The 68,539-nt window shown below is 44.2% G+C and overlaps 2 protein-coding genes across 2 annotated transcripts in view; one reads left to right on the top strand and one right to left on the bottom strand.

Moving 5' to 3' along the window:
* Positions 1–9,503: 9,503 nt before the first annotated feature.
* LOC308292808 (protein NLRC3-like) lies at positions 9,504–30,535 on the top strand (the record flags this gene model as incomplete). Its single annotated transcript, XM_080735233.1, has 7 exons — positions 9,504–9,587; positions 10,917–10,978; positions 23,769–23,873; positions 26,435–26,535; positions 27,006–28,126; positions 28,178–28,950; positions 30,355–30,535. The coding sequence occupies 7 exons, from the start codon at positions 9,504–9,506 to the stop codon at positions 30,533–30,535; spliced, it is 2,427 nt and encodes an 808-aa protein (XP_080591359.1).
* A 36,208-nt stretch (positions 30,536–66,743) lies between these two features.
* The window catches only part of LOC308293404 (alpha-aminoadipic semialdehyde synthase, mitochondrial-like), a gene marked incomplete at both ends in the record, with an annotated part of 2,790 nt that continues 994 nt past the window's right edge, over positions 66,744–68,539 (bottom strand). Inside the window, one exon of the mRNA XM_080735902.1 lies at positions 66,744–68,539. This exon is cut by the window's right edge and continues 994 nt beyond it. Within this exon, the coding sequence (XP_080592028.1) occupies positions 66,744–68,539 (1,796 nt within the window).

Below are 68,539 nucleotides of genomic sequence, written 5' to 3'. Positions count from 1 at the left end.
ATGCATACACGCAGTGTTTCCGTTCCAGACCGGATCTACAACATGCAAAGAGATTTTATCCCCTCCTCTATGGTGGAACTACTTCACCAGTTTACTGTAAACCACGAGATTTAGGGCCAAATTAGAGGAAGCTGATCATGTGAAAGAGAAGCAGTAGGATGTGGTTTCCTTTGAGTATTTAATGTTTGTGAATGTAGTATAAGGTATTTTACAATTAAAAGTTTTAGGCTACAATCAAAAAATCTGTAAAAAGAAAATAATAACCTATTTGAATAAAGCAACTGCTGAACCAGTGGACATCTCAAAGCTGCAGTCCATAACTTAGTTTAGTGAATACAACATTATTTTAACCATGGTAGAGTATGTTAATTAATAGTATTATTAACATGATATTCCAACATCTACCTCAGACCAGCTGTTAGTTATGTTGTTGCAACAGCTGTGTCTCTGTGGTCTAGTAGGACCCCTGTTGGTTGACAAGAGCTACTGCATGCATCTGCATCTACAGTAGTCTCAGCATTATTCACAGGTTCACAGTTAATATCTGAATGTAATCACCCTATGTCAGTGGTATATTGATAATACAGAATGAGATAAAAATGGCTGACTGTTCTAGAAATGTGTTGTGTTGAACTATAAACATGTTTTTATTTTTTTACTAACTGTGTGTGCGTATGCCGCACTAGGCAAATGGCTGAAAGCTACATACACTAAAGGATGCTGGTGGTTAATGCCATGCATCTCTAGCATGTTGCGTTTTCTGATCTATTTTATTGACAGGTTTAATAAAGAGCAACATGGAGAGCAAGAAGGAGGAAGCTGAAAAACATCACATCCACAGAGCAGAGTCTCCAACACTCAGGTGTCTGTATATCAATTTCAAATGTTCTAATATTTTCTAAATATGAAAATCCTACCTTAATAGAGCATCCTTAAGACTTTGGTACTTTATCACCTATTCCAAACTGTGGTGGGATGTGCATCTCACTTTTAAAATGGTCACTTGTAACTTCTGAAAATGTATCATTTGCATTATTGCACAGTTTGAACATGGCAGTTGAAACAAGAGTTTTATACATGTTGCAAATATATAAAATAACAAGCTGTCATGCCTAGCAATGTATATTCCCTTATATACATAGCAAGCGAAAAATATATGTTAATACGGTGGAATACCATATAGGCCTATACCATGGTATTTAATTTGACACTGTACTGTAGGCCTACTGTAAAAACTCATACTGTTGAGTGCCTAACTGGGAACCAGGTGAACTGTCTAACCAGTTCCTACCTATATGGGCTCTATGGCCCAACCCTACTATGACCCTGATAAGTCTATTCTGAGCTTACTGTAACTTGGTTTGGAGAGGTTTGTTTGTTTAGGCCCTAAAATACATGTAATGTTTCACGTTGTCATGGTGTCAGGGTTGACCAGCAGAGAGCAGTGTCTCCTGTTCCCAGCTGTGTCTCCATGAAGAGTGACCAGTCCAAGGGAGGATATATTGACTTCAAAGATGGACACCACTCTACTGATCAGAGGTCAGTAAAACTGTCAGAAAACAACACGTTTAGACTTGGGTTTAGACTCAGTAGAGGCCACTTTGCCTTGTTTCTATTTAGATTTATTCATTAAAAAATATATTCTGTCTTCAAAGTAATGTTTTCAATCTTAACACAATCCCTAGTGTCCCTTTTCTTGGGTGATTATTCTAGGAAAATATCAGATCTGCAAGTTAATAATACATCAGCATGTGTTGAGGTTTGGTGTAGAAAGGAACAAGCTATAGAGCCATGAAGTGTAGGGTTTAAACCAGTGGTTCTAAAGGTCTTGTCTGTGTGGAGGCCAAACAGCTCATGAGTCAGAACAGAATAACAGTTCATAATGTATCAAAGTAAATGTGCTATGTGAAGTCAGCAATATCTATAATAACTAGCTCCTATGAGTGCTAGTCTCCGCCAAGCCGGGTTGTCTACCCAGGCCTGCAAACTTTGGAAAGCAGTCATAGCCAATTGGAATGGATTCTGACATGTCTTGATAACAAGACCCCAGAGACAACGTACCGATTTGAGTGACCTTTGGACAGTATATATCTGTTTCCCTTTTTAGGCTTTTGCAAAGGAAATACAGTATATATGACAAATAAATATACAAAGGAACAAGTGACAATGACCATTAGCCGTAATCAAAATGAGTTATGTGACATGGACACAAACAAGGCCATTATATTAATTAATTGTATATTTTCAAAAATAGTGAAAATGTTTGATTTCCAAGCTCACAACTCGACACAGTCACAGAGATGCATTTGTGGAGATGAAGAGAACTCATTATGACGATTATGCAAAATAAATGTGATCAGGTGATTATACACAAACATAATTATATTCTTTGTGTCCTAATTTAAATATAAGTGATTTGGTATATAGAGCATCGCAGTTTAAGCCCCGCCCGCCCTCACTCCGGTGTCGGAAGCGTTTCCCCCCATGCATTTCATCCATAGACATTTCATAAAATATTTATTTAAACGTCTTTTAAGCCTCTGACAAAGCCACCCCGGCTGGTGAGGAATCATGACAATAACACAATCTTTTGCATGCAACGATTAATTAGAAAGCTGGGCGGGGCTTAAACTGCGATGCTCTATTGATGTGTAACATCTAGTGTGACTAGTTGATGAATAAATGTTTGATGTTGGTTGTCATGGTGCCAGGGTTGACCAGCAGAGATCAGTGTCTCCTGTGCCCAGCTGTGTCTCCATGAAGAGTGACCAGTCCAAGGGAGGATGGATTGACTTCAAAGATGGACACCACTCTACTGATCAGAGGTCAGTAAAACAACACATGGTTTAGAGTCAGTAGAGGCCACTTTGTCTTGTTTCTATTTTTAGATTTATCTTTGTCTTCAAAGTAATGTTTTCAATCCCAACACACACCCTAATATTCCTTTAGTTAATAATACATCAGTATGTGTTGAGGTTTGGTGTAGAGAGGAAAAATCTATAGAGCCATGAATTATAGGGTTTAAGTCAGTGGTTCCAAAGGAACTGTATGTATTGTACTGTATTAAAGTCAATGTCCTCTGTAAAGTCAGCAATATCTATAACAACTAGCTTCTCTTAGTGCCAGTCTCCACCAGGCCGGGTTGTCTACCCAGGCCCCCTGTTTTGTATGTCAAATATGTTCTAAATATGAAAATCCTACCTTAATATAGCATCGTTAAGCAAAGTCCTTAATAAGACTTTGTTACTTTAGCACCTATTCCAGACTCTGGTGGGATGTCACTTCTAAAATGGTCACGTCTGAAAATGTATCATTATTGCACCGTTTGAACATGGCAGTTGAAACAAGAGTTTTATACATTTTGACAAATATATAAAATATGCACTAATGTGTCCTTAACTAATAAATCCACAATGCTGTCATGCCTAGCAATGTATATATGCCCTTATATACATAGCAGCTGAAAATATATGTTAATACGGTGGAATACCATACCATGGTATTTTGTTTGATACCGTACTGTACTCTAAAAAAACATACTGTTGCTGGCCTAACTGGGAGCCAGGTGAACTGTCTAACCAGTTCCTACCTATATGAGCTCTATGGCCCAACCCTACAATGACCCTGATAAGTCTATTCTGAGCTGACTGTAGCTTGGTTTGGAGGGGTTTGTTTGTTTAGGCCCTGAAATACATGTAATGTTTCACGTTGTCATGGTATCAGGGTTGACCAGCAGAGATCAGTGTCTCCTGTGCCCAGCTGTGTCTCCATGAAGAGTGACCAGTCCAAGGGAAGATACATTAACTTCAAAGATGGACACCACTCTACTGATAAGAGGTCAGTATGGAAAACTGTTAGAAAACAACCAGTGATGGGCAGTAGCGAGCTACAAGTAGCGACGCTACATAGCTTAAAGGGGTATTTCACTTTCAAAAAACTTTTGGTAATTTCATCATCTAATCAGGCTTTTATGAACACCCTGAACAGTTTTTAATTAGCTCGATTGAATATTTAGATATTTGATGTAAATGTTACCAGGCCCTCCAGGCCCTGGGCCTCTCCCCACACACACCCATTGTAACTTCAAACTTCATTTTAACCATGATAGATTCATTAAAAACACACATTATTTTTTCTGGTGACTCATACTACCCTCCTAATATGTGAGCAGGCCATGTTTTTTCGATAACATTTTTCATTTATTTTTAATAATTATTTGTTTGTATTTAATTTTTTCCATTTTTCCAAATAATTATTAAAAATAAATGAAAAAAAATATCGAAAAAACACAGCCTGCTCACGTATTAGGAAGGTAAAATGAGTCTCCAGAAAAAATAATGGGTGTTTTTAATGAATCTATCATGGTTAAAATGGAGTTTGTTTACGAATCTCCAGTCAGCACTCCACTCCTATGGGTGTCGCTAGCGCCAGCCAAGAATAACAGAATCACTCACATAAACTCCCGTAGGACAATTCCCATTGGCCGAAGGGTATGTCCGTCAAGTGACGTAACCGCCTGGAGGCGGCCCCCTATAAATTCCCCATCTGCCGGATGTTCCCCCTCTTTTTCGCTTCTGCTTCAACTGGATAGCTTGTTTCACTCACTCGCTCCAACGAAGTCTTCAGCATTAAGAAATCTACTTTCAAGTTTCAACTTTCCCACTACTACACTCAGGAGTTCGTTTCGTCTGCACCGATTTGGCGAGTAAGGTCGAGCCTACCGGTTTCGAGACTTTTTTTCTCCTGTCTTCTCCTTTTCTCCGCTAGCTAACTTTAGCCAGTTAGCTTGAGCTTCGCGCTAGCCTCAGCCCTCGCTTGTTAGCCTAGCTGCGCTAGCCTGCTAGCTTTCCACGGCTCTTCTACCACGTGGTTAGCTTAGCCTCCGGCCTGCTTTTGCAGCCTATTTTTGCAGCCTAGCAATGGCCTCGGACGTCCCCTCGCCCTCGGCCTTCCGCTCCTGCTCCGTGGACGGATGTCCTTCCCTCATGGACCCAGGAGCTCCACAACGGAGGTGCCCCAGCTGCAGGGAACAGGGCCTCTCCTCCGCCCCAGGTTCCCCAGAGGGCCGTTTCTCCCCGACCTCCGTCAGGCGGAGGCACGCTGCTGTGGCAGCTAGCCTCCTCGACCTGATCGCCGACTTCCGCTCCTCTTCAGAGAGCCAGGCGCCCCAGGCCGTTCCTCCAGACCCGTGGGAGGTCCCCACCATTTCCCAGGAGGTCTCCAGCGGGGACATCGAGGTCTCCTTCGTGGCCGCACAGCTCCGAGTCAGGAGGAGGACGATACAGACGATGAGGACATCTTCTTCCCAGGTCCGGTGGCTCCGGCCGCTTCGGGTTCCTCTGCCCAGGCCTCGACCGACCTGCTGCCTGCCCCCCCCCCGTCCCCACGGTGACGCAGGCCCCTTCCCCCCCTCCACAAGTGGCGGGACCCCGTGCAGTCGGCCTCCTCTCGGCCTATGCTAAGACTCAACTCAGCCAGGTGGCGGACCTCCTCCACAGCGAGGACGCCACCGAACTGGCTGCCACCCTAGAACATCTCTCTACGGTTAACCTCCATGCTGTAGCCTGGGCTGGCCGAGCCATGGACTCCATACAGCAAGGGGAGGCGCGCAGCTGGATCGCTCCGCTCTCCAGCGACAGGACCTTCGAGGGGAGACAGGAGCTTCTCCAGCTCCCCAGCTCTCCCGGAGGTATCCTGGAGGGCGCACTACCGATCCTGCTGAGACAATCCACGACACGCAGAGAGGACACAGGTTGGGAAGAGCCTCCTCCTCGGCTCCCACTTCCCCCAGAGCAAAGGTTCAGGTCGGGCCGGCGCCTACCTAGTCAGGAACCCCCAGCCCGCAGGCACAGAGAGGACCGCGAACAACCCCTGTAGGGTGTTTGGGACAGACTTTTGGGAACCCCAGGCCTTAGTTTTCTTCAGAACCGGCCCCTCTTTGGTTTTGTTCCCCGGTTTTCCTTCGAACAGGAATTCGGGAGTCTGTGTTGCTATTACTGTTTTATTCAAAACATGCAGCCCCTCCTCTGCCTTTTCAGTGTCTCAATGCTCTATTGTTTTATTCAAAACGTGCATTTCCTCTGACCTAATGCGATGTGTTTTATTCAAAACGTGCATCCCCTACTCGGTTTTTCAGTGTCTCAATGCCTTATTGTTTTATTCAAAACGTGCATTCCCTCTGATTTAATGCTTGTTGTTTTATTCAAAACGTGCATTCCCTCCTCTGTTTACCTTGACATAAAAAAGTTTTGTATTCACAAAGGTTTTATGGTCAAGTAAAAATTTTCGGTCTGTCTTCCACTCTCTGTGTGTTTCTTTCTAGTACACCACCTAGTGGACACGAGTTGTGTCGAGTGTTTTGCCTCTTCAGGCTGTCTCTCACTTCTTCTTTCCTCTGTTCTTCAGTGTGTAGAGATTTCGCCTATTCAGGCTTATGTTATCTCGTTTCTCCTTAGCAGTTCTTTCAGTCACCACTAGAGACCAACCTCCAGCTAAAGGTAATCTGAAGTCTCCGCTTTCCTTGTTGCTCTCCTCCTTCTAAAGGTATCCATGAGCCCCCTCGGGACTTTTTAGACCTTGAGCTAAGAGTAAAGCCTTCGCCTCCACGGGTTCCGTTTGGAGACGTTTTGCTGTAGGTTAGTTTGGACTCTAGCCCTCGCGGGCCTTGTTTTGTCTTCTTTCCTTGTCTTCCGCTCCTGGCCACGAGGTTCGGTTCCAGCCCTCTTCAGACGTGCTCGGTTCCTTCCTCGGGTTGTCCCCTCCGGGCGGTCTCTCGGCCACGGGAGCGCTCCTTTTCCTTCCGCGGGGACCCGGGGTACGTTCGGTTCTCCTCCCGGCTCGGCCCTCCCCTTCTCAGCCACGCGACCGGCCCTCTTCAGGAGCCTTCGGTCCGTCGCTCGAGCCGTCCCGCGCAGACGGTTCCTGGTTCTTAGGTACGCTCGTTTTCCTCTCCGGCTCCGCCGGTTCCCGAGGTACGTTCGGTGTCTCCCCCGGCTACGCGGGGAACCGACACGAGCTCCTTCTCCACTTGACCCTGCTGCTTCCGGGTACGTTCACTTCCTCCCCCGGCTCCGCTGGAGCCAGAGGAACGCTCGCTTCTCCCCTTGGCTCCGCCAGGGAGAACGTCACGTGCCCGTCCAAAGTCCTCACGTCAGGACGGGCAGGCTTCCAACCCCTCTTGGGGCGCTTGTTTCAGGGCGCCTGACCTCCCTCGAGAGCGGTACCGTCCAAGTCTCTTCGCTCTTCCTCCCTGACAACCCTTCTCTTGTGTTTGGGTGCTTTCCCGACCGGGATCTCTCGCACCTTTCGAGGGGTCCTTCAGGCCGTCTTCTGGCTTACCCCTCTGTCCTTCGGCTTGCCTCTGAGCCCCGGACCTTCGTCCTAGGGGCCAGAAGGATTCCCCGACCCTTCTGCAGCGCCAGGCCGTCAGGTCTCTAGCTACCTGGACGTCTGGTTGAGTTACGCGGGCTCCGCTCAGGAGATGGCGCGTCACATCAGGTTGGTTTGGGACCACCTACAGTCTCCAGGGGTTTTTTGCTCCTATTTGGTTTAAAGTGCCTTCTCCCCTCCTCGGAGTGCCACTTTTATAGGGACCTTCTGGACTCGCTGCCTTGGTCTAACGCCCCTCGTAGGAGGGGATAGAGAAGTTTCTCTCCCACACAGCCTTCTCTCGGACCGACTACTCAGTCCGTTTCGAGAGGGCCTTACGCCTCATAACGCTAGCCCTGCTCAGGGTACGTCTGGACGTCTCCACGGGAGACCGCTCTATGGTGGCTGTTTTCCCTTCGGATCCCACCCACCGAGGGTCGCGCTCCGGTACAGGTGTCTCACTAGACCACGGAGGTCCTGCTATCCTGGCAGTTAGCCGTCCCTCGGTCGGCTAGAGCCAGGTTGGGAGAGGTTTTTTCACCTTAGGGTGATCACCTCGGACACCAGCCTTCAGGCTGGGGCGCGTCTCTAGAAGAGCGCAATAAGGGGCCCTAGGGGCCCTGGGGTACGAGTACACCTTTTCACCAACTCAGAGCTGATAACGGTGTTGCTGGCCCTTCGTCACTTCGATCCCCTGACCCTGGGTGGACGCGTCCTCGTCAGGACGGCCAACACCTCGGCTTTGTGTCTTTGTCAACAGACAGGGGGGGTTGAAGTCCCGAGAGCTAGACAACTTTCTCGGGATACGACTGTGGTACCTAGGTTGACTACAGTCGATCAGGACCTTCTGGTTCCGGGCCTCCTGTTCAGCGGGTCTTTTCTGCTGTTCAGGGGTAACCGCGTTACGAGTTCTGGTCTCCCCGCCCCTTCAGTGGCAGAGGAGATAAGGCTCGGGTCTTTGACCACCAGGCGACACTTTTGTTCGCCTCGTCAGAGAACGGTCGGTGTTCTCTGGACCTTGGTCTGGGGGGACTTCCCCCCTGGACCTAGACGCTCTGTCTCGCAGCTGGCCGCGATCTGCGTTTCCTCTTTAGAGCTGTCTTGTCCGACCCGGACTACGGTCGGAGGTTACTCCCCAGAGTTGCTCTGGGTGGCGCTGACTCAGGGGACTGAGAGTTCCCTGGTAGCGCCTCTCCTGGTCGGTCGACCTTGGCGCCTGCCTCTACTCAGGGATAAGGCGAGCCAGGCGTACCAGGAGTTTCTCCTGGACCCACAGCTCCTAGACCGGTGGGTCGGGTGCTTATTAGGGAGTGGCGGAGGACCGCCGCCCGGGCCTCTGAGGTCTTAGTTAAGATGCAGAGGACCGGAGCCCCGGGTACTCTAGATGTGTACACGCGGGTTTGGGAGGTTTTCGCCTCTTGGTACGGTTGGAACCGCTCTTCGGCGGTTTTTGGAACCTGCCTTCCTTCTGGACTCTTGGACGTTCGTCAGTCCGTTTTAGTCCGGAGGCTGGCAGCCTCTACTTATAGTGGCTGGGTGGTTGCCTAGAGGGTTGCCACCTGGGTTTGGAGGGTTCTTAACCTTCTACGAACCCTTGGTTGCCTCAGGTTTGACTGGTTTCAAACGAGGCGCTGCTGCGGCTGGACCGAGGTTCCCCCTTGGGTTCTAGAGGGGATCCTAAGGGGTCCGAGTCAGGCTCCTTTGAGCCTTGTTTGGGAGTTGTCTCCTTGAGCTTCTTCCTAGTCAGCTTTTCCTGGTTTTGTCTACAGCTCAGAGGGTCAGTGACCTTCTTGCTCTCTCGGTAGCTAGGAGCTGTAGAAGGTTTTCGGAGATGGACCACGAGGTCTTTCTCTAACCTTTCCTCAGGTTCTTAATCAAGAACGGGAAGTTTCAGGAAGTTCTGGTGGAGCTTCTGACTTTTCTCCCTCCTCCTTCGATTCGGAGGAGGTTGAGTGGTTAACTGTCTTTGCCCGGTTAGGGCTCTGAGAGTTTACTGTGAGAGGGCTGAGGACCACAGACGGTCTGGTAGCCTGGTTGTCTCACTTGGTAAGTCCACTGGCAGGACGGAGATCGCAGAGTCGTCTCTGTCTGGGTGGATTCTGGAAGCCATTGTTTTGGCTTTTGTCAGTGCGAAGATGGCTAGGACCTTCGGTCTGAGAGCCTGTTCACCTGGGAGTTCCTCTTACGAGGGTTTCGTTAAGGGGACTTCCACTCGAGAGGTGTGTTTGGCGGCTAACTGAGAGTCGCCTTCCACAATTGCGGCTTATTTTCACCTGGACTTAGCGCCTCATTCTTTGGTGCTTTCGGTTCTTGAGGTGGCCGCTTCCTCCCCTTCCCTATGAGGTGAGACTCTTAGTAGTGTTCTCCCTCAGGTGTTTTTGGAAGTGTCTTTACACTTTTTCTTCCTCCACACAGACCAGAGGGTAGTGGTCGTGGTGGAGGGGGGCCCTTTTTCCTGGGTTAACCCTTCGGTTGTAACTTGGGACAGACTAGCTTTGAGGTGGGTTTCGGTGGGCCTAGTCTGTAAGGGTTCCTTAATTCCTTTTTGGCTGTTTCCGCTTCCGGGAGTTTATGTCTCCCATAGGAGTGGAGTGCTGACTGGAGATTCGTAAACAAACACAAGTGTTTCGTATGAAACACCTGTTTGTTAAGAATCGGAAGGAAGCACTCCACTCCGGTGAGGACCCTGTTCGTGAGTTTGCGCAGAGCTCTCTCAAAAGAGGGGGAACATCCGGCGGATGGGGAATTTATAGGGGGCCGCCTCCAGGCGGTTACGTCACTTGACGGACATACCCTTCGGCCAATGGGAATTGTCCTACGGGAGTTTATGTGAGTGATTCTGTTATTCTTGGCTGGCGCTAGCGACACCCATAGGAGTGGAGTGCTTCCTTCCGATTCTTAACAAACAGGTGTTTCATACGAAACACTTGTGTTTGAAGTTACAATGGGTGTGTATGTGGAGAGAAGCCCTACCACTGCTCCCTGTTGAAAGTGGAATATCCCTTTAACTACATTTCTCAGTAGCGTCACGGTAGCGTGCTCCTTTTGAACCAAATAGCTTTTTCTGTAGCATAGCTATTTTTAGACCCTGGTAGTGAAGTAGCGTCCAACAAATGCTACACGTTACTATCCTGGCGAAAATTTACTGGTAAATAATGTTTGCGAGGAAAATAATTCCCAACAGATCCCCCAGCTCCCCCAACAGATGAAGAGAAATCATTATGACGATTATGCAAAATAAATGTGATCAGATGAATATGTAACACTTTTGACATGCCTATCGAACTGTCCACGCACGCACGCCCCCCCCCCCCCCCAAACACAAACACAAACACACACACACACACACACACACACACACACACACACACACACACACACACACACACACACACTCGCTGTATCCTAATTTAAATATAAGTGATTTAATATATAGATGTGTAGCAACTAGTGTGACTAGTTGATGAGTAATGTTTGCTGTTGGTTGTCATGATGTCAGGGTTGACCAGAGAGCAGTGTCTCCTGTGCCCAGCTGTGTCTCCATGAAGAGTGACCAGTCCAAGGGAGGATGGATTACCTTCAAAGATGGACACCACTCTACTGATCAGAGGTCAGTAAAACTGTCAGAAAACAAAACATGGTTTAGAGTCAGTAGAGGCCTTGTTTTGTCTTGTTTCTATTTAGATTGATCCAATAAAAAAGTAAATTCTGTCTTCAAAGTAAGGTTTTCAATCTCAACACAATCCCTAGTGTCCCTTTTCTTGGGTGATTATTCTAGGAAAATATCAGATCTGCAAGTTAATAATACATCAGCATGTGTTGAGGTTTGGTTTAGAGAGGAAAAGGAAAAGAGCCATGAAGTATAGGGTTTAAACCAGTGGTTCTAAAGGCCTTGTCTGTGTGGAGGCCTAACAGCTCATGATGTCAGTTTGATTGTTATTTTTTATTGATAATGAGCACCTTATCGATCCTGCTTATTGAGCCAGGCTTTTATCCAGCACACTATTTAACATTTCTATTATATTGTGGAAAGACGTGAGACAACAATACATTCTGAAGTTTTCATTTTTTATTTTTTTTAATTAGCCACGAGTGAGTGACTTGAGTCTGTCAATGTAAAAAAAAAACAATGCTTAAGTACATGTACAGTAAAATAAGATCGCCAAATAGAGACATTTTCTTAACTGCTCACCGTTAAGCTTTATCGGTTACACAACCGCTAACCGTTAAGGAAATGTGTTTAGAAATGCACTATTTTGCACCCATTTAAAAAAGGGAAAATACACCTGTTGTTTCCCATAATAAAGTTCTCTATTTACACATTAAAAACAACAATACAATGAGGAGGAAGAAGAAGAGGAAGAATAAAAATGCTTTCTATAAGAAATGTGTTTTTTACAACAGTAGGATAGACATAATCACATGTCTGTAATGTAATGCGGCTGCAACAGCAGCAGCACAAGCCCTAGAACAGATCAACTCCCAATGTGTAAATATGTTAATGTAACAGTCTAATTAATAGTAAATAGTTGCACAAACTGACTCCCAGTTCACCGTAAACACATGGAGATAAGCAATAGTTAGCTGCCTACCGCGTCTACACTGCAGTGTGTCTGTCCACTCTTCATCAACCACAATCTCACAGTCACAACTCGTCGCAGATGCAACAGGTTTTGATCCCATGTCTACTGATTTGTGTGACTTTAGGACATTATTTTCTGTTTAACTTTTTAAACAAAACAATTTGCACAGGACAGATATGACAAATAAATATACACAGAAACGACTGTCAATGACCATTATCCATAATCAAAATAAGTTATGTAATATAGTCAAAAGGCCAATATTAATTACAGTATTTTCTGGACTATAAGGCGCACTGGACTATAAGGCGCACTGTCAATGAATGGTCTATTTTCGAACTGTTTTCATATATAAGGCGCACCGGACTATAAGGCGCACATAATAGACGCTACCATTGTGTTATGCATCCAACAGATGGAGCTGTGCTAAAGGGAATGTCAATGTCAATGAATGATCCATATATAAGGCGCACTGGACTATAAGGCGCACTGTAGTTTTTTGAGAAAATTAAAGGCTTTTAAGTGCGCCTTATAGTCCGGAAAATACGGTAATTGTATAGTTTACAGTTTACAGTTTAGGCATTTAGCAGACGCTTTTAATCCAAAGCGACTTACAATAAGCAAATAACATCACAATAATGAACAAGATAATATGTCAGAACATCATCAACAATATAACAAATGCAAATGGTTATCTATCTAGAAAAAACACAGTAAAATCAAAGTTCTAAAAACCTAAAGACAAAAAACTAATGCTAACTAGCTTCATGTATGGTCACTGATTTTTTCTGTAGTGCTAAGGGTTTAGGTGGAGTATATTTTCAAAAATCTAAAATTGTGAAAATGTCCGATCTCCAAGCTCAAAGCTTGACACAGATGCATTTGTACAGATGAAGAGAAATCATTATGACGATTACGCAAAATAAATGTGAAATCTCAACTGTCACACACATGCACGCTTGCACAGAGACACGTTTGTGTTGTCCTGATTTAAATATAAGTGATTTAATACATAGATGTGTAGCAACTAGTGTGACTAGTTGATGAATAAATGTAATGTTTGATGTTGGTTGTCATGGTGTCAGGGTTGACCAGCAGAGAGCAGTGTCTCCTGTGCCCAGCTGTGTCTCCATGAAGAGTGACCAGTCCATAGGAGCATATATAAACTTCAAAGATGGACACCCCTCTACTGATCAGAGGTCAGTAAAACTGTTAGAAAACAACACATGGTTTAGAGTCAGTAGAGACCACTTTGTCTTGTTTCTATTTAGATTGATCCAATAAAAAAGTAAATTCTGTCTTCAAAGTAAGGTTTTCAATCTCAACACAATCCCTAGTGTCCCTTTTCTTGGGTGATTATTCTAGGAAAATATCAGATCTGCAAGTTAATAATACATCAGTATGTGTTGAGGTTTGGTGTAGAGAGGAAAAGGAAAAGAGCCATGAAGTATAGGTTTAAACCAGTGGTTCTAAAGGCCTTGTCTGTGTGGAGGCCTAACAGCTCATGATGTTAGTTTGATTGTTAATTTTTATTGATAATGAGCACCTTATCGATCCTGCTTATTGAGCCAGGCTTTTATCCAGCACACTATTTAACATTTCTATTATATTGTGGAAAGACGTGAGACAACAATACATTCTGAAGTTGTTTTTTTCTTTTTTTTAATTAGCCACTAGTGAGTGACTTGAGTCTGTCTATAGTGGCGTTTCCATAAAGCCACTTTTTGCGCATTAATGGCATTTTTCGCAAAATGTTTTTATGGAAACACTTCAAAATGCGAATAAACTTTCATTATCCGCAAAAAAAGTTATCCGCTTGGAGGAGGAGGATTTTGAGCCTTTATCGAATAAACTAAATGCGCTTAAGTGAATGGAAACGGGTCAGACAATAAATGCGAATAGATTATGACGTTCTAGGTCCATTTCCCCTGCCGCTTTGTCCATGGTATAGCGTTAGCCCACAAAACAAACCTGTTGTTTGTTACACACGGAGTGACACGGACCATGTGTAAATTCCTCCCGTTTTCACCTCAAGCCATCGGTGGCGAGCGAACCCTTCCTCATCCCACGGTGTTGCGTGCCTGAAGTGCCCACCCAATCTACAAGCTCACAGGCACAGCAGCTCCCATCCACGTCTCCGCGCCGCGTTGTGAGCTTGCAGATCGGCCACCTGACCTTCCAGAGGACGCTGAAACTTGCACTGTGCAGCGACGCGACCGCGGTTTTCCCGGTGAACCGGTAGCTTTATGTATTGAGAGGAACTCTTGCCAATTTCGTAAGAGACTTGTCGCCAATTATAATATATTTAAAAGTTATTTGGGGCCATGATGATGACTGATAATCCCTTCTTCCCACTACTAGACAGCGACCGAGTCACAGCAGTCAGACGTGCAGACGGTGCAGTGCTCAGGTTCGGTCTGAAAAAAATCAGCCCGATCAACTCTTGCGAACGTCGCTATATTCGAAAGACACCCGCAAATGGAAACATGCTAAATTCGCTTTGTCTTAATGCGTATTTCTGATAATTCGCTTACCTAATTCGATTAAGTTTATGGAAACGCCCCTTATGTTAAAAAAAAAAACAATGCTTAAGTACAGTAGACTAAGATCGCCAAATAGAGACATTTTCTTAACTGCTCACCGTTAAGCTTTATCGGTTACACAACCGCTAACCGTTAAGGAAATGTGTTAAGAAATGCGCTATTTTGCACCCATTTAAAAAAGGGAAAATACACCCGTTGTTTCCCATAATAAAGTTCTCTATTATTTACACATTAAAAACAACAGTACAACGAGGAGGAAGAAGAAGAGGAAGAATAAAAATGCTTTCTATAAGAAATGTGTTTTTTACAACAGTAGGATAGACATAATCACATGGCTGTAATGTAATACGGCAGCAGCGCTAGCCCTAGAACAGATCAAGTACCAATGTGTAAATATGTTAATGTAACAGTCTAATTAATAGTAAATAGTTGCACAAACTGACTCCCAGTTCACCGTAAACACATGGAGATAAGCAATAGTTAACTGCCTACCGCGTCTACACTGCAGTGTGTCTGTCCACTCTTCATCAATCTCAAGCTCACAGTCACACAACTCGTCGCAGATGCGACAGGTTTTGATCCAATTTCTAATGATTTGTGTGACTTTAGGACATTATTTTCTGTTTAACTTTTTAAACAAAACAATTTGCACAGGACAGATATGACAAATAAATATACACAGAAACGACTGTCAATGACCATTACCCATAATCAAAATAAGTTATGTAATATGGTCAAAAGGCCAGTATTAATTGTATATTTTCAAAAATCGAAAATTGTGAAAATGTCCGATCTCCAAGCTCAAAGCTTGACACAGATGCATTTGTACAGATGAAGAGAAATCATTATGACGATTATGCAAAATAAACGTGAAATCTCAACTGTCACACACATGCACGCTTGCACAGAGACACGTTTGTGTTGTCCTAATTTAAATATAAGTGATTTAATACATAGATGTGTAGCAACTAGTGTGACTATAGTTGATGAATAAATGTAATGTTTGATGTTGGTTGTCATGGTGTCAGGGTTGACCAGCAGAGAGCAGTGTCTCCTGTGCCCAGCTGTGTCTCCATGAAGAGTGACCAGTCCATAGGAGCATATATTAACTTCAAAGATGGACACCCCTCTACTGATCAGAGGTCAGTAAAACTGTTAGAAAACAACACATGGTTTAGAGTCAGTAGAGGCCACTTTGTCTTGTTTCTATTTATAGATGTATCCAATAAAAAAGTTAGTTCTGTCTTCAAAGTAATGTTTTCAATCTCAACACAATCCCTATTGTCCCTTTTCTTGGGTGATTATTCTAGGAAAATATCAGATCTGCAAGTTAATAATAGATCAGTATGTGTTGAGGTTTGGTGTAGAGAGGAAAATGAAAAGAGCCTTGAAGTAAAGGGTTTAAACCAGTGGTTCTAAAGGCCTTGTCTGTGTGGAGGCCTAACAGCTCATGAGTCATAACTAGGGATGAAGCTTGTTAATTTTTATTGATAATGAGCACCTTATCGATCCTGCTTATTGAGCCAGGCTTTTAACCAGCACATTTATTTTATTTAGCATTTTCTATTTTATTGTGGAAAGACGTGAGACAACAATAAATTCTGAAGCTTTTCTTAGCTTAGCCACTAGTGAGTGACTTGAGTCTATGTAAAAAAGACAGTGCTGAAGTACATTTCTAAAACGGCTAGTTCCATTCCTTGATTCTTATTGGCTGGTTGCTGTGGTATATGAGACTATAACCTACACCTTGAATCAGTTTATATCAAACCCAGGTGTGTTATTTCTTTCCACAGTGTTCCACAGTGCACCAATTCTCCAGCAAGAGCCGCTGATACAAACGACCTACGGCCTGGTCGCGACTTAGGCCACGACTTGGAGGTCGTAGGTCCCGGTTCTGGAGGTTTTGCGCGATCTCGGTCGTAATTCAGCGACCTGGGAAGTCCGCGATCGAAACTCTACGCTTGCTAAGGGAAGGGACGCGAGTTTAGAAACTCTACGCTTGCTAAGGGAAGGAGCGCCGCGATCGAAACTCTACGCTTGCTAAGGGAAGGGACGCGAGTTTAGAAACTCTACGCTTGCTAAGGGAAGGAGCGCTCGTTTTCAACAGCGTCGGCAGGTTAGCTACTCAGTGTCGGCAGGTTAGGGTTAGGGTTAGGGTTAGGGTTAGGGTTAGGGTTAGAGTTGGGGTTAGGGTTAAGGTTAGGGTTAGAGTTAGAGTTGGGGTTAGGGTTAAGGATAGGTTTTGGTGCACCTCGCGCGGTCCAAGTGACTACAATGGAGCGCTTCCTACCTCCGGTTCAGCCAATCACAAGCTTCAAAAGGTTGAATAGCGCTGCTGCTCTAGAATATTCTGCAAAAAGACCTTTTAAATACGACCGCGGACTTCCCAGGTCGCTGAACAACGGCCCGATCGCGCAACAACGGCCCGGGGACGACCGAGGTGGCGCAACCACGGCCGGGGGTCGCGAAACTAGACCGGCCGCGACCTAACAAGTATGTACCGCGAACTACGACCTCCAGAACCGGGACCTACGACCTCCAGGTCGTGGCCTAGGTCGCGACCAGGCCGTAGGTCGTTCGTATCAGCGGCTGTCTCTCCAATTAACTGCACCTGTGCTGTGTTGTTTCTGCAGCCTGGCCAGGAACTACTTTCTTGTAGCTGGGGACTACTTTCTTGCAGAGCAGACCTTATAGTGAATGATTAGTGAAATAGAACAGTTTTAATTGGTACATGTCTATGATTGTTTCCACCAGCCGAAGGCATGGGGGAGAGTATGTTTTCCCCTCCGTCCGTCCGTCCGTCCGTCCGTCCGTCCGTCCGTCCGTGCGTGCGTGCTAATCTCCGGCGCCGTTGGCCCGGTCGCTGCCAAACTATGCACACACACTCCCTGGATACCAATTCAGAACCTCTGCCCCACATTTTTCACATGGGCCTGTTCTAGCGCCACCAGGAGGCAGTTTTTTGCAAAACGAACTATTGCCAGTACTCCTACAGATTTTGTCCAAAAATCACGCAAATCGGTAGACAGTGTCTCTACAGTCATGTGATCGACATGGGTCTGCCCGATTCTCTATATTCCATCCTGATTGGCTAAAACTGGCTTCCAAAGTTAGCAGTATTGGTCAGTTTTGAATAAAATGCCTGAAATCATGAACGCAGTGTGCAATTTTGGTGAAATTTTGCATGCAACATTCCCAATAGGCAGAGGAATAAATGCCACTTAAATATTTTCAAATCAGCCTCATGGTGGCGTTATAACTGGCCAATTTGTGTTTTTACCTATAACTCCACTGATCAGTGTACAACTTTGTATGTGCACTCCCTAGAGGCCAAGGAAAAACCTTTGCCCTGCTTTTTTCATATCTGCCTTTTATAGCGCCACCAGGAGGCCGACTTATGTAAAACACATTTTTACCTATTATTCCTTGAGATTTTCTCTAAAAATCATGCAAATCACTACACAGTATCTCCTATAATCATGAGATCAAGACAGATCTGACCGATATTTCATGTTCCATCCTAATGCTAACACTGGCTTCCGAAGTTTGCAGGATTGGTCCATTTTGAACAAAATCACTTAAATCATGAACGCAGCTTGTGATTACAGAGACATTCTGCACGCACATTCCCACTAGGTCAAGGAACAAATGCTACTCTTTTTACATTGACCTGTTATAGCGCCACCAGCAGGTCAACGTTTTCCAAACACATTTTTGGAACAAAACACCTCAAGTCATGCATGCAGGGCCACATTGCCGTTAAAGGCCAAAGAAGACGTGGCACCCTTTTCACATTTAGTGCCACCAGGACCTACCTGACCTGGTGGAGACCTGTGCTCGGAAGAGCACTGCTTCTAGTTTTTCATGTTGCCATATTGTAACCATTTTAGAAAAGCAATAAGCCACGCGAGGCTTAAGGTTACCTGTATTTTACACCGGCTGAGAGGGTTGGAGACACTAGGCTGCGCCTTGTGTCTCCCTACGCCTCTCAGCTGGTGTAAAATACCAGGTAACCACTCGCCTCTTGTGGCTTATTGCTTTAGTACAGTATACTAAGGATCACCAAATGGAGACATTTTCTTATCTGGTCACCATTAAGCCTTATCGGTTACATAACTGCTAACCGTTAAGGAAATGTGTTATGAAATGCAGGGTTCCCGCGGGTCCTTAAAAAGTCTTAAATTGTCTTAAATAAAGAATCGTGAATTTAAGGTCTTAAAAAGTCTTACATTTGACCAAATCTGACCGTAGGTATTAAATTTGAAGATGATGTTTTTAAGGCTAATGGGACAATTAAGCCATAAACATTAGTACGTATTCATTTGATTCGTTTATTTGATTTATTAATATTAGACGATGAGAGACCGCTAACAGGTTGAAGCGAGCAGCAGTCAGTGGGAAGAGGAGCTTGCGTGTTGTTCTCGGCTCCGCCCGTTGTGTCAGTACTGTGGTGATGTATGTGGATGCGGAAGAGGGTAGTTTAGTTTTTTAACAAAACAAGCGCTCCTTTCCCTAGCCTACCGTCACATCAACTGAACTGCCCTCCCTGTTATGTAGCGTAGCGCTCTCACATGACACTGTGAATGAGCACAGATGAGAGCATACAAGTAAACACACTTGGCGTGTAGTGGAGTTGTGCTTGTGGGCTGTGGAGTGGACTTCTTAAAAAGTTTTAGATTAAGACAATTTGCGATGCGGCCGTGCGCGATTCTGCATTGATGCGGGGATGTGACATAATCGATGTTTGTTGATTTTCCTCAACCATGAGGAATTCGCTAGCCTAGCTACATGCTAAGGCTATATTGTCCCGTTCCTTCTTCTGCCTGTGAGACAGAATGAAGCTGACAGTCATAAAGTCATTAGTCAGCCCGTTTTCAAAGAGGAGAATCCACCAATCATCTGTGATTTACAACAGCTGTTGTACCGAGCGTTTTTACGTTCTACACGCTCATCAATACACCGCGTCTTCCCTCTCCTCTCCTGACTTAGTCCCGTTCACTCAGTAATATAATAATTTTACTCATTGACCAGGGTTGCCAACATTAGACAGTCAGAATTCAGGAGATTTTTGGGGGGGCATATGGAACTCTGATTTTGATCATTTTATTACACTTGCTGTACTTGCACTGGAAAAGGATGGGTACAATTTCAGCAATTAAAACGCCAGAAGTAGGTGTATAGAATTTGATTTTATAACTGAAGCAATGTAAGACCCATATGTATAGGCCTACTAATATTCACTACTTAAGTGGATATCTCACTATGATTACATGCACTGCCCACACCCTTAAGCAGGGGATCTGGGGGTCCGTTCTGGGGGAGGACTAGTGATCTCAGACTGTCTGAGATTAACATTGAGGGGTGGCATTCTCAGCTGTGATATATGCCTGTCTTCTAAGACAAGTCCCTAACTTGGCTATTTCGATCTGTATATCATAGGCTTTATTATATTTTTATTGTATATTAATATTTTATTTTATTTTGCTGCTTGTATGTATGAGTCAGTAAATACAGCATCTTGTAGTTGTAATTCACTGCAGAAGCTGGGTTTATGGTTTCAAAAGACAATATTGTGCATCTCCAATTCTGAATAATGGTGACAGGCCACGGTGGTCTGCTGACCCACCTGCTGTCCGAATACACACACGATCCCCAAGTTGTTGTTCTCCCTCCCAGCCGTTCGCCCTGGGTGTCTATCCAGCGTAAAGATAATCGGGGGTGAAATTATTTACTATTCTGTCCCTATCGTGACATAACTCGGACTGCGCTGAGTCGGCTCATGCGACCTTCGCAACGCTCGACATGGCTACTCGCTTGCTTTAGCTCGCTCGGCAGTGTCTCACGTGGATCAAGGTCGCCTGAGACGGCGCGCCTCCGTCATCTCCACCGCCATCGCGGTGAGCGTGAGGTAGGGCGAATGGCCCGGGAGGGCGATTTGGGTCTTAAATTACATTTGTTGAGGTCTTAAAAAGGTCTTAAAAAGTCTTAAATTTTACTTTTAAAATGGTGCAGGAACCCTGGAAATGTGCTATTTAAAAAAGGGAAAATACACCCGTTGTTTCCCATAATAAAGTTCTCTATTTACACATTAAAAACAAAGGCTTTCTATAAGAAATGTGTTTTTTACAACAGTAGGATAGACATAATCACATGTCTGTAATGTAATGCGGCTGCAACAGCAGCAGCACAAGCCCTAGAACAGATCAACTCCCAATGTGTAAATATGTTAATGTAACAGTAAAGTTACGGGGGCACAGTGGCGCAGTGGTTAGCGCTTCGCCTCACAGCTAGAAGGTCCTGCAGCAGGGGTCGACATTATAAATGGCCCGCTGGCCCGGATGTACTTTTTAGAGTGACAGGCCACCAGAACTCACCAGGGACTTGCCCGCTTGGGCCAGTGAATTTAATGCCTTGAAAATAAACTAGTTGATGAATACATGTAATGTTTGATGTTGGTTGTCATGGTGTCAGGGTTGACCAGCAGAGATCAGTGTCTCCTGTGCCCAGCTGTGTCTCCATGAAGATTGACCAGTCCAAGGGAGGCTATATTAACTTTAAAGATGGACACCACTCTACTGATCAGAGGTCAGTAAAACTGTCAGAAAACAACACATGGTTTAGAGAGTCAGTAAAGGCCACTTTGTCTTGATTAAATATTTTAATCGAGATGAATTGCATGATTTAGCATGATTAATCACAAATAAGTCATCAGCTTTTATCAGTTCTTAATGTAACTATCTTTCAAGTCTTTCGTGGCCCTATTAACTTGGTAGTGGAAAAATATGCTGGCTTTATGCAAACGTATGACAATCTTTTATTCAAAATCAATTAAAAACCCAAATAAATCATAATGGTATTGCATTAAATAGTCCCTCCAGGAATCCGCGATTCCGCGATCACGGAATTTATCGCGGAACTCGTGACCACCCGCGAATTTCTCGGCCATTCGCGGTCTTTTCTGACGGCCGCGGAATAACAGTCGCGAGTGGCAGCAGAGCGGCGGGATTAGTTATTACTACTATTACGGTCGGACTACACCAAACAATTTGCACATACGCTATTCTGTGTACAAAACGCACACGCCTACTTAAAAAATAGAACCGATCCTATTTTTAGGGAATGCGTATCCGTGGTTCGCGCTATCCGTACGCCTGGTGTAGCCGGCTGAATTGATATACATTGAATCTATCCAAAACGCACATACGCGCGCGCGCCCCGCATACGCACGCATACGCACTGACGCGCGCGAAACGGCTTGGTGTAGTCCGGCCGATATAAAGCGATTTGTACATGGTTTGGCCAGTTGCCACCTCATACAGAGCCTGGGGGAATAGCTTAGCTTCCCTTCTGCTACTGCTGCTAGCTGGATGGTCCGGTCCCACATTCGTTCCTGACAGACACTGTGTCCTGAACTATAGTTCCTCTCTATGCCTCTATGGTCCTGGCAATAACAATGCTAATGCAGAAGAGAATAAATAAATATTACACCCATACTAGGTAGTAGGTAGGCTATCCTCTAAAATGTGGTTACTATGGGCATGGATGACAATATAGTCTTTGCAACAGAAAGTAATTATTAAAAACAATATAGCAATTTAAAAAATAATAGATTTAATATTAGATTTTATTCTCAAAAATGATTATACGAACCACTAATTACAATTAATTGTAGCTATTTCATGAAGGGTCTTACTTGGTTGTTAGAACTATATATTTTTTAGCTTGATAACTGGTGATTTTACGTAATTTTTTAATGTCCACGGAATCAAGAAATGTTCTCCGCAGAATTCCGCAGAATCAGGATTGTTCTCCACGGAATCAAGACTTTTTCTCCGCGGATTCCTGCGGGGACTAATTAAACAGACTGCAGCTGATGGGTACAAGGCCATATATTAATTAATTTTATATTTTCAAAAAATAATCAAATAATGTGAAAATGTTTGATCTCCAAGCTCACAACTCGACACAGAGATGCATGAAGAGAAGTCATTATGACGATTATGCTAAATAAATGTGATCAGGTGATTATGTAATACTTTTGATATGCCTATGGAACTGTCCACGCACACACAATGTAATGTTTGATGTTGGTTGTCATGGTGTCAGGGTTGACCAGCAGAGAGCAGTGTCTCCTGTGCCCAGCTGTGTCTCCATGAAGAGTGACCGCTCTAAAGGCCTTCATCCTAACTTCAGTGATCAACCTGGACCTCCACACACACAGTATGTCAATCCTCCTCTACAATATACTGTATAACACTATAACATGACAAAGTGATCTCATGCTAAGTTACGTGTCGTCGCTGTCCAGCCCAAACAGCTAATTAAAAGAAAATGTATATATCTTTTATTTTTCTTCATAAATCCTTTCATAAATCCCTGTAAGTTCCATTCCCAAACTAGTTGTTTTTTATATTACATAACATTAGCGTGCAGTGAAAGGGACTCATGTGCTGTGTTCCATTTAGTGATGACGTCATCATGAAGCATGTCATCTCCATAGACTCCTATTCATTGCGCTGCAAGACACTGCTTTATCAACCAAAAAAGAGTTTCGGACAAAACATTCTGACTCCACTTAAGCTGGATGTTATTTAATTTGTTTCATCCCCCTTTTTACCCTCTCTGTTCTACTTATTCTCATGTCATTTTGGACAGTCATGGTGTCACATGTCATTTCCATGGGTTCTGTTCCCAGTCTGGTTCTGTACAAACATTATGGACACAAGACATTAACTATCAGTCTGGTTCTGTACACACATTATGGACACAAGACATTAACTATCAGTCTGGTTCTGTACAAACATTATGCACACAAGACATTAACTATCAGCATCCTTTATTGGAAACATTTCATCACATTTGCACTGAGCTTTTTCATGATACGGTACACACACAACACCACCAAAACAATGTTTTGCACGCATGCAAGCACACACGCACAAACGCATGCACACCCACACACGCACACGTGCACACACACACACACACACACACACACACACACACACACACACACACACACACACACACACACACACACACACAGCTAATATAGACGAGGAAATAGATTAGAATGTCTGTCGGTCCGTCCGTCCGTCCGTCCGTCCGTCCGTCCGTCCGTCCGTCCGTCCGTCCGTCCGTCCATACAACAGAGTACTTTTTATTACTGTTTCTATTGCTATTTGTCCACACAGTTTTATTCTCTCACAATACATACAAATAAAATGACTTTTTCTTTCACATGATACATTTTTAAACATTTGTATGATTCCAGAAGTCACAGAGCAGAGTCTCCAACACCCAGCTGTGTGTCTATGAAGAGTGACCGGTCTAAAGGAGAACCACCTAACTTCAGTGAACCTGGCCCTCCACACACACAGTATGTCAATCCTCCTATACAATATATAACACTATAACATGACAGTAATATCATGTTAAGTTACATTTGCAAATTACTATAAAACAAGACATGTTCATATTCAATCGTTAGCTATTAAGTTAGTGTTCAGTTTGTGAATGAAGTGGTACAAATAGGGTTGGGACCCGAAACCGGTTCTTTTTAGGAACCGGTTCCATGATAGCGGGTCCAGAACCGGGTCAATCATTTTTGCCGGTCCGATTCTCTTAACGGGTCTCATCAGCGCGCATTAGCTGTGTGCATGACGAGACGAATGTGTGTTTTCGTTGACGTAACGAAGACGAGACGAACATCTGGTCTATCGGACAACGTTAAATAAACATGCATGAAAAGCTGCTGCGATATATTATAGTAGTTGTTTCAATGGAGGAGTAGTGGCCAATCATATGGAATGTTCTAGGACGCATATAGCAACAGGCTCTGTGATTGGCTGGGATGTCGGCAGGAACACACGTGTTGTTTGTTGTTGTGGTCAGAAGTTGCACACATTACAGCTGGGAATGTTGCTAAGTTTCTATTTGCAAATGAAAGCTAATCATCTGATTGAGTAAAGACCCTGTATCTGCCTCGCGGCAGCAGCGTCAACATCAATTAATAGATTCGATCGTCAGAAAAGAAGACACGATATGGATCTATTTTACAATCCAGGAAATAATGCAGGCTTACTTACAGTACCACGGAGCACTGCTATTCCAATCCGATAAGCTGGCACAAGCCTTTTAACAAATCATAATCATTTGCTTTGCTGAGAAGAGAAGATAAGTTGATTTCCTTTCCCATTGACAACTGGACCCGCCGTGGTCACTTTCCTACTAAATCCCTCCTCAACGTTTTCTATAACACCTGGCGCTAAGCTTCAGGCTAATGTTGGCTTGTTTAAGCAAATGTAAATTAATTGGATTGTTTGTTGTAAAGCATGCAAACTTTTTTTTCCCGCTGGATGCGGAGAACGGTACGCGATAGCGAACGGTGCTATTCTCAAAGGCTACGTTAGTGACGTAGGGGTTGTTTGTTTCCTGTCAGCGGCCGCCGACGTCGCGTATGACTGTGACGTCACTTGTAAATCCTTGGAACTCAACAGTACCGTGTGTGTGTGTGTGTGTGTGTGTGTGTGTGTGTGTGTGTGTGTGTGTGTGTGTGTGACTACAGTACAGACAGCACAAGCAAGTGCAAGTGCCATGGATACCGTATATTATATTATTCCTGTGTGAACTGTGCATATAAATAGGATGGGGCAGGTGTAATATACACTTGTCATTAGCCTATACATTATGAATTCAATTGCACCTGTCAACTTTGATTCCAATGTCTAATACTTAATTTTTGTATTTAAAGACACATTTTTCTTTTTGACTAAAACTATTGACTAAAACTGGACTAAAACCTTTGTGTGGGTTCGTCGACTAAAACTTGACTAAAACCTTTCGAGTTCTAGTCGACTAAAACTAGACTAAAACTATCAAGGATATAAATGACTAAAGTCTGACTAAAACTAATAAGCATTTCGTCAAAAAGACAACAAAAAGACAAACAACACTGCTGTATAGAGGATAAGAGAACATCTACAAAATACAGGATTCCTTGTAAGACAGACAAGAGAACTGAAATGTAATAGTTTTTTTGTCATTTGATAGTTCTACTGTATTGAAAAGAGCATAAGAGAAAACAGTATCTACTACTAATATTAGAAAATATACTAACTACTGTTTGAACGCCCATTAGGCATATGTAAACAACTACTGTTAATAATGGATGTCAGAAAATATGAAAAAATATATATATTGGAACCGTTAAGAGAACCGTTAGGAACCGGAATCGTTAAGAGGGAATCGCTAAGGACTCGGAATCGTTAAAATCCTAACGAGTCCCAACCCTAGGTACAAATCACAACAATGTGTTCAGTGGTGAAGTGATTGTTATTTCTGCCAGACTGTAGGCCAAGTGTCTGTCTGTATGTCTGGGTGGATGGATGGGTGGCTAATATAGCAAGCTAACAGATTGACAAGAGCCAAATGTCCACTAGCTGCCTCAAGGCCAAGGAAGCACATCCCTGCATTATGTTTATGTTTTCATGGTGCCGCTAAACCAGCCCACTTTATATTTTGGCCTATAAAAAGGCTTTAACCATCGGTCAAAGCCTGAAACTGTAGCCAACCTGGCCTGGTGGAGATATGCTCCCAATGTATGAATGAATGGAACATTGTAAGCGCTTTGAGTTCGCAACTTGCTTAGAAAAGCGCTATAAAAATGCAATCCATTATTATTATTATTACTATTATTATTATTATAGGCCTACTACTTATTCTCATGTCATTTTGGACAGTCATGGAGTCACATGTCATTTCCATGGGTTCTGTTCCCAGTCTGGTTCTGTTCAAACATTATGGACACAAGACATTAACTATCAGCATCCTTTATTGAAAACATTTCATCCCATTTGCACTGAGCCTTTTCATATGTATTGATATGTATTGATAAGTTATTGTCTATATTCATAATAAGTTGTCTATTCATATCCACAGTGAGAGGAAGAGGAGTGGTTGTGTTGTGACAGAGCAGGCGTCCAAGGGATCCAGAACCACACCTGGACTGAAGACACCCAGTCACACCAGCAGTGGACACAGTAAGACTGGACACCATGTACATTAATTAACACAGTTAATAACTGAAATGTTTGAAATGACAGAAGTCATTGTCAGACTAAATGTCCACAATGTGTCATCAGTATCCATGTTTAAATAATGATGCTAAACATGTATCAACTCTGTATGAAAACCAGTGATCCGATGTTTCTTTAGTCTGTTTTTCTTAGTTTTATTAACCATTTAAACCCCTTAAGTTGTTTAGTGGAGACCCTCAGGGCTCTATACTAGTGTATTTTCTGTTTTCACTCAACATGAAATATCCTCGCTGAAAATAGCAGATCTAACAAGCTTATAGATCAGCTTGTACACTTGTAGATCTGCTATTTTCTGTCAAAGTTTTCCCCAGAATACGGAAGCTGTGGTTTAAGTGGTTAACTTAATAATTTGCATACACAGCAAGTTATAAATTCAACTGCATGTTTAAAATATCTTCATTGTCTTCTCATAGCAGGTGTCAGTCCGCAGGAGGTTCTAAAGGTTTATAAGGTCGGTTTGAACCGTCTTGATCGTGTGACATACGTCACTGAAGTGCCCTCCCTCAGCAGCATCTACACAGAGCTCTACATCTCAGCGGGAGAGAGTGAAGGAGTTAATACCCAACATGAGGTCTGGCAGCTTGAGACAGCTTCCAAGAAGAAGACCCTCCATGACCAACCAATCAAATGCTGTGACATCTTTAAGCCCCTCCTCCTTGGCAGAGACAAACCCATCAGAAGAGTTCTGACCAAGGGCATCGCTGGCATTGGAAAAACATTCTCTGTGCGTAAGTTCACTCTGGACTGGGCAAGGGGTTTGGAAAATCAAGATGTCATTCTCCTGGTTCCCTTCTCATTCCGGGAGCTGAACTTGGTCAGAAATGAGCAGCACAGTCTTCTCTCACTGATCCATCGTTTCCACCCAGAATTAAAGAAGGTCACAGCAGAGCAGCTCGCTGTCTGGAAGGTTGGCTTAATCTTTGATGGTCTGGATGAAAGCAGGTTTCCGCTGAAATTCGAGAACATTCGCATTGGTTCTCATGTCTTCCAAGAGAATGACATTGTTTCTGATGTCACAGTGACATCATCAGTAAACTTGCTGTTGACGAACCTCATCGAGGGGAATCTGCTCCCCTCAGCCCTCCTCTGGATAACTACCAGACCTGCAGCAGCCAATCAGATCCCTCCTGATTGTGTTGACATGGAGACAGAAGTACGAGGGTTCACAGATCCCCAGAAGGAGGACTTCTTCAGGAAGAGATTCAGTGATGAGAAGCTGGCCAGCAAAATCATCTCACACATGAAGACATCAAGGAGCCTCCACATTATGTGTCACATCCCAGTCTTCTGTTCGATCACAGCTACCGTTATGGAGGAAATGTTGAAGACAGACGAAACAGAACAGCTGCCCACGACCCAGACTGCAATGTACAGCCACTTCCTGTTGGTCCAGACAAAGCGAAAGAATCTGAAGTATGACGAGACACACGAGGCAAAGAATGAAGACAAGAAAAAGAAGGCAAACAAGATGCTCAAGGCCATGACTAAGATGTACAACCACTTCCCGTTTGTCCAGACAAAGGAGAAGAATTATGTTGAGCTCATGAAGAAGGACAGGGAGGTTCTTCTGAAGCTGGGCAGGCTGGCATTTGAACATCTGGAGAAAGGCAGTGTCATGTTCTACCAAGAAGACCTGGAAGAGTGTGGCCTTGAAGTGAAAGAAGCCTCGCTCTACTCAGGAGTTTGCACAGAGATCTTCAAAGAAGAGACTGTTCAATCTGACAGAAAGGTCTACAGCTTTGTTCATCTGAGCATCCAGGAGTTTATGGCTGCAGTCTACCTGTTCCACTGTTTCACACAGAGGAACATGAAGGTACTCAAGACATTCCTAGGAGAAGGAGAAGAAGAAAAAGAAAAAGGGGGAGGAAGGGGAGGAGGAGGAAAAAGGGGAGAAGGAGAGGACATTACTCTGGAAGACTTCCTGTACAGAGTCATGGAAAAATCCCAGGAGAGTAAAAATGGCCACCTGGACCTCTTTGTCCGCTTCCTTCATGGCCTCTTACTGGAGTCCAACCAGAGTCTGTTAGGAGGCCTACTGAGTCAAAAAAAGTGCAGTCCAAAGAGCATCCAGAGAGTCATTAACAACCTGAAGAAGATGACCACTGAAGATCACTCTCCTGAGAGAATGATCAACATCTTCCACTGTTTGATGGAAATGAATGACCACTCAGTACTTCAGGAGATCCAACAGTACCTGGAGTCAGGGGACAGTCTGACTCCATCCCAGTGTTCAGCTCTGGCTGCCATGCTGCTGATGTCAGAGGAGGTTCTGGATGAGTTGGACCTGGACAAATACAAAGCATCAGAGGAGGGGCGACGGAGACTGATCCCAGCTGTGAGGAACTGCAGAAAGGCTCGGTTAGTAATCATGTGAATAGAAATACCCTAGAGTCAATCTGACATTACAGTACACTATAATTAGAAACTAAGGTTGACACAAAAGTTAGAAACTAAGGTTGACACAAAGGCTCCAATAATACTGTCTGTGTAATAGGGACTGGTGGTATTTTGTGCAAAGTCCACAATAAAGCAGGGTAAAAACTAGAAAGATTCAATTCAAGGAAATTGCAAGTGTGGTTGCCGTGACACAAGTGACGAGTAATCAACTGGGAAATAAATTCCATCTTACTATTTATATTAGATACTGTGATGTCATTTATATTAGATACTGTGATGTCATTTATATTAGATACTGTGATGTCATTTATATGAAATACTCTGATGTCTGTGATGTCATTTATATTAGATACTGTGATGTCATTTATATTAGATACTGTGATGTCATTTATATTAGATACTGTGATGTCATTTATATTAGATATTGTGATGTCAAGTGAAGCACGACCAAAAGCTTCACTTTTTTGTTGTACAGCCTCCCAACCCAGATAACATCACTAAAAAGTTTACAAAACACAGGTTCACTTTGATGGGTAAAAAAAAACTCTCTGACCGAATATACAATAGTGTGTTGCTTATAGCAACCACACTAACTAAACTAAGAGTCTCCAATCCCTGCTGGTTGAACCCACCAGACCAGTGGTTTGAACCCACTGACACTGGTTGAACCCACCAGAGTAGTGGAATAAAAATCACACCCAATGTGAAGTGAGCGGTGGTCGTGCTTGCATAACGTCTTCAGACTAGGATTTAAGTCTAGGATGTACAGGCTATGCTACACACACATGTTTTGCTATGGCAAAACACTGAGGAAAAAGGCTACAGACATACGACATATGTCATCACTAGACAAACATGATGCTACGTACACACATTTTGCTACTGTAAAACGCTGAGGAAAAAGGTTACAGACACACACACAGCCACTCTATGGAGCGGTTTACCACCACTCAAACATCACACCCAGTGTGAAGTGAGCAGTGCCTTTCATGAGTTACAATGTCTGTCTTGATGGACACACACACAAAGCCAAATGTATCTATGGACAACTTATAAACAATGTATGTATGTCGGTGATCTGCCTCGAAGCCAGATCAAAGCCTGCAGCTGTGGCCCAGCTTGAGGAGACAGGGATGAGAAATAGAGACTGAATGCTGGTCTCTAGCAGCTTGTTTGTAAAGCTTTTACACAGTTTAGACAGTAAATATGCAATGTAGTTCAGTCTTCATTTCACACCTTTAACAGCTGGGTGAAAGCTTTGTTATCAAAATTGCTCTTCCTGTGTGGTGTTGTCTATTCCACACTCTGCTGTTAAATATATGTATAATTTGTTTTGATAATCTCTGATTTAATCTGCATTTACAGACTTGTTGGCTGTAACCTCAGAAAGACAGAGGTTGAAGTTGTGGCTTCAGCTCTCAGCTCTAATCCTTCCCATTTGAGAGAATTGGACCTCAGTGAAAACAACCTGAACGACTCAGGACTAGTGGAGCTGCTCTGTGAAGGACTGAAGAGTCTGCACTGTAGACTGGAGATTCTACGGTAACATACATTTACCCAATTTATTTTGATCACTTCTGTATTATTATGTACTGTATTGTGTGAATATAATATGAATGCTGTGGTGAGAATGTATTAATATGCTTGATATCATGATAACCCAAGCTTATGTGCCTGAGTAGACGTTAAAATTACCGCAAACATATTTGTTTGAAAGTGTAATAATATCCCTTTAACGCAAATGTATAGGCTACTTTGTCATACCACGGGATTCCACATCCAAAATAGCTGATACATGACAAGCTCACAACGCGTCGAGGACGCAACGATTGTGAGCTTGTAGATCGGCTATTTTTGACGTGTGACCCCAAGGGGGTCCCCATATTATTTTGTGGGGTCCCCAGATGATTAATTAATTCATTTAATGACTTTTGAAATTGTAAAATATTACGGAAGAGGAAAACATTGTGAAAATAGCCGATCTACAAGCTCACTGCAAAGTTCCAAGTGCTTGTCAGGTTTGGGGTTCCCAGTCAAATATGATTATCAAGCAATCAATCTGGTGTTTCATTCTTCATTCAGACTGGCTCACTGCAACTTGTCAGAGAGATGCTGTGAACTTCTGGTCTCAGCTGTAAGCTCTCATCCCTCCCTAAGAGAGCTGGACCTGGCTCACTGCAACTTGTCAGAGAGATGCTGTGAACTTCTGGTCTCAGCTGTAAGCTCTAATCCCTCCCTAAGAGAGCTGGACCTGAGCTCCAGCATGGTGAATGTTCCAGTCCTGGAGAACTGCAAGTGAGTAGACTTGAGCTGTGTCCATGTTAGTGCACTGAATGTGCACTGTTTCCCTCATGTGTATTTAGTATAGGGCTGTCAGTAGTTCACCTCCAAAATGTTTTTTTTATTTTTTTTTGCTATTGATTACTCACGCCATGGAGACAGCAATATTCTTTTTGCCACATTCCTAAGACAAAACATGTATGACAATAAATGTACCCCCATTGATTCTGGATGGGGAACCAAATACATTCGGGTCCCCATCCGGAATCAATGGAAGTAAATTTACTAAATTCAAATTGTCTTAGAAATGTGACACAACACAAAAATATATTATTGAACTCAAGTCTCCATGGCATGAGTAATCAATAGGAAAAAAGTCATTTTGGGGGTGAACTACTCTTTTAAGACGATAATAACGAGTCAACGCACATTCCTTTTAACTGCACTTTTTTGGGACGTGCGATTAATGTTTGAACCATGGTTCACTCCAGGTGCTGAGGTAAACGTGTTGTAGTTTGATGAAACATAACATGAGGTAAACGTGTTGTTGTAGTTTGATTAAACATAACATGCCACCGAAAAAAAATCATAGCTTATTATCTCCCAAGTAAAGCCTGTCCATAGTGTCTCCGACCACCAAACTTTTCGTCGGAAAGTTCCTACTTTCCGACGTGCAGCCAAAACGCGTCCATTGTTGCAACCTGCTCTGCAGCATACCATGCCAACTTATGTAGAAAAATAAAAACGCCTTTATAATGGATAGACCTGTGACTGCTGGTCTTTGAGTTGTTATTGTAAACATAACCATAACCGTAAACCTAACACTAAAACAATGGATAACAAAGCTTGACACTACATTTCCGATAGCTTTAAACATGGTTTAAAACCAGCCTAAACCTGCATCAAGCTCATTCGACACCCATTGATCAAATAGCTGACAGACAGGAGGGGGGCCATAAAGGCAGGGGTCACACCTCACCCCCGGGTCCCAGGTGAAAAAAACACTAAATGGCCCACAGAGACGTGGGTCAAACCAGAGCCCTGAACAAAATAAGATTTCACCAGCAACTAAGGCAGTTAAAAACAAACTAAATTCAAAACATAATTGTATGCGGTCAGAGGGAAACAAATCCCTGGGACAAAAGTAGAGATAAAAGGAGAGTGAAGTACAAAGTTATTTTCAGTCAGTTCTAACAAAAATATTTTAGGGGTCTCAACGTTTTCCTCACAACATAATCACTACAATATTGTCGCTGTCGGGCAGAAACCTCGCATCTCCCAAGTTTCAGATGTGTACGTCTTTTGGTAAAGCAAAGCCCTGCTTCATCAAACAAGACTGTCAAACAAAAACTAGTGAAAACAGCCGATCTACAAGCACACAACGCCTCGCATTGGCGTTGTGTGCTTGTAGATCTGCTGTTTTCACTAGTTTAGTATATTTTATAGATGATAAAAATGAACGGTTTTGGAAGGTTTCCACCCGACAACGACGATATGCTATAAATATAAGGTGCTGGGAGTGAAAATTATAATTTAGGGGTGCCTCGGATTACAAAAATATTTATGGGGTGCCCTGAGACAAAAAAGTTTGGGAACCCCTGCTCTAAAGGTTAAGGTGGAGTCTGAGGAGGAGATGAGATCCAAACTGGGCAGCAGTGAGTACTGTATGTCTGGATGGGCTGCAGGACCAAGTTAATGATAGGAGAAACACTGTAGTGTCAGCAAGTGGAGACGTTGTGTTAGACAGTGAGACATTGATGCATTGTTGTTCTACTTCCTACAGAGTGAAACATGGAGGAGAAGTTTGGCTTAATCCTCAACTCATTACCAGATGTGAGTATCTGTCTGTCTGTCTGTCTGTCTGTCTGTCTGTCTGTCTGTCTGTCTGTCTGTCTGTCTGTCTGTCTGTCTGTCTGTCTGTCTGTCTGTCTGTCTGTCTGTGTCAATATCACACATTAACATTTTATACACAGTTGTATGCTTGGTTGGCTCCTCCCCAGATGCTGTTCTGAAAACTCTCCAGGAGAGCTTCCAGGGAATTCAGGTTTCTCTGCTCTTGGCCTGGTCCTTAACACCAGCAAGACTACATTTAAACACACCACCAAATAACAGGCCAATAAAACATGTTTTCTAATAAGAATGCTCACATTTGACTGAGTTGACATGTTGATGCTGGAATCCAGGATGGCAGAGATTCCATTATATGGACCAGAGGGCTTGTAGATTGGCTATATTTCCAAAAACAACCGATCTAAAGCTCACCATGCATTGTGAGCTTTTAGATCATCTATATTTGAAAATTAGACAAAGGTCGCAGATCTACAAGCTTAAAATGTGTAACATCCTGATGGGTTCTGAATTTGTAAAGTATGTTTGAAATGTACAAAAACAGATAATTTACAAGTAGGGTTGCCACACGTCCCATAAAATATGGATTCGTCCCTTATTTGAGAATTAAATGTTCATATGAAATCAATACGGAATGTGGTTTTGTCTGTATTTTCCCAAATGCCCCATAAAGGACTGTCACACAAACCTCGAAAATGTTCTGGTGGGGGAGGGGGTCCCCAGATGATTAACTTAATGTGGAACATTGTTTTCTAAACAGTAAACAAACCAACATACAGTATACGTGTATACAGTTAAAATTATTGATTGATTATTTTGGGGGGTCCCCAGTTTAATAATTATTATGTTTGGGGGTCCCAAGTGTGTATTTTCCACATTGATGTCATTTCACATAAACTTCATGTAAACATATTTTCTCTTAGAATGTCACTTCTCAACCTGGAGGCTTTAAGACATCTTACTGTGTTGTCATCAGACACAGACCTGGTTGTGAGCTTGTAGATCTTACTGTGTTGTCATCAGACACAGACCTGGTTGTGAGCTTGTAGATCTTACTGTGTTGTCATCAGACACAGACCTGGTTGTGAGCTTGTAGATCTTACTGTGTTGTCATCAGACACAGACCTGGTTGTGAGCTTGTAGATCAGTTATTTTCACTATTTTAAATGTTTAGAGTTTCAACCTGACAGCGACGGTGCATTTTAATTATTTAGAGTGAAAACAAACAAACAGGTTGTGAGCTTGTTGATCTGCAATATAAAAAAAGATCGACGTGTGTGTGTGTGTGTGTGTGTGTGTGTGTGTGTGTGTGTGTGTGTGTGTGTGTGTGTGTGACAGCAACTTTTAATTTAGTTTTAGTCATACTGGTTTGAATAAAACTCCATTTAGTTTTAGTCACATTTTTTTTAGTCATCTGAAATATTTTTGTTTTGGTCTAGTTTTAGTAGACTAAATATCATATGATTTATTTGACTAAATATTCATTTGATTTAGTCGACTCAAATGTATTTTGATGGACCTTGATGATATCATAATGGATGATTTTACGCTTGGCTGCATGCTGAAAATAGCAGATCTACAAGCTCACAACGTACCACAGCGTGACACGTTGTGAGCTTGTAGATCTGCCATTTTCAGCAATTTATTTTATTTCTACTGCATCTCTTCTCCACTAGTCCCTCCCTAACATTTTAGTCTAGTTTTTATTTGTTGACTAGATTGTCAATATATTTATAAAAAAATAAATTGTTTTAATTTTAGTCAGTTTTATTTTATTTTAGTTTAGATTTTATTTAGTTTTCGTCAGTGAAAAAAAAACGTGAGTCGACGAACATTTAGTCATAGTTTGTTATTAATCCACGCAATCCCATACAGGATGGCGTTACGCTATCCATTTCAATAGGTTTTAGAAGTCTAAATAACAATAGACATCTTTAACTCTTTTACTGCCACAGAATTGAACAAAAAGCTCCATCCACTGCCAGCTAAATTGAGAATTGTCGCTCATCTTTGAAGGCCTACTGGAGAAATTTGGTTTCGACTATAAAGACAACAATTATATGGCAACGTAGAATAGAATGTCTACTTTGCAACAGAAAAAGATTTCGAGCTTTTATCTTGTTCTGTTCATTAGCTAGAAGCTGCAGAATGTGGCCTAAAAACAGCTCTTTGAGAACATAAAGCTGAGAAAAATGCATTTTTGTGAAGAATACATTTTCAGGCAGAAATCTCTCTTTAGCCTTTTATTGTTGGCTTCAGTAACATCACACCTATGATCAGTGGTTGTTTACAAACAAATTCAAAAAAATAAAAACAAGAAAAAGTGTCTTTTTACACACTTTTAGTGTGTAAGAGAAGTAAGAGCAGTAGTAAGAGCAGTGCAGAACATTGACACAGTGACATGAGCTTCAGCCTGAATCCTGCTTCAGCTTTCAGGGTTCTCTTTATCTCACTGTGACACTACATGTCTACAGAGTGTATATGTGTGTGTGCGTGCGTGCGTGCGTGCGTGCGTGCGTGCGTGCGTGCGTGCGTGTGTGTCATTCAGCCTGCACAGGGCCTGGGGCTCCATTCTGTTTCACTCCAGCCAGGCTCCTCCGGAAGGGCTCCACCGGGTCTGCTGAACTCGTACACGAGCCCATGGTCGATCTGTAAATTATACAAATACATAATTACTATAAAATACATGAAAAATAGTACACCTTCAAGCTCACAACGCGTCACAGCAGAATGCGTGACGCCCTCTCTCTCACACACACACACACACACACACACACACACACACACACACACATCCTTGTGTGACTCATACACGAGCCCATGGTCGATCTGTAAATTATACAAATACATAATTACTATAAAATACATGAAAAATAGTACACCTTCAAGCTCACAACGCGTCACAGCAGAATGCGTGGAGGTTGGGGGCCTACTATTTTCATCAAAAGGCCGTTTTAGAAATGTCAACCCCTGCCTCTCTAACATTCTATGCACTTCCTGCTTACCACACAAATATATATATATATATATATATATATATATATAGTAATTATGTAAAAACAGCATTCATGGTCTGGAGAGGGCACTTTTTACAGATGGATAAAAGGGCAGGGGCTCAAGCCCCCTTTGATGTCTATGTGAGCATGTGCATGGTGCTAAGTCTGATTTACAGAAAAAAGTTTGTTTTTTCTTTACCTATCCTTGTCCTTGGACGACCACGATGTGGAAATGAAGAAGTAGGCTCATCATCATCGTCGACTCATCATCTAAAATCATAGCCAGGAAAATATCAAATAGTTTATATCTAAACAAATCAATTTACAATTTTGACATTTAGCAAATGACTTACAATAAGTTCATATATAACATAAAATGCAGTTATAGTAAATAGTTACCATGCATTTACTGTCACAGTGAAATTCCCTTTATACCCTGTATACCTATATAAAATGTCACAATGCAACATAGCTCTGTTTACACAAAGCTGTACTCCCTCCAACTGTATATATGTTCCCCATTTTCAACAGTTTTTATTTGTAACACTTGCTTTGGCAATGTAAACGTATGTTTTCTCATGCCAATAAAGCTCCTTTGAATTGAACTGAAAAGCTACATCATCAGCTACTGATGATGATGATGATGATGACGATAAAAAGAAACCTCTCCCTCTCTCTCACACACACACGCATCGTACGCACGCACACACAAACTAAGCCAATAAATCCTAAATTCCCATCAAATAATCTTAGTAGGCTGTGCAGTGCACGTACACTACACGCGGTACGTGCACGCGCGTGATAGGAACTCCACGTGTGTCCTGAGTAGCGACAAAAACAAACAAAGCACGTGGATCCTAACTGCTTGGATCAAGTTACTGATCCGGTCCGGATACGGAAACATTTCTTGCATGTATGTGTACGTGTAAATAGCCGGATGCAGTAGGCGGGCTCTAGACCGGATCCCAATGTCGGAGTGGCAACACGTCGCAATGGAAAACCGTTACCCACTGACCATCCCCCCATCCCAGGCTTCCAGTTCCACACGGATGCTCTGTTATCACACAGTATACAACTATATACAGTATACAACTATACAATACATACATGCACTGGATTGGAAGTCTTACTTTGGACAGTAGAATCGTGGCCTCTGTTCTCCGAGGGGTCTCTACGCGGAAGCCATTCTTCATTGGCCAAATCGCCCAGTTTGTCCGTCTTTTCGCGGCGGTACATGGGTCTCTGCTGCTGCGGCGATGTGAGCCCCCGGGCGGGGGGATCCATCCTACACGGGGGTCGAGCTCCGTCGGGATCGGTTTCCACAATATCACGAGGCTCTTGATCCATTTTTGGACCCCGGTTCTTCGCGACTGGCACCATCTTAGTCTGGGATCGCTTCCAATTTCGGGCTTTTGATCCGGTCGGGAGCGGATGACGTCCTACGTTCTTCAATCTTTTTATCTTCAATAACAATGGCTACAGTGATCTTTTTCTCTTCTTCATCATCATTATCATCATCATCATCGTCATCATCACGACCACCACCACCATGGGCGCTGGTCCTGGGTCACCAACACGGGTAGGTTGTGTAATCCTAATTCTAACAAAGTTTATTTCTATCGGTCAGGGGGGGTTGGGTCGCACTTCGGCGGAATGATACCAGCAAGTTGAGGCTGAGTTGTCCTAATACATCTCAATATTCTAGTACTGCTAAATACTACTACCTACTACAATTACTATACTACTAATACTATAAAACAACTGATTTCCGACAAAATGATCGCTTTTACCAACGTTTCTCTCTCTCTTTCTCTACTAACAGCCCGATGCATAAAACAATATAGTCCCTCAATGCTGCTAGCAGCTAGCAGTGGCGTCAGTTCAGAACAAGCTAAGGTATGGCAACATGACTGGTGTCTGGTGAAGACACCAGTCATGTTGCCATACCTTAGCAACAGGCACGATGAAAAGTACATTTTTATTATTTCCCCCTGTCAAGGTATGGCAGCTGCATACCCCTGCCATACCCAATTGACGCCCCTGGCAGCTAGTCGCTCTGGGCAGGCGGAGCCAGGACAGTCTGTTTACTTTTTTTTTTATGAAAGGTTTCCGGCTGTCCTCAAAATGACACAGACGACCAATTATGCATTCAAAAGTTGCGCAAGGACGACTTTTATCATAATCCATAAAAAACATCAAACGAACGAACGGGCGTATTGGCACAGACGTCCCTGGAGGATTGGGGCGAACAGGAACGTTCAAAGCAGTATAAGAGTTAAGTGTATATTTGCAATGACTCGCTCTGAAATCTAACTACATCCATCTCAGTCCCTTCTAATTTCAACATCAGAAACCTCTGCCTATGACCCAATGCATTGGTCCTCCTCTGTAACCTGAGATTAACTGTAGCTCGCTGCTGGATCTGACTGTTGGTTGTATTATCAGAGTAGTTATTTTGAATCTAGGATAATTAGATCCAAGGAGGTGTTTTTGAATATTAACTAAACATTCGAATCAATATCCCAACAAGTTAGGCCACACTTAGATTATAGGTTCAACACACCCTATTTAAGCAGATCTCTATGGTTATACATTTCATAATGATGCTTATAAAAATCAGATTTTGAATGATATATTTTGCAGGTAAATTTATTAAAGAAATAAAAGCTTTTACAGAAATAGAAAAAGGCAAAAGCATTCAAAGTACATTTCAATGTTCCCAATTTAGTCTAAATCATCGTTTCCATTTTTACACTATAATGATAATAATCATCATAGTAAGAAAGCAGAATAAATTCTTATTACCCTTTCAAAGGTTAGAGATGCACCAACCGGTTGATCATTTCCATTCCATACTTTCTTTTACAGAATTAAAATTGTTAATCCTGGGGGCTCTCTCTCTGTCAGATTGGTGCAAGAGGTCTTTTGGCATGCAACCTCTCGCTGGGGTAGAGAGCCCAATGTTCCTTCTGAAGGGGACAGTATACTGTATATACACCTCTGCCAGACTTTGTCTGGATTCACTTCCTGTGTGCCCCAAGTCGCTTCTGCATTTGTTGTTTTCCATTTCAACCAAATTCCCCCCATGTGTGTCGCTACATAACAGGATGCAAGTCTGTGGTAATCCGTCTGTAAAATTTTCGTCACATTTAGCCTCATTTAGCCTTCAACAACCCACAAATAATATTTTGCATCCAGCATTTAAGCAGTACAAAGATGCTTATCTTCGGCTTGATCTAAAATTAAGGGAAAACAGGGTTGAAACGCTGATTTAAAAGCCCAGTCTTTTAGACAAGTTTTAGTCAACAAAATCAACACTAGAAGAAAGGTTACTAATACGCGTGTGAGTGTGTGTGTGTGTGTGTGTGTGTGTGTGTGTGTGTGTGTGTGTGTGTGTGTGTGTGTGTGTGTGTGTGTGTGTGTGCGCGTACGTACGTGCATGTGTGAAAAATGGCAGATTAACAAGGTTGTGGTGCCGTGCTGCAAGCTTGTAGATCTGCTATTTTTGAAAAATCATGAACATTTGTGCAGGTCTTAATATTTTTGACCCGATTCCATTCCAAACCGTTCTTCTAGATTAGTGGTCCTCGAACCTTTTCATGTCACGGACCCCCAAAATTACATCGAATTGGTCGCGGACCCCCATCTCAAAATGTGTTGTTCCAGGGACCCCGGAAGCAAAGTTGGCTTTGAAAAATACACCATTCAAAGGTTTGCACAAATGTTCATGCTTTTAAAAAAAATAGCAGATCTACAAGCTCACAGCACGTTATTTGGTCACTGGGTGCCAGAGTGGTGGGCGGCGACCTCCACCCATCCGGGGTTCCCACAGGGGTCCTTGGGGGCTTAATTACCAGGTGGTCCCCAGTAAACTAGTTCACACAACATTTTATGTATTAATGCATATTGCTCTCTGTTGGCTATTCAAAAATACAGATCTACAAGCTCATAGGGCATAATTTGGTCATTTGGTGCCAGATTAGTTGGCGGGGATCCCCCCCTGGTCCGCGGACCCCCAGGGGTCACGGATTGTGCACCAGGGGGTCTACTACTTTGTGCCACATTTTATACTTTGAGCATTTTGTTCTCTATTGGCTATTCTAAAAATAGCAGATCTACAACCTCATAGGTTGTCATTTGGTCGTTTGGTGCCAGACTAGTGGGCGGCCACTTCCACCTGTCCGGGGACCCCACAGGGGTCCTTGGGGGCTTACCAGGGGGTCCCCAGTAAACTAGTTCACGCCACATTTTATGCACTTTATCCATGTTGCTCTGTATTGGCTATTTAAAAATAGCAGATCTACAAGCACATCATTTGGACACTGGGTGTCACACTAGGGTGCGAGGACCCCCATCCGTCCGCTTCACCCACAGGGGTCAAAATAGCAGACGTACAACCTCAGGGCGTGCTGCGAGTTTGTAGATCTGCTCTTTTTGAAAAAACCTGAAAAGGTGTGAATATTTCACCCCATTCTATAAATATCTTCCAAATCAGTGCTTCTCAAACTTTTTCATGTCAAGGACCCCCAAAATGACACACGTTTGGCCGCGGACCCCCACCTCAAAATATCTTGTTCCAGTCACAAATGTTCGCTTTTAAAAAAAAATATTCAAAGGAAAAAATACATAAAAATAAGAAATAGCAGACCTACAAGCTCGCAGCGCGGCACTCGGTGCCGCGCTGTGAGCTTGTAGATCTGCTATTTTTCAATAGTTAAAGCATAAAATAATTAATAAAGTAGTTCCATGTCTTATTTCAAGTGTGTGTGTGTGTGTGTGTGTGTGTGTGTGTGTGTGTGTGTGTGTGTGTGTGTGTGTGTGTGTGTGTGTGTGTGTGTGTGTTGTGTGTGTTGTGTGTGTGTGTGTGTGTGTGTGTGTGTGTGTTGTGTGTCAGTCAGTGAATGATGTATTTAATGTTTACTGTGTGTTTCTCATCAGATTTCCATCGTCTCACTCTGGACACAAACACAGCACACAGACTCCTCTCAGTGTCTGACAACAACAGGAAGGTGACACGTGGTGAGGGACAGGATCAATCATATCCTGAACATTCTGACAGGTTTGATTTCTGGCCTCAGGTTCTGTGTACAGAGGGTCTGACTGGACGCTGTTACTGGGAGGTAGAGTGCAGTGGAGATGTTAGGATAGCAGTGACTTATAGAGGGATCAGCAGGAAAGGAGGTGGTGGTGACTGTAGCCTTGGACACAATAACATGTCCTGGAGTCTGGAGTGTGATGGTCACAGTGGTAACAGTTACAGTGTCAGACACAATAATAAGCAGACTGTCCTCCCTGTCAGGGCCTCTAGGGGGGGCTCCAACAGAGTAGCAGTGTTTGTGGACTGTCCTGCTGGTACTCTGTCCTTCTACACAGTGTCATCTGACTCACTAGCACACCTGTACACCGTCCAAACCACATTGTTCGGCTACTAATAACCCCTGTAGTTAAAAGAGCCGGTAGGCTAAGCATGGGAGATTAAAAGACTTGTATGACTCGCACCTTAAATCACTCACATCCACAAATCGTTTATATGTTTAAAATGCTTTACTTAGATTCGAGTTTTCAGTTACACCAATTATTACAATTATGCGATTAAAATAACGTAATAAATATGTGTATGAAATAAATAAGCAGTGAGCAAAATACAACAATAAAAGTGATTTCTTGCTATGAAAGTGCTCTAGTGCGGTCAACAAAAGTTTTCCCTCCCAGCTCACCCTACCTCCAAGGACACCACCAGCCTTGAAGGTGAGCATGGGAGCTCTGCCTTTTGTTAACTCTGTGAAACTGAGGCCACCTACAGAGACACGCCCACAAATGAGGTGCCAATGGGTGCCTCCACCAGATAGCCAGTCAATCAATTAAACGAGTGCCAAAATACCACTTAACCCAGTTTGGCTCCTACATTCCGGCCCCTAATTAAGCCTGTGCGTTAATTACACAATTATTACTAAATAGGAGACAGACTTTAACCTTAGCACCATTATTATTCAATAATTCAAGAAAATAGAAATTCAATGCAAATTCATTCAAATGCATAATTTCATATCAATAGAAACTTCATCTTCGTATTCTCCTCTCCGTCTGCAAAAAATGGAAAATAGAGAGAGAGCCCGAGAGCTCTAAGAGTGAACAAAGGATTCAGAGCACGAACGCTCCAATTAAGAGTTCATGGCCCCTCTGCTTCCTGAAGAAGGCACACTTTAGTAATGGGCCTGTCCAAGCAGCTGGTCTTCGTCTTAATGCGAATTTGTCGCACCAGCCCCTTCTTATCTGGAATTGCCTTCACAACTCTTCCTGTCAACCACGTGTTACGAGGTACGGTTTCATCCACCACAATGACCAGATCTCCAGGAACAAAGTTCCGCTCAATGTTCTGCCACTTGTGGCGCTCCTGCAGCTGCGGGAGGTACTCCTTCACCCAGCGCTTCCAAAACAAGTCAGACATATACTGTATCTGTCTCCAACGACGACGAACATAGATGTCTTGCTTGTCAAACACTCCTGGTGGTAACGAGGGCTTAGACTTGAGAAGCAGAAGATGGTTTGGCGTCAATGCTTCTAAGTCGTTGGGATCGGTGGAAGCTTTAGTTATTGGGCGGCTGTTCACAATAGCTTCAGCCTCACAAAGAACTGTATGCAGGCCTTCGTCGTCAAGATTCTGGGTCCGCAGGATGGAATTCAACACCTTACGTACAGATCTTATCAAACGCTCCCACACTCCACCATGGTGTGACCCATAGGGAGGATTGAAAACCCACTTGATTCCCTTCTGCAGGAGCATGCCGCCAATTTGAGCCTGGTTCCATCTTCCAATTGACTCCCTGAGCTCACGTTCAGCCCCGACAAAGTTCGTCCCATTGTCCGAACGCAACTCCAACACCTGACCACGCCTTGCCACGAAGCGTCTGAGAGCATTGATAAAGGAATCAGTGTCAAGAGATGCTGCTACCTCAAGATGCACAGCTCTTACGGCCAGACAGGTGAAGATGACCCCGTACCTTTTTACTGTACATCTTCCTCGCCGAACCTCAAAAGGTCCAAAGCAGTCCACTCCAGTTCGAGTAAATGGAGGCTCGTCAGGGGAAACCCTGTCAAGAGGGAGATCTGCCATACGTTGGCGTCCCGGTACTGCATGCAGTCTTCGGCAGATGACACACTTAGACAGAGTCCTTCTAATAGCAACACTTGCTCCTGGGATCCAGTATCTCTGACGGAGATTCGACAGCATGTGGTTTCGGCCACCATGCCCTGTCACTTGATGAATGTGACGCAGAAGAAGGTCAGAAACGTGAAAGTCCTTGGCCAAGATAGCAGGATGTCTTGCCTCCTCTGGCATGGCTGCTCTACCAAGCCTACCCCCAACTCTTAGAATGCCACCTTCAAGAATGGGGTTGAGCCTGTAGAGATGGCTAGTCTTCTTCACACCTTCCCCTTTCTGCAAGGCACTTATCTCGTCAGAGAACCTCTTCCCTTGACAAAAGGAAACAATTGCAGCTTCTGCCTTGGCAAGCTCTTCAACTGAAAGAGGACCTTTCACCACCACCTGAGCTCTGACAGTCTGCATCTCCTCACGTAACTTCTCTTCCTCCAGACCAGACTGGACAAGATGCCTTCTCTTCTGAGCCAGATCCAGCAACAGCCTCTTGAACCTGAAAAGCCAACCAACCATCTTTCTCAGGCGGAACCAAGACGAGAAGTGACTAATGAACTGCGTGACCAAGTCTGCCCGCTCGTCGGCTTGAATCGCATTGACAGACACAACGGCCTTGACCTCAGGATCTTCTGGAGATACCCTTCCAGAGAGATCAGGTTGTGCTGGCCACTCGGTTTCAGGCTCAACAAGGAACTTGGGTCCTGTCACCCAAGCATCAGACCTCAAGAAGGATTCCACTCTGGCACCTCTGGAAGCCAGGTCTGCTGGATTACGTGACGTGTCAACGTATCTCCACTGAGAAGGACTGGACAACGTGAGTATTTCAGAGACACGATTTGCCACAAATGTCTTGAACCTCGATGTTTCGTTCCGGATGTATTTAAGTACGGAGGTACTATCCGTCCAGAAGACTGATTCCAGCAGTGGCATTTGCAACTCTCTTTTCCAGAGCTTATCCATCCTGCTTGCCACCACTGCGGCTGTCAACTCCATGCGAGGAATTGTGACAGATTTCAATGGAGCCACTCGTGCCTTACCCATTACAAAGGAACAGTGGGTTTGTTCGTGGATGTCATTCAGTAACAGGTAAGTGACTGTGCCGTACCCATCCTCGCTGGCATCCGCAAAGTGATGCAATCGAGCGGAAGTGACTTCTCCAAACTTGGGAGGCTTCAAGCACCTGCTGATCCGAAACTCTTCAATCAGATGAAGCTCCTCCAGCCAGCCTGCCCACTCCTGGGCAGTACTTACCGGCAAAGCATCATCCCAGCCCAGCTGATTTCTGCACAGGCTTTGAAGTAGCTTCTTGGCGCTCAGCACCACAGGCGCAAGGAATCCCAAGGGATCGTAGATGGAGCTGACGGTGGATAAGATTCCTCTCCTTGTCAGAGGTTTGTCCTTCAGTGTGATCTTGAACTTGAAGGCATCCGACTGGACGCACCACTGTACGCCCAGAGCCCTTTCCACAGGCAAAGTATCATTGTCCAAGTCAAGATCCTTGACATCCACCGCTCTTTCCTGGTGAGGTATGGCAGCAAGCACAGCGCGTCTGTTGCTAATCCACTTGTTTAGCTGGAAGCCTCCTTTAGCACACAGAGCCCTTAGTTGGCGATATAGTGATACCGCCTCCTCTTCAGTGCCAACTGATACAAGGCAATCATCCACATAGAAATGATGCAGAACAGTGTTCACAACCTCTGGGCCGAACTGGTCCCGGTTATCCTCTGCACATTTTCTTAAGGCAAAGTTTGCACAACTTGGGGAAGACGTTGCCCCAAACAGATGTGCCAACATCCTATGCTCCACCAAATCCTGACCGTGGTCCCCATTTGGCCACCAAAGGAACCTCAAGAGGTCAGAGTCCGATCTTGGTACTTTGACCTGATGGAACATAGCTGCGATGTCAGCCATAAGAACAACAGGCTCTTTTCGGAACCTGCTCATGACCCCAACCAGTGAGCTCGTAAGATCTGGGCCTTGAAGTAGTTGAGCATTCAAAGATGTTCCTTGGAAAGTAGCCGCGCAATCAAACACGACTCTCAACTTTTTCTTCTGCGGGTGGTACACACCATGATGCGGTATATACCACACCTTGCCATCGGAACGACCCAGATCCTCTGTAGGCACCTGCTCAGCATAACCGCTGGAGATGACCTCACTCATAAAGTTAGTGTAGTCCTTATGAAACGAACGGTCCTTGTTGAATCTCCTTTTGAGAGCCAAGGTACGCTGTTCAGCAACCTTCCTGTTGTTCGGCATCCTGACACTCCCTTGTCTCAAAGGTAGGCCAATGTGGTAATGACCATCAACCAACTGTACAGAACTGTTGACAGACTCCATGAAGTTGAGGTCTTCCCTAGACAATCCAAACTGTTCATCCTGAACACATTCAGGGAAGTCTGCCTTCGTCTGTTGCTCCCACAGCTGGTCAAGAGTTGCAACTGAAATCCTATTGACGGTGACATCGTGACTCGGGCAAGCTGTGTCAGTAATGCATTCACCTCTGAGAGGACCATTGACGGTCCAGCCCAACATGGTTCGAATTGCATAAGGACCGTCATCCACGCTTCTGACCACCTCCCACGGCTCCAAAGCCTTGGGAACGTTGGTTCCAATAAGGAGATCCACCCCTGAATCGATCGCCGTTATCCTGATCCCAGCCAGCACGCCCACATGGGTCCCGCATGGGTACGAGTTGGGCTACTTGGGTACCACGTGGGCATGGGCTTGATGTGGGCAAATTACATGGGTCCCACGTGGGATACATGTGGGATACCTGGGCATGGGTTGGAAGTGGGCTTTCCCACATGGTTCCCACATGGGCTACACGTGGGCTAACTGGGCATGGGATTGAAGTGGGCTGGCCCAAGTGGTTCCCACGTGGGCTACATGTGGGATAACTGGGCATGGGATGGAGGTGGGCTGGCCCAAGTGGTTCCCACATGGGCTACATGTGGGCTAACTGGGCATGGGATGGAAGTGGGTTGGCCCACGTGGTTCCCGCGTGGGATACATGTGGGCTAACTGGGCATGGGATGGACGTGGGCTGGCCCACGTGGTTCCCGCATGGGCTACATGTGGGCTAAGTGGGCATGGGATGGAAGTGGGCTGGCCCAGGTGGTTCCCGCGTGGGCTACATGTGAGCTAACTGGGCATGGGATGGAAGTGGGTTGGCCCACGTGGTTCTCGCATGGTCTACATGTGGGCTAACTGGGCATGGGTTGGAAGTGGGCTTGCCCACGTGCTTCCCGCATGGTCTACATGTGGGCTAACTGGGCATGGGATGGACGTGGGCTGGCCCACGTGGTTCCCGCATGTGCTGCATGTGGGCTAACTGGGCATGGGATGGAAGTGGGCTGGCCCACATGGTTCCCGCATGGTCTACATGTGGGCTAACTGGGCATGGGTTGGAAGTGGGCTGGACCACGTGGTTCCCGCATGGGCTGCAGTGGGCTAACTGGGCATGGGATGGAAGTGGGCTGGCCCACGTGGTTCCCGCATGGGTTACATGTGGGCTAACTGGGCATGGGATGGAAGTGGGCTGGCCCACGTGGTTCCCGCATGGTCTACATGTGGGCTAACTGGGCATGGGATGGAAGTGGGCAAGCCGACATGGTTCCCGCATGGGCTGCATGTGGGCTAACTGGGCATGGGATGGAAGTGGGCAAGCCCATGTGGTTCCCGCATGGGCTACATGTGGGCTAACTGGGCATGGGATGGAAGTGGGCAAGCCCACGTGGTTCCCGCATGGGCTACATGTGGGCTAACTGGGCATGGGATGGAAGTGGGCTTGCCCACGTGGTTCACGCATGGGCTACATGTGGGATAACTGGGCATGGGATGGAAGTGAGAGTATGTTTTAGCCCCTGTCCGTCCGTCCGTGCGTGTGTGCGTCCATGTGCACGCACGCACGCACACACGTGCGTGCATGCGTGCGTCCGTCCGCCCGTCCGTCCGTCTTCTAGCTAATCTCCGGTGCCGTTGGCTTTTTCTCTGCCAAACTTTGCACACACACACTCCCTGGATCCCAATTCAGAACCTTTGCCCCACAATTTTTCACTTGGCCCTGTTCTAGCGCCACCATGAGGTAGATGTTTGCAAAATCCATTTATGTAAACTACCCATAGAGATGTTGCCCACAAATCATGCACATCGGTAGACAGTATGAGTAAGAGTCTTTCATTTTCTTTGTTGTCAACTAAATCTCAAGAGAATATGAACTTTATCAAATGACACAATGCATGTGTCATGTGTGTGTGTGTGTGTGTGTGTGTGTGTGTGTGTGTGTGTGTGTGTGTGTGTGTGTGTGTGTGTGTGTGTGTGTGTTGTCTAAACTTGAATGCAAATATATGGCATTTAAATATAAATACGACTTGACGATGCTCACTTCCTAACTGTGAAGTGGCAAACCGGTTTTGGGGGTACAATAGCCGTCTAACCTCTCCCATTTGAAAAGATATGCTAAGGACCCCAGTAAATGAAGACTGCACTGATTCTCAACCATTTTAATTCAAGTTTGACACGTTTGATATGTCTGAGTCTGAGACCCCGTCAGACTCAACTCAAACTTCAACACGTTTTGAGCTTGTAGATCTGCTATTTTCGCTATTTATTATTAACCTTTTGAGGCACAGTGTCCTCTGGACTAGTACATTTCACATTCACCAGCCACAAAAAGTCACTTGTTCATTTGCCATTTCACAGTCTTTTTTTATTTTATTACCTTTTTTCACTAAAAAAAACTAAGCCCTGATTACTAAAACTATGACTAAGTGTACTGACAACTAAAACTTGACTAAATAAAGACAGGATTACTCCAACAATGTGTTGTGTGTGTGTGCGCAAAGTGAGGCGTTGTGAGCTTGTAGATAATCTATTTTCAGTGTCCAATTTTCAATATCCTACTTTGACTTTTACTCCACTACAACTATTTGAAAACTTTAATTACTAGTTACTTTGCAGATATAAGTGATTATATTATAAAACATAGGCTACATTAATCCACTTTAGCCCTTTAGCCCTATTTTATACCGAAGATGCGGCACGTTGTGAGCTTGTAGATGTGCTATTTTTTTAATAATTGTTTAGTGAGGTTCTGTTACAGTAGCTTATACATAGTAGCCTACAATGTATATCAAACCCCCACATTTTTGGCAGCAGATGTGCTATTTTCAAACATTTTCAAACAGTTTGATGATAATACTTTCGTACTTTTAAGTACATCTTGTATTCCAGACTTTTACTTGTAACAGAGTATTTCTGTACTGCCATATTGATACTTTTAATTGAGTAAAATATTTGACTACTTTTTTCCACCATTGTCCATAGGACATAAGGAGAGATAAGAGGAAAAAAAGATAACTGAGTCTTTAGTTTTCTTTTTTGTCTACTAAATCTCAAGAGAATATGAACTTTATCAAAATGCAGTTGTACTGTTTTAACTCTGACTTTGTATTTTAACCGTTATGTTTTTTTCTCTAGGACATATGGAAACAATGCATTCCACTATCATGGATTTAATTTCATTTTGCACAGTTTAAAAGTAGCTTAAATTATAAAACACCTCTAAAAGTGGATTACACACAAAAATACATTAAATTATAAAACTACAGATTAGGCCTATATAATTAGGCCTATACTGCTCCATAAACTCCCTGCAGTCAATAGACTTCAACAGAATCAGAACCGCCCCTTTCACAGTGGAGAGAGAGAGAGAGGGAGAGAGAGAGAGAGAGAGAGGGGGGGGGGGGGGCAGGGAGAACTGGCCAATCAGATGCAGCCCTTTGTTATTTGAATTCCCAGAGCGGTTAGTCCACACACAAAGACATACAGACAGAATTTCACAGGTACTGCAGAGCTGCTGCTAGTGTGTGCTATCTTACAACGAAACATGAACTGCATACTGCGTGTCATCATTTTTGCTGCTTTTTTCATTTCTTCAATTATTCAATCTTCATTCTTCGATTGGAAAACTAATTTAAGGTAAGAAACTAGTCTTATTGTGTGTGTGTGTGTGTGTGTGTGTGTGTGTGTGTGTGTGTGTGTGTGTGTGTGTGTGTGTGTGTGTGTGTGTGTGTGTGTGTGTAAAGTGGTTTAAAGTGGTGTAAAGTAACTAAGTACATTTACTTAAATACAATTTTGAGGTAATTGTACTTTACTTGAGTATTTCCAATACTTTTACTTCTACTCCACTACAACTCGGATCCAAATATTGTAGCCTACTTTTACTCCACTACATTTATTTGAAAACTTTAGTTACTAGTCACTTTGCAGATATAATTATAATATAAAACATACATACTTTAGCCTACTTTATTTTATACCATGGCTATTTGAAAATAGCCTATCTACAAGCTCACAACGCATAGGCTTATATACCTGCTATTTTCAAACATTTTATACTTTTACTTTTGGTACTTTTAGTACATTTTGATGCAAATGCTTTCATACTTTTTTAATTCTGGACTTTACTTGAGTACATTTACATTGCAGTATTAATACTTCTACTCAAGTAAAAAATGTCAGTACATTATCCACCACTGTGTGTGTGTGTGTGTGTGTGTGTGTGTGTGTGTGTGTGTGTGTGTGTGTGTGTGTGTGTGTGTGTGTGTGTGTGTGTGTGTGTGAGAGAGAGGGGGGAGGGGTCAAATTCTTTTAAAGGGATTAAAGTATCTTTATGTGAGACATTTAGAGTGAAAGTCTTTAACACAAATCTTTGCTTGTGGGGGTCCCTGGAACAAAATAATTTGCGCTGGGGGTCCATCCTTGGAACAAACTATTTTGAGATGGGGGTCCGTGGCCAAATACATATTTTGGGGGTCCTCAATTAACCACTGATATAGGCAGATTCTACACATGTCTTAAATCCTTTTTTTTTTAAACAAAAAACATATGTTGCTAGCAGTGGTTCCCATTTGTCATGTAGAGTACCACCAAAATGACATGTATTTGGTCACAGACCCCAACGCAAAATATTTTGTTCCAGGGACCCCCAGAAGCAAATATTTGAGTTAAAGATTGTCACTCTAATTTTGGTGTATTCTGCATCTAGCTTAATGGCATAGTCACATCATGCGAGCTACTAGTTGGTAAGCCCTTTTGGGACCACTGTCTGGTCACAAGTTTTGCTGAGATTCTTCACTGTGAGAGTGTGAATCAGTGCTGTCTGGTTTCATCATTTGGTTCAGAAGAATGCATAGCATATTTGAAGTGGTAATACCAGCAATTTAATGCATAATGGATCACTCTACGCTTGTTGATAGATTGAACAGTTATCAGATTCTTACAGGGATATTTCACTAGAAAGGCTAGACTAATTTCAAACTTATTTAGTTTCTGACCAATGTTTTTTTATAAAGGGGTTGCCAATCTACAACCTCACAGCATATTGCATAGCGGTGTATCATTTTTATTGTTATTTTCAAATAGCTGATTCATCATGTATATATAATTGGTTAAATTTAGATACATTTTGATCCTTATATGAACTTTTTGCTGGGGACCCCATTGGACCCCTAATTTTGAAGCACTGCACCAGTGGTTCAAAATTACATATTCTGAATAGGATCACATCCTAAAAAGTTCATACTTGCATCAAAATCATTTAACCAGTATTTACATCAGCTATTTAACAATAGCCGATCAACAAGGTCAAATCGCACCGCTATGCAATGTGTTGTGAGTTTGCAGATCGGCAATCACATTAGTTGGCTTCAAAATTATTCAAGCGTTTCTAGTGATCCCTGTTTGATCCCTATTTCTAGTGAACCCGTTTCCTGATCCATGATAATCGTTCAATGAATGAATCTGTCAGCATGTTGAGACTACTAAAATAAGAATGCTGTATTCTATTGGGAGTTGATCACTTCAAGTATTCCTTCACCATGATTCACCAGGAGCTGGGTGGCTATACAATATTCAAATCAATATACATTATTTTAAGCATTATTATGTTTGTGTTACAGATTTTGTGGCATCATGGAATCACTTGGTTGTGCTCGGACCAAACGACGGCGAATCAAAGCCAGAGTTGCAGTGTACGTGAGTCCCCGAGAGTGAGCCGCTCGAGTGACGACCAGAGTCCAAGCAGTGCACGTGGGTCCCCGAGAGTGAGGAGCTCCACTTGAAAGGCAGAGTGGGAGCACTCCCAATTCCAGTGTAGTGGAGTTGTATGAAAAACTCCTGATCCAGTATGAGAAGACGCAGGAGGATCTCAAAAGGCTGACGGCGTTAGTGAACCAGGTGCTCAGGAACCAGGCTCCTCCTCTGGCTGTGTCGTTGTTGGAACCACCTGCAGGAGCAGACTTCCCACTGAAAACCGTTGCGGATGTCGATTCCATGAACGAGAAGCTGAGCGACTCTGCGTTCTTGTCTGGAGTTGTAAGTTTGAATCTTATTCACTTGAAAATGTGCTAGTATTGTATTGGTACATGTCAGTGGGGGGAAATGGAGCAAGCAGTGAAAGTGTGATAAGATAGATTGACTGCTTGTTGCTGTTCACTTACAGCTTTTCCTTCCTATGACTTTTTCCATACACTCAGGTTGCCATGGTGGGTGATATCGGAGGTGTTTCGCTGGATGATGCTACCAGACGAATGATGTCGTACCTCCTGTCACATGATCTGGCAAAACAGTTCAACCTTTTTGGACGTAACGACAAGAGGAAGTTCAGAGACCTGCGCCTTTATGATGTCATATATGGTATGTTTGAGTATTGAATTGCTTTGTGTAACTTTACTTTATATGTCACTTTAATTAAATGTTTTAATTTTAAGGCATGCCACAGTATGAATAATGGTGTTAGTTTATGCTTCACACGTGAGTCTCGCCCGCCTCAACTGTAACCAGCTGTCAGTTAGATCCTTTTCCTTTTCCTCATTCACAGATCTGCTGATCATTACAATCCAATTACAATCCATTACAATCCAATCTGAGCTCTCGCTCTGTACGGGAGGCTCCTTTAACCCTTAAGTTCTGTTCAGATTCACTACACCTTCGTTCTGTTCGGGTCATTTTGACCCGGGGGATATTTGGTTTAAAAAAAACAACACTAATATAAATTTTTACTTAACAAATCATTATGATACATTGACTTTGACTCAATACCAATCAATTCATATGATATATATGGTAAATGTTTGCATTTCTGCTTTGCTATATCACATTAAACACTGAAAGAGCTAGGCGTTTTTAATGATTTTAGCTGAAATTCATGTAAAACAACTACTTTATTTAATACTGGGCAATATTGCTCATGCTTATAGGACAAAATGAAAATCAGACAATATTTTTATGAACTTTTTTTTTTCCAACATGCCATTAATTGAATACTTGTGGTTCAAGAACAGGACATCATTCTCACATAGAGCTGAACACACATGTGAACACACATGAACGTCACATATGAATATACACTTGAACGTATACACTAGGACAGGTTTTCAAACACTTTGGTCTCAGGGCATCTCTGTAAACAACATTTTCATCCACATCACCCCTGAATTACAGTGCTACTTTACAGCACCTTATGTTTATGTAAAATAATGTAAAATGTCCCCTAAGATACAGTACAGTCACAAGGAAAACTTCAGATAAGTGAGGGGTGAGGGTGAGGGATGAGGAGGGGAGGGGTGAGGAGGAGAGGGGGTGAAGGGTGTGGGGGGGTGAGGGCGATAGGAGGGGGGAGGGGGGGGAGGAGGTGACTGTTTGTCTGTGTTAGTATACAGTATACATGCTTTCTTTTATTTCTGTGCATCTGGGGTGGCGGGGGGAGGGGGGGGTGGGAGGGAGGTGAGGGGGGGTTGGGTTGGGGGGTTTGGAGGGGAGGGGGTAAGGGTGAGGTGAGGGGGGTTGGAGGGTGGAGGGGTGGAAGGGGTTAGGGGGTGATTGTGTATTTGTGTTTGTACACATGATTCCTTGCATTTCTGTGCATCAGGGGGGGGGTTTAAGTGTGGGGAGGGGGGGGTGCGGAAGGGGGGGAGGGTACGGAATGGGGCTTCGGAAGGGCGGTGTTAGAAGTGGGGGTGACTGTGTGTCTGTGTTTTGGCATAATACTGTGTATTTCTGTGCATCTGTGCTTCCGGGTCAAAATGACCCGAACAGCACTTAAGGTTCAAAAAATATGAGGGGGGTGTAGCATGGGTGTAGTGCAAAAATATTTTTTTTACATGTTCATCTCAGAAAAATATTTAAGGCCAGTGAGTTTCAGGTGGAAACGATTTAAACTTCTACCTTTTTTTTCCAAATGAAAATGTAAAACGGGTCAAAATGACCCGAACAGCACTTAAGGGTTAAATACGACTTGCATTCACTATAGCTCTCCTTGGTTTTGATCTTGGATATGCTGCCTCCTCCACCCCAGCATCCACCCAAGCTAACATGTCAAAATATTGCTATTGTACTACTATTGTAACCCTATGGGGTTTTTTGCTTAAAGTTCCCTGGTTTTGCATAGCAAGCAAGCATGAACAAAATTCAGGGAACATCCTTAATGCCAAGTTTAACTGTATTACAATTGTTGCAATAAATGAGTGTTCCTGATTAAAATATACAGCAGAGGAAACGGGGTGAAAAAAAATTGGGACTAATTGGGTCACTCAAAAAGGTTTCATATTCCATCATTCTAACAGTTGTCTTCTTGTCATTTCTTTTAGGGGGACTTAAGAAAACCCTATCACACAAGAGACCAACCACCAGGCTGCAGAAAAGGCCATCTCCAAGTGGTTCATTGGTGCTCGCGGTAGAGGTGGGAACAGAGTCAGAGGTCAGACTGTACAGCGTCCTCAGCTGGATGATGCACCTCCCCAGTAGACCAAGTCTCTGTCTCTCTTTCTCTCCCCTCAGCAGCACAATGCTGCCCTGTGGTTGGCTCAAAGAAACACCCACACGCACAGTGTTTGTTTTTGGACAATTTTTATCCATCATTTTGTTCTGTTTGCAGTCTGTGGAGCAGCTTTTTCCATTTTAAGTGTGTTTTTTTATATACCACATGTACATATACAGTATGTATATTTGCTGTGACACTGCTTCTCTTTATGTACATTTGATGTGTGTTCTCTGGCTCTTGGCTCATGCAACACCCACACACACAGTGTTTGTCTGTGGAGCTGTTTTTTCCCCTCCTTTTTACATTTTTTAAGTGATTTTAAGTGTTTTTTTTGTATATACCATATGTACATATACCGTATGTATATTTACTCTGACACTGCTGCTCTTTATGTACATTTGCTATTTGTGCCTTTTGACACTGCATGCTCTTGACACTGCTGCTCTTTATTTACATTGTGTTTGTATTAACAAAGTTTTTGTTTAATAAACTTTGTCAAAATATATTGTCTACTTTCATCCTTGCAAAGATATTTCATGTGTTTACTGTTTACAATTATTAATATGGTTGATGTCTAGGACCAAAAGGAACCATCGCACATCGAAGGCCCAGTCAGAAACTACTTACATTTGCCTAGGAGCAAGGTTGAGCCCACTTGGATCCCACATTTATCCCCTATGGTTCCGACATAGAATTGCCTAGGTGGGACCACGTAGGCTTGCCCACGTGGTTCCCACCTGAGTCCTAAATAAATTTGCCAAGGTGGGGCCCACCCAGGGCCCATGTATAACCCATGTAGAGCACATGCGGGCTAGCCCAAGCGGCTCCCACCTGGGTCCCATATAAATTTGCCAAGGTGGGGCCCACCCAGGACCCATGCAGAACCCACCCAGAGCCTACGTGGGCTAGCCCAAGCGGCTCCCACCTGGGTGCCATATAAATTTGCCGAGGTGGGGCCCACCCAGGACCCATGCAGAACCCACCCAGAGCCTATGTGGGCTAGCCCAAGCGGCTCCCACCTGGGTCCCATATAAATTTACCAAGGTGGGGCCCACCCAGGACCCATGCAGAACCCACCCAGAGCCTACGTGGGCTAGCCCAAGCGGCTCCCACCTGGGTCCCATATAAATTTACCAAGGTGGGGCCCACCCAGGACCCATGCAGAACCCACCCAGAGCCTACGTGGGCTAGCCCAAGCGGCTACCACCTGGGTCCCATATAAATTTACCAAGGTGGGGCCCACCCAGGACCCATGCAGAACCCACCCAGAGCCTACGTGGGCTAGCCCAAGTGGCTCCCACCTGGGTCCCATATAAATTTACCAAGGTGGGGCCCACCCAGGACCCATGCAGAACCCACTCAGAGCCCACGTGGGCTAACCCACGAGGGACCCTTGTGGAAACCGCGGACATTCCCACATAGAACCCACGTGGGCTAGCCCAAGTGGTTCCCACCTGGGTCCCATATAAATTTGCCGAGGTGGGGCCCACCCAGAGCCCATGAAGAACCCACGTTGAGCACACGTGGGCTAGCCCAAGTGGTTCCCACCTGGGTCCCATATAAATTTGCCGAGGTGGGGCCAACCCAGGGCCCATGTAGAACCCACGTTGAGCCCACGTGGGCTAACCCACGAGGGACCCTTGTGGAAACCGCGGACATTCCCAGGTGGGGCCCATGTAGGGAAGCCCAACTCATACCCATGCGGGACCCATGTGGGCGTGCTGGCTGGGATGTCTTCAAGATATGGCCATTTCAGCAGATCATCCTGCTTAGGGATGTTCCCTTGATGGACAGGCATGCATTTCTGCGTAAAGATTGCAGGTAGCTCACAGAAGTCATCTGTGTCCAGACCGGCTACCTCCAAATCCGTCACGATGTGACTGCCGACCACTTTTTCCTGACCCATAGTTCTCAAGAGGATGTCGGACCGTCTTCCAGAGAGGTTCAGACGGTTCATGAGCCCTTCCGTACAGAATGAAGCTGAGCTTCCTGGATCAAGGAAAGCATAGGTCACCACTGTTTTATGACCTTTCTTAGACTTCACCCGAACCGGAAGTATGGCGAGTGTGCAGTCACTCTCTCCGGCCCCAGAAAGACCACTGGACTGCACCGAGATCAAAGCACTATCTGCTGTCACTGGAGTTCCTTTGGCTTGCTGTCTTTCCCTGTCTTTGAAGTTGATATGCAGCATAGTGGGATGTTTCAAACCACACACTTTGCACACCAGTCGTTTGCGGCATTCTTTGCTTCTGTGCCCAATGCACATGCAGCCGAAACACACCCCTTTCTCTTTTAAGAAGGACATCTTATCAGTGTGTGTCTTCCTTTCCAATAGAAGACACATGTCCAAGGCATGTCCGGCTCCACAAAGCAAGCAAACTCCAACAGGTGTGCGCTTTTCCTTCTTCCATCCAGTGTCCTTGTTCCTATCAACAGTAGCAACAGTAGTCGCAAAGCTACTTCCCTTGGATTTAGAAAAGGTTTGCGGTTTAGCAAGCCTCACTTCCTTCCTAAACGCTGCAGGGGAAGGATCCTGCAAGTCCCCAAACAGTGGGTCGCTTGCCATCTTCACCTGCCTTTCAATGAATTGAACAATATCACTGAAGGTGGCTCTGCGACGGTACTTCTCCTGTAGGCTACAGGCAGCCTCTCTCCACTTATCCCTGAGCTTATATGGCAACTTCTTGACAACAGCCTGCATGTTAGCAGGGACATCCAACTCGTATGTAGACCCAAACTCTCCCAGAGCATTACAGCAAGCACGAAGCAGGAAGCTGTAAGACTGAAGAGCGTTGACGTCCTCGGACTTGAGCACTGGCCATGAGAAGACCTTGTCCATGTAAGCGGATGTAATCTTCAATGGGTCGCCAAAGTGCTCTTGAAGCAAGGATTTAGCCTTGGCATAGCCACTTTCAGCAGGCATATGCTGACAGCTCCGAACCATATCTCTCGGCTGCCCCTTAGTGTATTGCTCAAGAAAGTATAAACAATCCTTGGCGCTCTGAGTCTTCTCTTCGATGCTGTGTTCGAAAGCTCTCATGAAGGTTTGATACTCTAAGGGATCACCATGAAAGACCTGAATGTCGCGTTTTGGAAGAAAGAACAACGACTGTTGTTCAGCAAGCAAGGATGTTATCTGGTTTTGCTTCTCCAATACCGATATCAGCTGTCCATGATCGACGCTGCCATGCGCTGAAGGTGCAGGTTGGTTTGACTGCAACTGCTGCTCAGGATGTGCTGGAGGGTTGTGCATTCTGCTTTGCCGCACCCTAACGGTGTCAGGCCCTGGCTGCGACTGCAGCCCCACATGATTCACCTTAGGCTGAGCATCCAATAAATGAGGACGTGGCTGCTTAGGCCGGGCACCAAGCAAATGTGAACGTGACTGATGTTCACCAGAAGCGCCTTGAGATGGCTGAGCGACTGGCTGCCTTACAGACACAGGCACAAAGGGCTCAGCATCAGCATCCAATAAGTAGAGACTTGGCTGCCCAGGCCAAGAATCAAGCAAATGTGAACGTGACTGCTGTTCACTAAAAGAACGTTGCGGTGGCTGCCTTACAGGAACAGGCACAAAGGTCTCAGCTTCAGCATTTTGTTTCTCAAGGTAGGAATTCATCCCATCTGCCTTACTAGCTGCAGCACTAGACACTCGAGAGGTGCCGGAGACCCTTAAGACACTTATTTTAGCTGCTGATGCCGCTATCTCCATTTCCAAGTTCAACCTCTCTTTCTTTTTTCGGAACTGTGCCTCTCGCACTTCCATGGCCTTTCTATGGTTCTCCTCTTCCTCTTCCAGAGCGTGCTTCTCGTCAAGCACCTTTTGACGAGCAAGGAGTGCTGCCATTTCTGCTTCTGCAAGAACACATGCAGACAAAGTTGAGGAGGCAGCGGACCCTGCTTTACTCCCAGCAGTGTTCCTTTTCTTTGATGCTTTAACTGCAACATTAGAAATGCTATCAAGAGGAGTAACATCATCTACAAAAGCAGTTCCCACCTCAGGCTCAGGATGTTCTGAAACACAAGTAATGTCATCGTTATTCACTGCATCAGGTGTTTCAACAGAAGGTGGGTGTGGCTGAGGTAAAGTAGGAGAAGCACTAGCATCTTCACATAACTGCACTGTACTTTGAGGTTGGCCACTTGCATCTGAAAGCCATTTATTTGTACTTTCAATGAAGTCATCTTTATGCTTTTGTATGTCTGAAAACCAAATGTTTTGCTTCTCTTGTTCATCCGGAGGAAGCAATGGAACAACAGCATCATGAAGCTGACTTGATTCATTGTACAGTGCAGACACATTGTGAAGATGGGACTGTATGGTTTGAGCATTATCAGGACTTTGCATAAGCTCATTAATTAATTTGACACCTGCTTTGATTTTGTTAACCTTAGCTTTTCTTTCATTTTGAAGTTGTTCCATTTTATTTGCTAGTGCTTTGGGAGTAGGCTTTGGTTGTCTTTTCTGTTCAGGATTAGAACCAGGCATTGGTGAATCCATTTGCATTCAAAGAACGAATAAAGAACAATAGCAGTTCAAATAGCAGTTCAAATAGCAGTTCGCACCTATATCAATTACAGCAGTTCACAGCCCTAGTATGTGCGTGTAAATGTAAATGTAAATAAGAGCAATGAAAATGTAATTCAATAGACAAAAGGCTTAAATCGAATGTATGTATGTAGGCCTATTATTCCCCACTAAACTGCCTAAAGAAACTAACCTAACAAACAACTCTATGGCTTCAGCAGAGGGACGATGGGTATTTACGCGCCTGTATATCTCTTTTCAGAGACGGCACTCCCGGGCCAACCCAACCGGGCTTTGAAATGCGGGCCGAACCCGTCCATGCACAGAAAATAACAAACCAATAGCACGTACGGCCGAAGCCGTAGGCTAAAGCAGCTTTGCCTACGGGGAACGATAGGGAGACAGCGAGCGCTAATAGCGCGTGTGTGTGTGTGCGTGTGGCTGTGTATGCGTGCGTAACGTAGGCCTATAGACTCGGTGAGAATGAAAAGTTTCAATCGACAATGAATGCAACCTTATGCTGCGGTGCGCGGCCACGCGCATTCCAGTTTCCTTTGTTTGAAGCGACTGCAAGCGAGACAAGCCAGAAGTTCAATGTCAAGTTCAAGTCAAGATCAGCGCTTCAGAAACCTTTTGTTGACTATGTTCGGCTACTAATAACCCCAATAGTTAAAAGAGCCGGTAGGCTAAGCATGGGAGATTAAAAGACTTGTATGACACACACTTTAAAACACTCACATCCACAAATCGTTTATATGTTTAAAATGCTTTACTTAGATTCGAGTTTTTCAGTTACACCAATTATTACAATTATGCGATTAAAATAACGTAATAAATATGTGTATGAAATAAATAAGCAGTGAGCAAAATACAACAATAAAAGTGATTTCTTGCTATGAAAGTGCTCTAGTGCGGTCAACAAAAGTTTTCCCTCCCAGCTCACCCTACCTCCAAGGACACCACCAGCCTTGAAGGTGAGCATGGGAGCTCTGCCTTTTGTTAACTCTGTGAAACTGAGGCCACCTACAGAGACACGCCCACAAATGAGGTGCCAATGGGTGCCTCCACCAGATAGCCAGTCAATCAATTAAACGAGTGCCAAAATACCACTTAACCCAGTTTGGCTCCTACACACATTTACTGAACCTCTCTATGCTGGGTTCTTGTTATGGCCCTCCTCCTCCTCAGTGTGTCTGTGTGAGCAGAGATAGAGTCTCTATGTGAGGGTGACATCAGGTCGCCATGGTTACTCAACAATAACATGTTTGAGTGAGTGCAGGTTGTCATGGCTACCACGTCATGGACTCCATATTTGGGCATGAGTGACTCGTGGTGACATCACGGTGACATCATCATGATGATGTAATCAGCAGCACAGTGACATCACACATTACAGCTCCTGTAGTTTCAGTGTTTCTCTGACGTTGTCATGACAACACCCCCATGTGTTTGACCTTTGACCCCGGACCCCCATGAGAAAAGATTTGTGTAGTTAAAAATCAAACCTCGGTTCGAAGTGAAGCGGTGGACAGATAAAACCTCTATTCTGAATGTATTTGTGGCTTACTACATATTTTAAACCCTGAAGGCCAAATTATCATGTGAAGCTTGACCAATCCTCAAAGTATCCATTCATCTAACCGGGAGGGACATCGACATTTTGCTTTTTGAAAAAGCCTATTCATTCTGGACTGATATTTTACACGTACGGGACAGGAAAAACCTGTTCATCCTGGCCTGGAGTGACCATATATGGACATAAGGTAACATACTTTGTGTTTTTGAAAAACCCTGTTCATTCTGGACTGAGATCACCATATATGGTAATTAAACGGACTTTCTGTTTTTGGAAAAGCCTGTTCATTCTGGACTGAAATGACCATACGTGATACACACAAAGCCATTCATTGGAAGCGGTTTTCACCGCTTCAAAAATGTTACAAATTATATAAAAGAAACACAAACATTTTCCACAGTCCCCGAGCTTGTAGATCTGCTATTTTTGAAAAATCGTGAACACTACTTTTTTTTTTACCAGATTCTGCTAAATCAGTGGTTCTCAAACCTTTTTCATGTCAAGGACCCCCAAAATGACATGTAATTGGTCGCTGACCCCCCCCCCCCCCATCTCAAAATGTGTTGTTCCAGGGACCCCCAGAAGCAAAGTTTGCTTTTAAAAATATACAATATACATTCAAAGGTTTGCACAAATGTTCATGGTTTAAAGAAAATAGCAGAGCTACAAGCTCACAGCGCGTCATTTGGTCTTTTCGTGCTAGAGTGGTGATCGGTGACCTCCATGTGTCTGGGGACCCCACAATGGTCGTGGACTGTTTACCAGGGGGTCCCCAGTAAAAACAACATTTTAACCACTTTAAGATTATCGTTTTGAGGTGGGTGGGGTCTGGCTATTAAAAAATACAGATCTACAAGCTCACAGCGCGCCGTTTGGTCGTTTCGTGCTAGAGTGGTGTTCGGTGACCTCCATGCGTCTAGGGACCCCACAAGGGTCGTGGACTGCGTACCAGGGGGTCCCCAGGAAAAGTAGTTAACATAGCATCACAATCATTTGAACCACTTTATCCATTTGTATGTTGGCTATTCAAAAACACTGTATTTTTTTAATAGCCAGACCCCACCCACCTCAAAACGATAATCTTAAAGTGGTTAAAATGTTGTTTTTACTGGGGACCCCCTGGTAAACAGTCCACGACCATTGTGGGGTCCCCAGACACATGGAGGTCACCGATCACCACTCTAGCACGAAAAGACCAAATGACGCGCTGTGAGCTTGTAGATCTGCTATTTTTTTTAAACCATGAACATTTGTGCAAACCTTTGAATGTATATTTTTAAAAGCAAACTTTGCTTCTGGGGGTCCCTGGAACAACACATTTTGAGATGGGGGGGGGGGGGTCAGCGACCAATTACATGTCATTTTGGGGGTCCTTGACATGAAAAAGGTTTGAGAACCACTGATTTAGCAGAATCTGGTAAAAAAAAAGTAGTGTTCACGATTTTTCAAAAATAGCAGATCTACAAGCTCGGGGACTCGGCACTCAGTGCCGCGCTGTGAACTTGTAGATCTGCTATTTTAGGGAAAATGTTTGTGTTTCTTTTATATAATTTGTAACATTTTTGAAGCGGTGAAAACCGCTTCCAATGAATGGCTTTGTGTGTATCACGTATGGTCATTTCAGTCCAGAATGAACAGGCTTTTCCAAAAACAGAAAGTCTGTTTAATTACCATATATGGTGATCTACAAGCTCAAAAAAGGTTAAACTTTCTTTTAAATATACAAATGTTTTTTGGGGGTCCCTGATACAAATATGTTCAAATGGGGGTCCCTGGTCAAATCCATATTAATGTCAAACTCTATGGTATAAAATGAGTCATCACCACAGGGAGCTTTAGATCTTAGATTAGATCAGATAGAAGTGCACAAACCTCCACTCCACACATTTATAAATATGTATCATAAATACTGTCCATCAATGATGATGATGTAAATATCAGTGTCATACTTGTGTCTCTTATGTTGATATAAACTCATATCTTATTTGTATTTTATTTTTTATATTTGTATACAATAGACAGAGATAAAGTGTATGTGTGATCATGTAATTGTCACAGTATCAATATTGTTTCTTGTATATAAACCTTTATACTGAACCACTTGAACCCCATATACTTTATTGACTGGGGTTCCCCAGGGTTCTGTAATTGGTCCCCTGCTTTTCCCCCACCTCTACACCAGATCTCTTGGGTGAAAATGACAGATCTACAAGCCATCTAATAGCTAAGATCTACATCACAAAGTGACACATTGTGAGCCGTGTTCATTTTGATAGCAAATTATTGTGTCATATTTTAATCATACTGTTTTTCTTATTATTATTTGTTTTTGTGTGTCATAGCATTTTAGTTGACCAGATCAACCGTTTATTTAGTCGACTAAAATGAAAATGAAAATTCTTGGAGGGCTGTGATGGCATCTTAGGCGACATTCACACAGGCACGTTTTATGACGATTAAAACGAATCCTATAACGTATTGTTGGAAAATACACAAAGGTTGGGCATGTGTGAAGACGCATCCGTATTCTTTTTCGAATAAAAGAAACAAATGCAAATCCACAAAAAAACGGTGGTTTCGATGCGCTACCGCAAACGCTTCCCTGTTGGTGTGAATCCATCCGTCTCAAATACATGCAATGAAACATTGTGGTAGGCTATATAGAGCCATGTGCGGGTTAAATCCATAGTTATTTATAAAAGGTTAAATCCCCCGTCTGTTCTCATTAGATTTCTGACGATTCTGGCCGCCTCCTCCCCTCATTGATTTCTGATCACCGCTCCCTCGGTCGCACATGGTGTATTATTTGTGAGGAGTTGTTGCTCACAGTTAGATAAAAGGAAAGTGCCACAGTAGTCACTTGTATAGCTGTATAGGCTATCATATAGCTATAGGCCTAATATAATATAGGCCGATGTGTGGGTCTCTCGCCCTTGCTCGCGCGCGCGGCTCTCTGTGCCAAATCGTGTCCAAATGGAGACGCTTCATGCGCGGAGCGCAAAGAGGGAGCCAGCGGAGGGCAAGACGAGGGTCAGAGAGAGAGAGAGAGAGAGAGAGAGAGAGAGAGAGAGAGAGAGAGAGAGAGAGACGTTGACGCTCTACTCTTCGTAGATATTCATATCTTGCTAATGTATTTGCTGTCTGGTTTATTGCTGGTAGATTTTGCGAGTCCCTCCGGCCGCCGCTGGTTTTATTTTTTGATCGCCCATTTACGACCGACGACCGCAGATAAATAGGCTAACGCCTGCGCCTCAATTTTGCGGCGGTCCTGCGGGTACATTGTGAGTTGAACTTGAAGAATTAATAAACACAGGGAGATGGAGGAGGCATTATTATGCAGCTTGGATACATACATGTCCCATGGACAGACGTGGACGATTCCTTGTTTGTTTCGGATGACAAAGTGCAGTGCAAGCGCAAACGTATCAATTAAATATGCAAGAATGTAGCAACTTCACCCCTCCCATTCGCAAGACTAAACCGAATTATATTATGAGAATGTGGCCTGAATGCCTGATTTATACTTACTGTAGCTCTGTTGATCTAAAGCTCACAGCATGTCTGTGACGCGTTGTGAACTTGTAGATCGGCTATTTTCAGAGAGCTACAGCCGAGTGCAACCAAACATAAAATGACTTGTCTTTTAGTTCTACTGGATCTCTTCTCCACTTGTCATTTTAGTATAGTTTTTATTTGTTGATGTCATTGTCAATATATTTTGTCAATCACTCAAATCAATCATTGTTTATTCATTGATTCATTATCAGATCATTATTTCCTCACTCATTCCATTATTTTGCTTTCATTGAATATTAATGTGATGCTGTTCTCATTGTTCACATGTTATTGCATGATCATGTGTAGAAGTAATAATTGTTTAATAAATTGATCGTTGACAGTCTGTCGTTGTTCCTGCGTATTGATATTCATAGTGTTGTCATGACAACATGGCCACAGCTCATTGGTCATGTATAATAACTAGGTTGGATCTCATTGGTCATGTATAATAACTAGGTTGGATCCTCACAGCTCATTGGTCATGTATAATAGACAGGTTTCTTGTTTACAAGCATTGAGACTAAATGCACAGCTGACTGTATCATGTAATCAATTCCGTCCAATCCCCAAACCTGTTGTTTTGGGGAGCGCTGGTTTCATTGGCTAATTTTGGTACGGACCCTGCGCACGCATCTAGTTTTATCAGTGTTACGTGGACCAGAAACCCGTCTGTAACTAGGTTGGAAACAAATGTCTCATGTTCATGATTCGCTGCAATCCTGGATGGCTTGGATCGAGGCTTAACATAATTGTTATAAATATTTTTGTAAAAGTCTATGGGGAAAATGAAAGGGAGATTTTAAGCGGCACCAGCAAACCACTTCCGCTGCGATGCTCTATATGTACATGGTACGTAACGTACCATTAGTAGACTACTGTATCTACCACCATCTGTGTACTGACAAGAACACAGTAGCCTGGGTCAGAGCAGGTCACAGGTCACTCGATACAAAGCTTACTACCAACTGTAAAGTGGTCAAACTGTTAACTTATTCACTGATGGATACAGAAGCATACATAGAGTTGTCTAAGTGGTGACTTATATTCAGAAATCCTTATTTTTAAGGTCTTCAGGAAAGAAGAAATGTCAAACTGACTTAGGCAAATTAGACGCAAAAAATAATAATGTTTTGACTTAAAGGCCTTTGGTCTGATTTCCCACACAGGGGGGAAAATGACAATATTGTCAGAATTTATCACAAATTGGGACCCTGTGTGCATGATGAGGTCATAGAGAAACCTTGTGTTCATTAATAATGAAGTACCTGAGACGAAAAAGTCCATATTTTAAAAGTTTTTAATCTGTTACATTCTTAATGCACTCCCCCCTCATTTTGTTGAATTCGATTTTTTTAAGCGGTGAAAGCCGCTTCCAATGAGTGGCTTTGTGTGTCCCAGGCCCATATATGGTCATTTCAGTCCAGAATGAACAGGTTTTTCAAAAACAAAATGTGTGTTTCATGTCCATATATGGTCATCCCAGTCCAGAATGAACAGGTTTTTATCAAAAACAAAATGTCTGTCACCTCATGTCCATATATGGTCATTCCAGTCCAGAATGAACAGGTTTTATCTGTCCCGTACGTCCAGAATATCAGTCCAGAATGAATAGGGTTTTTCAAAAACAAAATGTGTGTCCCATGTCCATATATGGTCATATCAGTCCAGAATGAACAGGTTTTATCTGTCTGTCCGTCCGTCCGTCCGTCCGTACGTACGTACGTACGTCCGTCCGTACGTCCGTACGTATGTGTGTAGTGTCCGTCCCGGTCTGATGATTGGATACTTTGAGGATTGGTCAAGCTTCACATGACAATTCGGCCCTCCAGATAAAATCATTAATTCATTCAGAATATAAAGAATGTATAGATCACAGAGTTCATAACTCTAGAACACAAAGAATAAAAGTTCACCGCTTCACTTCGAACCGAGGTTTGATTTTTTACTTAACTCATATATTTTATTAGTAATTATAAGACACATAATACTTATGGAAAGTGGAAAAACAGTATATCTCCATCAGTTTGTGGAACAACAGTATAATAATGATATTATGATCTCACTCTCTAATTCAGTGTTTCTCAACCACTGTGCCTGCATGGGGACCTTTGGTGTGCCCCTGAGAAGGGTTTAGTGTGCCTCTTGAAACTGCTTGAAAGCCAGTATTGTATTTATCATTTTGAAAATGATTTAAACAAGTGAAAACAGCCGATCTACAAGCACACAATGCCTCGCACCACGAGGCGTTGTGTGCTTGTAGATCGTCTGTTTTCACTACTGTTGTGCGACAGCCTTGTATGATGAAGCAGGGCTTTACATTTACACCCCTGTATTATGTTGGTGTGCCCATGGATTCTTGGGACATGAAAAGTGTGCCTATGCAGAAAAAAGGTTGAGAAAGTAGTAAGTACTTCAATGGGAAAACCCTTAGAGAAAAGATTACACCAGATGATGATGAGTAAAAAACACCAAGAAATATGTTGCCCTGCAGGGAAACCACACTAATCAAGAAGTAGTGAAAATAGATCTGTGTTGTGAGCTTGCAGATCTGCTATTTTCACTAGTTTGGCAAACGTCTAATCTCTCTTTCGGGTCTCGACCTGAAAAGTTTGTCCGATACCGATACGTGGCTGATATATTAGGTAATTTAAGGAGCCTGTTTCTACTACTGCGACGTGAGGCGGGACTACGGCTGCTATGACGTAATCGCCGTTGCGGTCCGCATCGTTAAGCAAACAGCCGTCGGGCGACGGGTTCCCACCCCTTTTACTGAACGCTTTGGTTCCCATGGCAACGCATCTACGCAGCAGACGCTGTAGACACTACTTGGAAAGGGAGCTTCTGCCGTTGTAGAGGCGGCTGCGACGGCGGCAGGTTGATCTATCGAGCGCTGATCATTTCCGGTTACCCTTGTCATATGCCATAGCCGTCCAAAGCTTAATTAGCCTATTATATATATGGGTGCATCCCTTGTTGTTTTGGGGTGTCTACTCCTGCAGGGTGCTCTTGGAGATGATGTGGAGGCCCTCCTCCTTCAGCCTCTTCAGAGCTGGTCCATAAATGTCCTTCGTCATGGGGACCACCAGGCCCTTGGTGGCGATCTCCCCGTCGAGCACCATGCGCGCAGCAATGGCCGCTGGGTACCCCACAGTCTTGGCCATGGCAGAGAACCCGTGGGGGTCTCCGTAGACCACCAGGCTGATGTGTTTGGTCTCCAGCTCGCCGGTCGGGTGACGGAGGCCCACGTCGTTCCGCATTACGACCATGTCTCTCTCGCCTGCGTCGAAGGAGAGCCTGGCTTCCAGGTGTCTGGCCAGAGCAGCGAGGACGCTCTCTGCGCGCGGCACCGCGTTGTCTCCCAACATCCCAAACCATCTCAGGGTGTCCATCTTGAAATCGTCCCTTCCCACGCGTTCGTACACGGCTTCCTCAAAGGCCCGGGCGGAGGTGGCCGCGGACAGGCCCATCTGCCTACACAGCAGGTCTTTCCAGGTGACGGGGGCTGAGGTGTGTCCCAGCACGGGGCTGGGGTCTGTGTTGATCAGGCCCAGTTGGATGAACCCACCGATGGCACTGGTGTAGCCCTTAAAGCGGAGGGTCCCTCGGACCAGAGTGTGCGCCGACTGGATGCCGTAGGGCTCTGCGTACTTGGTGCTGTCCCGGTTAGGGTAGCCCTCCAGGTTGAAGCCGGGGAGGAAGTCCATGGCGACCGAGGAGTCCATGAGAGCGCCCCCTGCAGGGATGCTCACCACCTCGCCGTCCCTGAGGAAGACGGCGGGGCCGACGGTGTTCAGGAGCGCGCCGTACGGACTCCAGCTGAACTTGTAGCGCAGCGGGTTGTCGGAACACTCGGGGGCGGGAAGACCGCCGCAGAAGGAGCTGTAGGACTCCACGGTGCAGCCGTCGGCCTTGGCCCGGTCGATGCACTCCATGGCCAGCATGTGGTCGATGCCGGGGTCCAGGCCCATCTCGTTCACCACGATGACGCCCGCCTCCTGGGCGCTGCGCTCCAGCGCCTTCATTTCGGGGCTCAGGTAGCTGGCGGTCACCATGTCCACCCTGGCCTCGATGCAGTGCCTGGCTATCTGCGGATGGAAGGCGTACGGCAGCAGGCTGATGACCAGGTCGTGGTTCTTGATCAGGGAGGTGAGGTGTCCCTCCTGGCTGGTGACGTCCAGCATCACAGGGATGGTGTTTGGGTAGGCAGCCGCCAGCTCCTCCGCCTGGTTCAGCTGCACCGACGCGACGGTGACCTGGGTTCCTTCGTCCCGGGTCAGGTACTCGATGACGGGACCGGACACGTATCCTGAACCCAGGAGGAGGACGCGCTTCATTCCGCTTCGCTTCATGATCTGAGCTTGTTCCCGTCTTTCCCGGAGCTTCTCGATGTATTCAAACTTGGGCGTGAGCCCTCCGTTCGAAGCGATGACGGCGTCTCTGACGTGGGGAGAGAAACCCTCTTCTTCCAGGGGCCTGGTAGCGTCGGAGGGCAGCATCTCCCATACGTACGGCAACAGGCGATCTCCGAAGTACTCCGTGGCCTCGATGGGAAGCTGTGCAGGCAAGTTGTCAATGGAACACATGAGGATTCCGTTGCCCTCCACACTGTCGTGATCGATGTGCTGGTCAGCGTCGTACATGCAGAAAGGTCTGTCTATGGTGGTGCACTCGGTCATGAACTCAATGGAGCCCCCTATGTCCGCCGAGATGTCACAGATGGCCAGCAGTCGGTGCGGCAGCCCGGGGCAGCCACCGTCGTCCCACGCGGGGGACCTCCGGATGA

Source organism: Nannobrachium achirus (genome assembly GCF_963921795.1).
Source record: "Nannobrachium achirus genome assembly, chromosome: 10".
NCBI lineage: Eukaryota > Metazoa > Chordata > Actinopteri > Myctophiformes > Myctophidae > Nannobrachium > Nannobrachium achirus.
This window is presented reverse-complemented; position numbering and strand designations above follow the sequence as displayed.